Source organism: Nerophis ophidion, linkage group LG23 (genome assembly GCF_033978795.1).
Source record: "Nerophis ophidion isolate RoL-2023_Sa linkage group LG23, RoL_Noph_v1.0, whole genome shotgun sequence".
Lineage (NCBI taxonomy): Eukaryota > Metazoa > Chordata > Actinopteri > Syngnathiformes > Syngnathidae > Nerophis > Nerophis ophidion.
Window position 1 is genome coordinate 3,949,760 of NC_084633.1, and position 72,089 is coordinate 4,021,848.

Genomic DNA, 72,089 nt, shown 5'->3' on the forward strand with positions numbered 1-72,089 from the left:
ACTTACACACTTGTGAAGGCACCATTAATGATGGAAGGAACATACAGATTTTGGAGCAACATACTGTATGTTGCCATCCAAGCAACGTTATCATGGACGCTCCTGCTTATTTCAGTAAGACAACGCCAAGCCACGTCTGACAACAGCGTGGCTTTGTAGTAAAACAGTGCGAGTACAAGACTGGTCTGCCTGTAGTCCAGACCTGTCTCCCATTGAAAATGTGTGGCGCATTATGAAGCCTAAAATACCACAAAGGAGACCCCGGACTGTTGAACAACTTAAGTTGTACATCAAGCAAGAATGGGAAAGAATTCCACCTGAAAAGCTTCAAAAATTGGTCTCCTCAGTTCCCAAACATTTAAAAGGAAAGGCCATGTAACACAGTGGTAAAAATGCCCGTGCCAACTTTTTTGTAATGTGTTACTGCCATTAAATTCGAAGTTAATTATTATTTGCAAAAAAAAAAAAAAAAAACTTTTCTTATTTCGAACATTAAATATCTTGTCTTTGCAGTCTATTCAATTGAATGTAAGTTAAACATAAATTGCAAATCATTGTATTCTGTTTTTATTTACAAAGTACACAACTTCACTGGTTTTGGGTTTTGTGCTTACAGTGGTCCAAGTTCCTCTATACAACAGGGGTACGCTTGTGTTTTTAAGAATTTGCAGCAAAAATGTTTTTCTCCCACGTTTTGAATTGAACTCAGGACTGAACAAATGGCCCCCAGGTGGCCATTAGAATAAGCCTGCTTTAGAGGAAATGGGTTTTGTATTTTTAGTGCGATCCTGCCAACATGCCTTAGATAGATAACGTTGAATAGCATTAGTGGCAGACTGTTGCACAGTATTATGCTATGTTGCTACATGCAAACACGATCATGACTGCAGTGAGTGTGACGTGTGTTTCAGGCAGCAGCATGGAGGCGGTTTAAGCACAACCACTGAAAGTTTGTCACAAGCTGCTGCTTGTGCAGTCGAGTCATCCGAGTACTGTAAAGCTGAGTCATCGTCTTCAGTTACGCTAAAAGAAACCCCAGTGTGGAGTTCAGACTAATTACATGCAAGATGGTGACAAGTCATGACGGAGTTCCCCTCAGTTTGCTAGCAATGTGCAGATCGATAATGAAATATCGATACCGCTGATACCAGATCTTTATGGTCTAAGATCGATTTCCAAATCAAAAATATCGATACTTTTGATACTTTAGTTCAGGAGTGTCCAAACTTTTTCCACCAAAAGTCAAAGTATGCACGGGGCATTATTGATATTTTTCTTAAATTAAACTACAATGCTAAGGGATAAAGCTATTGTGTCAGCTTTGTATCATTGGTGACTAAGTGTATTATTCTTATAATTAATTATTAGTTAGGACATTTCAGTTTTTTTCCCATTTTATACCAATTATTTTCCTCTTTTTTTCAACACTTTTTACTAGGTTTTTTTCCTATGTAAGAAAAGAATAAAAATATCAATAATACGAGTGTGTAACTGCATAACTTAGTAACAACAATTTTGCCTGTACGAAAATATTAACGTTTAGTTACACATTAACAGTGTTAACAGTGTTTATTATGGTTGTTGTAATTTTTCAAATGAATTCATAAGTTACAATTGTTTAATTTTTCAATTAAATAACTAAACTTGGTTAATATTTTAAGTGAATTTTACTTTTACTTTGAGAGCTTCTAATATCAATCAATCTAAGTTTATTTATGTAGCCCTGAAGCTGAGATATGCTCCAGCACCCCCCGCGACCCCAAAATGGACAGCGGTAGAAATGGATGGATGGATTGATGAATCACAAGTGAAGTGAATTATATTTATATAGCGCTTTTCTCTTGGGACTCAAAGCACTTTTACATAGTGAAGCCCAATATCTAAGTTACATTGAAACCAGTGTGGGTGGCACTGGGAGCAGGCGGGTAAAGTGTCTTGCCCAAGAACACAACAGCAGTGACTAGGATGGCAGAAGCGGGGATCGAACCTGGAACCCTCAAGTTGCTGGGACGGCCACTCGACCAACCGAGCTATACCACCCCACAAGTGTCTCAAAGGGCTGCACAAGCCTTAACGACGTCCTCGGCTCAGATCCCACCAAAGCTCCTGTAGAGAGACGGAGCCGACGAGCCGACAGCAGGCTCGGACAAAGGGTGGTCCGGCCCAAGATGGCGGCGAGGAGGCGGAGCATGCAGCAAAGCAGAGAGCGACGCTGCAACCAGCCGAGTCAGGTGCGTAAACTACACACCTGCTCTCAATCCCATCATCTTCTGCTGCAGCATAAAAGGGGAGAAGGAGGAGCAGTCGTGGCAGAAGTAGGCGAGGAAACCACGGCGAACGACGACCACGAACACGACAAGAGCGACAAAGAGCGAGATGCCACCCCGCGGAAAACGCAGCCACCGGCCACCGAAAGGTGCGCCGCAACGAGCAGGAAAGCGTGCTAGAAATTGGCACGATCGACTGGCAAGAAAACTTGTTTATTGAAAGAATAAACCAGAGTCAAACCTGTTACGATGCGTCTTGTATCGATCGGGACTGCAACCCACACGATGACGGCGGGAGACCTGTCACACTCCACATACTGAAAAGTCAATTATGGGATATACAGTATTTTTAAATATAGGTGACTAAGTGTATTATTATTATTTGTTTAAAAATGTCATCTTTTTTGCACTACATTTACATTTTTGGCATTTTTACATCTTTACAGCTTTTTTTTTTCGGATAGAAAAGTTATTATGTGCAAACAAACATTTTCAATTATTTATATTTGCACAAAGTGTCGGTGCCCCCGATACCAGCCTGAATTTTACTTGGTATGGTATCGGAAAGAAAATCAGTGGTATCGCACATCACTGCAGTTAGCACCGTACTGATGGGATTACGCATTTTGAGACGTTTCCACCGATCTTATTTATATCAAGGCGATAATTATGAGGATTTAGAACGAAATCCTGCTCAACGTGATAGCAGACAAGCTGCATGACTCGTGCCCTGTTGTTGTTGGCATCGGGGTCTCGTGTGTGCTTGTTCGCACTGGAGCACGCACGCATGCACCATCTTTTGTAGCGCCTTTCCGCCCGAAGCACGGCCGGCCTAGAAAGTGTCCTCGCTGACACCTCGGCGACTGCGTGGGAGGAACTTGTAGAAGATTTTTGCCTACTGCAGGTGTCAGAACTAAATAACAAAAGTTTGTACGCGTGAGTACTTTGTGGTTTCCCGTGCTGCCTGTGATTGCACAACCTACGGTGTCCCGGAAGTGCAAAACATGTTAACATTTCATCAAGCAAGTTACAATGACAGAAAACACAAAAACAAAAGCCAAAACAACTTAAAATTTCATAAACCAAAAAGGGAATGTCCCAAGATCCCAAGTCAGAAGTGAAGACTCAATGAATGGCTGACTTGGCTGTCAATCTGTAATTATGGGACATTCCCTTTTCAGTTTTCGACATTGTAAAGTGTTTTTTATTTTGTTTTTGTGTTTTCTGAAATTGTAAAGTGTTTTTTATGTTCTTTTTGTGTTTTCTGAAATTGTAAAGTGTTTTGTTTTTTGATTTTGTGTTTTCTGAAATCGTGTTTTGTATATTGTTTTTGTGTTGTCTGAAATTGTGAAGTGTTTAGTTTATTGTTACCGGTAAATTGTTTTCTGAAATTAATAGTTTTTTATTTTGTTAATTTGTTTTGTAAATTTGTAAGTTGTTTTGTCTTTTGTTTTTGTGTTTTCTGAAATTGGAACATGTTTTTTTTTGTGTTTTCCAAAATTGTGAAGTGTTTAGGGTCCGTGTACCTTCTGTTTATTTTATCCATCCATCCATCATCTTCCGCTTATCCGAGGTCGGGTCGCGGGGGCAGCAGCCTAAGCAGGGAAGCCCAGACTTCCCTCTCTCCAGCCACTTCGTCTAGCTCTTCCCGGGAGATCCCGAGGCGTTCCCAGGCCAGCCGGGAGACATAGTCTTCCCAACGTGTCCTGGGTCTTCCCCGTGGCCTCCTACCAGCTGGACGTGCCCTAAACACCTCCCTAGGGAGGCGTTCGGGTGGCATCCTGACCAGATGCCCGAACCACCTCATCTGGCTCCTCTCGATGTGGAGGAGCAGCGGCTTTACGTTGAGCTCCTCCCGGATGGCAGAGCTTCTCACCCTATCTCTAAGGGAGAGCCCCGCCACCCGGCGGAGGAAACTCATTTCGGCCGCTTGTACCCGTGATCTTATCCTTTCGGTCATGACCCAAAGCTCATGACCATAGGTGAGGATGGGAACGAAGATCGACCGGTAAATTGAGAGCTTTGCCTTCCGGCTCAGCTCCTTCTTCACCACAACGGATCGATACAACGTCCGCATTACTGAAGACGCCGCACCGATCCGCCTGTCAATCTCACGATCCACTCTTCCCCCACTCGTGAACAAGACTCCTAGGTACTTGAACTCCTCCACTTGGGGCAGGGTCTCCTCCCCAACCCGGAGATGGCACTCCACCCTTTTCCGGGCGAGAACCATGGACTCGGACTTGGAGGTGCTGATTCTCATTCCGGTCGCTTCGCACTCGGCTGCGAACCGATCCAGTGAGAGCTGAAGATCCCGTCCAGATGAAGCCATCAGGACTACATCATCTGCAAAAAGCAGAGACCTAATCCCGTTGCCACCAAACCGGATCCCCTCAGCGCCTTGGCTGCGCCTAGAAATTCTGTCCATAAAAGTTATGAACAGGATCGGTGACAAAGGACAGCCTTGGCGGAGTCCAACCCTCACTGGAAACGTGTCCGACTTACTGCCAGCAATGCGGACCAAGCTCTGACACTGATCATACAGGGAGCGGACTGCCACAATAAGACAGTCCGGTACCCCATACTCTCTGAGCACTCCCCACAGGACTTCCTGAGGGACACGGTCGAATGCCTTCTCCAAGTCCACAAAGCACATGTAGACTGGTTGGGCAAACTCCCATGCACCCTCAAGAACCCTGCTGAGAGTATAGAGCTGGTCCACAGTTCCACGACCAGGACGAAAACCACACTGTTCCTCCTGAATCCGAGGTTCGACTATCCGGCGAAGCCTCCTCTCCAGTACACCTGAATAAACCTTACCGGGAAGGTGATCCCACGATAGTTGGAATACACCCTCCGGTCCCCCTTCTTAAAGAGAGGGACAACCACCCCGGTCTGCCAATCCAGAGGTACCGCCCCCGATGTCCACGCGATGCTGCAGAGTCTTGTCAACCAAGACAGCCCCACAGCATCCAGAGCCTTAAGGAACTCCGGGCGGGTCTCATCCACCCCCGGGGCCTTTCCGCCGAGGAGCTTTTTAACTACCTCAGTGACCTCAGCCCCAGAAATAGGAGAGTCCACCACAGATTCCCCAGGCACCGCTTCCTCAAAGGAAGACGTGTTGGTGGGATTGAGGAGGTCTTCGAAGTATTCCCTCCACCGATCCACAACATCCGCAGTCGAAGTCAGCAGAACACCATCCGCACCATACACGGTGTTGATAGTGCACTGCTTCCCCTTCCTGAGGCGGCGTACGGTGGTCCAGAATCGCTTCGAAGCCGTCCGGAAGTCGTTTTCCATGGCTTCCCCGAACTCTTCCCATGTCCGAGTTTTTGCCTCCGCGACCGCTAAAGCTGCACACCGCTTGGCCCGTCGGTATCCGTCCACTGCCTCCGGAGTCCTATGAGCCAAAAGAACCCGATAGGACTCCTTCTTCAGCTTGACGGCATCCCTCACTGCTGGTGTCCACCAATGGGTTCTGGGATTACCGCCACGACAGGCACCAACAACCTTGCGGCCACAGCTCCAATCAGCCGCCTCGACAATAGAGGTTCGGAACATGGTCCACTCGGACTCAATGTCCCGCACCTCCCTCGTGACATGTTCAAAGTTCTCCCGGAGGTGTGAATTGAAACTCTCTCTGACAGGAGACTCTGCCAGACGTTCCCAGCAGACCCTGTTTGGTGCGTAAGCACAAACAACAGTCAGGACCCGTCCCCCCACCCGAAGGCGAAGGGAAGCTACCCTCTCATCCACTGGGTTGAACTCAAACGTGCAGGCTTTGAGCCGGGGGGCAACGAGAATTGCCACCCCAGCCCGTCGCCTCTCACTGCCGGCAACGCCAGAGTGGAAGAGGGTCCAGTCCCTCTCGAGAGAACTGGTTCCAGAGCCCTTGCTGTGCGTCGAGGTGAGTCCGACTATATCCAGCCGGAACTTTTCTACCTCGCGGACTAGCTCAGGCTCCTTCCCCCCCAGTGAGGTGACGTTCCACGTCCCAAGAGCTAGCTTCTGTAGCCGAGGATCGGACCGCCAAGTGCCCTGCCTTCGGCTGCCGCCCAGCTCATAATGCACCCGACCTCTATGGCCCCTCCTATGAGTGGTGAGCCCATTGGAGGGATGACCCACGTTGCCTCTTCGGGCTGTGCCCGGCCGGGCCCCATGGGGACAGGCCCGGCCAACAGGCGCTCGCCATCGCCAGAGCGGGGCCCCGGTGACCCGCGTCCGGGCGAGGGAAATCTGAGTTCATTTTGTTGTAATTCCATAGAAGTCTTTGAGCTGCTCTTTGTCTGATCACTCACCTAGGACCTGTTTGTCTTGGGAGACCCTACCAGGGGGCATGAAAGCCCCCAGACAACATAGCTCCTAGGATCATTGGGACACGCAAACTTCTCTACCACGGTAAGGTAGCAGCTCAGAGAGGAGCTGTTTATTTTTATTTGATAAAAAATTAATTTCGGGCTATTTTTTCAATTTTCATTACGGAGACAAAATTTGGACAACTATTTAATGACACTTTTTAAAAACGACGATGGGACTCCTGCTGAACAAAGATGTTAGCTTTATGCTAAAAAAACGCTAAACGCAAAGGAAAAGCTAAAATACGGCTTCCAGTTCAATTTGTCATTATACAGATAACCACGCATTTTTGCATTTTGGACTTTCGCCCGTGTGCAGCTTGGATAGGCTCTAGCACCCCCCGCAATCCCATAAGGGACGAGTGGTAGAAAATTGATGGATGGATGAACATATATTTGATTTTGTGTTTATCTGGAAAAATAAAAATCTATAATATGAAAACAGCAGTAAATCCAATTTTATGGCAATAATTTAATGACAATCAACCCTTGTGTTTGTTTTAAAATCTGCCATATATAATACAAATCGAAAAACAGTCCTAATTTTTTTTTTTGATTTGTGTTTCAGAACTGGAAATAGAATGAACGGACGGTACACAAACCGTTAGTTTTTCGTTAATTTGTTATCTGAAAATTTTAACTGTGTTTTATTTTGTTAACTTGTTTTGTGAAATTGTAAGTTGTTTTGGCTTTGTTTTTTGTGTTTTCTGAAATTGAAAAGTGTTTTGTATTTTGTTTTTGGGTTTTCTGAAATTAAGAAGTGCTTCGCTATTTGTTAATTTTTTTCTGAAATTGTAAGTTGTTGTGGCTTGGGTTTTTGTGTTTTCTGCAATTGTAATTTGTTTCATGAAATGCTACAATGTTGTGCACCTCCAGGCCACTGAAATTTTGGGACAACCTCTACTGTAAGTTGTTTCGGCTTTTGTTTTTGTTCTTTTCGGAAATTGAAAAGTGTTTTGTTTTTTTGAAATTGTAAAATGTTTCATGAAATGTTAATGTTTTGCACTTCGTTGGAGGTGGAAACATTCTGCTTTAACTGTCCTCTTCATTTTTACTACTGAATATTTATTTTCATTGTACTTGGATTTTTCATTTTTTTAATAATAATAAAAAAATGAAGAAGAAACGCGCATTTTCATTTATATATAATAAAAATCAAATGCAGTCCCTTCAATTGGTTCACCTGCACAGCCTTGTAGTTTTCCTTAGTGTACAACTGTACTGCATTATACATAATGTATAATAAGGTGCACAGTTTTGTGTTGTTTAAATAGGGTAACCAAATTATTTCAGATACCACTTTTGCGTGAGTGCTCCTGTATTAGATGTGTATACCCGTGTGACGTTGGCCTCCCATATCATTGTAAACATTAAAATAACACTGCCATTTGTCTGTGCTGGTTTGTGGCGTAAAATGTTTTTCTGTTTTTAAGTTATTCTAAAATAAATCATCTTTCCTAATAGTGACGTCAAAACATCCCCAAACTTGTCCCATTTGTCTGTGCTACAGATTTGTTTTATTTAATTTATTAGGTCTTTTTAAAAAAAAATCTGCGATGAGGTGGCGACTTGTCCAGCATAGCTCGGTTGGTAGAGTGGCCGTGCCAGCAACTTGAGGGTTGCAGGTTCGATTCCCGCTTCCGCCATCCTAGTCACTGCCGTTGTGTCCTTGGGCAAGACACTTTACCCACCTGCTCCCAGTGCCACCCACACTGGTTTAAATGGAACTTAGATATTGGGTTTCACTATGTAAAGCGCTTTGAGTCACTTGAGAAAAGCGCTATATAAAAATATAATTCACTTCACTTCACTTCCGCCCGATTGTAGCTGAGATAGGCGCCAGCGCCCCCCGGGACCCCAAAAGGGAATAAGCGGTAGAAAATGGATGGATGGATGGAGGGAGGTCTTTTTTATGTTTTGGGCTGGTTATGAATAATAACATGTTAATAAATAACAAAATAAACAAAAAAATGTTGCAGCACAAACATAAGGGACAAGTTTGAGGATATTTTAACAAGGTGGATAAGGGTGGTTATAAATAATTAAGCATTAACATAAAAACTAATAGATACAAAGTACAAACTCATCAAGCTATTTATTCATAAAGCATCTATGTGTATGAGACACAGTATATTTGTGTATTCTCTACACCAGTGTTATTTATTCTCAGAGCCCACAGCTGGGCCTTGAGCGCCCCATAAAAGGCCGCCATAAAATCTCGGTTTCTTTGTCGTAGTCTATATGGGCCGCAGCTGTAATCTGTTGTAATACACTATTCCACCACTTGTGGCAGTAATGACAATATTAAACAATCAGAAGAAGTCTAGCGCTAAAGTCATAAAGATGTTACTTAAGCACAAAAAATATGATTAAAGTTGTAAAGCTGTATTTCCATTTGTGCTTATTTTCTGTTGACAGTTTATTTAAAGGCCTAATGAAACCCACTACTACCCACCACGCAGTCTGATAGTTTATATATCAATGAAGGAAATATTAATATTGCAACACATGCCAATACGGCCTTTTTAGTTTACTAAATTACAATTTTAAATTTCCCGGGAGTTTCTCCTTGAAAACGTTGTGTAAGGATGACGTGTACGCAAGACGTCACGGGTTTTAAGGAAATATGAGCGCTGCGCGCACACACAGCCAAAAGTCGTCTGCTTTAACGGCATAATTACACAGTATTTTGGACATGTGTGTTGCTAAATCTTTTGCAATTTGTTCAATTAATATTGGAGAAGTCAAAGTAGAAAGATGGAGTTGGGAAGCTTTAGCCTTTAGCCACACAAACACACGGTGATTCCTTGTTTAAAATTCCTGGAGGTGAAACTTTCCTATGGATCAGAGCGTGGTCAAGCCAACATGGATCCCTACCAAATGTCAACCAGCAGGTTTCGGTGAGAAAATAGTGGTTAAAAAGTAATTTCTTACCGGAGAAAACCTGAGCTTGTGCCGTCCATAGCACCCGTCGACTCCCCTGAGACACTGCGCGTCAAGACACCCGTGGAGACACCCTTCCGACTATCAGGTACTATTTAACTCACTAAAACACTAGCAATACAATAGAAAGATAAGGGATTTCCCAGAATTATCCTAGTAAATGTCTCTAAAAACATCGGAATCCGTCCCAATGCAATCGCGTTTTTTTTTTTTTTTTACTTTTTTTTTTTTAATCATTTTTTTTTCAAGTCCGTCGTTATCAATATCCTCAAACACGAATCTTTCATCTTTGCTCAAATTAGTGGACAAATTGTCGTTTTCTCGGTCCGAATAGCACTTTTTGTTGGAGGCTCCCATTAAAAATAATGTGAATATGTGAGGAGCCCCCACACGTGTGACGTCATCGTCTGCGACTTCCAGTAGAGGCAGGGCTTTTCTCTTAACACCGAAAGTTGCGAACTTTATCGTGGATGTTCTCTACTAAATCCTTTCAGCAAAAATATGGCAATATCGCAAAATGATCAAGTATAACACATAGAATGGACTTGCTATCCCCGTTTAATTAAGAAAATCCCATTTCAGTAGGCTTTTAAGAAACATAAATTATTATTTATTAATAATTAAGTTCATTCATCCATTTTTTTTACCGCATGTCCCCTTTTAGGACACAGAATAGTTTGTTTCATTTAGCACTGTGTAATTGAATGTAAATTTATTTTCCATCAGTTTTCATGAGTCCCTTCTTCTGCAGTGTTTGTCATTGTGTGAATGCTGCAAAGCAAAATTCATCTATTTATTACATTTCTTCTTCTCCAGATTTCGGCACGCTCCACCTTCCACATTTTTCACCCGATTCAAACTGTTCAGCCTATTCGGGAATTGCGGGCTTTCCCTTGACAAATTCCAAAAAATCCCAGATTTCCCAGAATTCCAGGTTTTTCCATTCAAAATTAATTGGCCATTTTTCAAACTTAAATAAATGATAAATGGGTTGTACTTGTATAGCGCTTTTCTACCTTCAAGGTACTCAAAGCGCTTTGACACTACCACATTTACCCATTCACACACACATTCACACACTGATGGAGGGAGCTGCCATGCAAGGCGCCAACCAGCACCCATCAGGAGCAAGGGTGAAGTGTCTTGCTCAGGACACAACGGACGTGACGAGGTTGGTTCTAGGTGGGATTTGAACCAGTGACACTCGGGTTGCGCACGGCCACTTTCCCACTGCGCCACGCCACATTTTTCAAAAGAGTCCAACCATTACCCCTTCAACACATTTTACCTTCCTGGGAATTTGAAATGCTTTTGTTCCAAATTCCCAAAAATTCCAGAATTTTCCAGCATTCCTGGTTTTCCAAAGCCCTATTTCCACCCTTTTTTCTAGCGACTATTCCTTCCACATTTTTCAACTGATTTCAACCATTTTACCGTCAAAAAATTCCTCTTAATCAAGACAAAAGACAACGTTGCTTTTTGAACTGGAAAAATTCCAGAAATTCCAGGAATTTCGTAATACTATTTCTCAAGTCAACATGTTACTAATTCAACATTTCTCGACCAATTTAAAACATTCCAACACCAACCATTTCAACCCATTCAAGTTTATTAACATTTTCAAAAAAAATGTTCCCGTTTTTTTACTACCGCTTATTCCCATTTGGGGTCACGGGGGGCGCTGGCGCCTATCTCAGCTACAATCGGGCGGAAGGCGGTGTACACCCTGGACAAGTCGCCCCCTCATCGCAGGGCCAACACAGATAGACAGACAACATTCACACTCACATTCACACACTAGGGCCAATTCAGTGTTGCCAATCAACCTATCCCCAGGTGCATGTCTTTGGAAGTGGGAGAAAGCCGGAGTACCCGGAGGGAACCCACACATTCACGGTAGAAAATGCAAACTCCACACAGATTGAACCCAGGACTGCAGGACCTTCGTATTGTGAGGCAGAATCACTAACCCCTCTCCCACCGTGAACGCCCCCGATTTTTTAAAATGTATTGTTAAATCAACATAAAAAACACAATATATACATTATATATCAATATAGATCAATACTGTCTGTAGGGATACAGTCCGTAAGCACACATGATTGTATTTCTTTATGAACCCCGGTCCGTGGGACAAATTTTCAAGCGTTGACCGGTCCGCAGCTACAAAAAGGTTGGGGACCACTGCTCTACTTCAACAATTCTAAAACATATTCCAAGATTTCAGTTCAACTTCATCATTGGAGCATTCACACACAATTCCTTAAGGAACAGCCTCATCCAGTTAGTATTTATTTTTGTAATCCGCCTGACCTAAGCCTTGATAATAATCTTTGTGATTAACACATGATTTCATAACAAGGTAAATAGGTTCAATATAATTATTAATGAGGCAGCACGGTGGAGGAGGGGTTAGTACGTCTGCCTCACAATATGAAGGTCCTGGGTTCAATCCCGGGCTTGGGATCTTTCTGTGTGGAGTTGGCATGTACTCCCCGTGACTGCGTGGGTTCCCTCCGGGTACTCCGGCTTCCTCCCGCTTCCAAAGACATGTACCTGGGGATAGGTTGATTGGCAACACTAAATTGGCCCTAGTGTGTGAATGTGAGTGTGAATGTTGTCTGTCTATCTGTGTTGGCCCTGTGATCAGGTGGTGACTTGTCCAGGGTGTACCCCACCTTCCGCCCGAATGTAGATGGGATAGGCACCAGCGCCCCCCGCGACCCCAAAAGGGAATAAGCGGTAGAAAATGGATGGATAATTATTAATTAGTCGCTGCTGTTGTGTCCTTGGGCAGGACACTTCACCCTTTGTGCCGCTCACACTGGTGAATGAATGATGAATGAATGATTGGTGGTGGTCGGAGGGGCCGTAGGCGCAAACTGGCAGCCACGCTTCCGTCAGTCTACCCCAGGGCAGCTGTGGCTACAGATGTAGCTTAGCACCACCAGGTGTGAATGAATGATGGGTTCTCACTTCTCTGTGAGCGCTTTGAGTATATAACAATAGAAAAGCGCGATATAAATCTAATCCATTATTATTATTATTAATGAACAAGATTAAGATCAAGAGTAAGATTACTAATTCAGTGTCAATATTTGAGTGGGGCCTTGGACCCTCTGTAGTGGGGCCCCCGTGGTCTACAAAATTAGGGTAAAAAACATCGATGCTTGTGAATAGAGCACTTTAAATGAAACAGAAAGTGTTCAAAAACGGATCTTGGTCGATGACCTTTTAGCAAAAAATAAAATAAAACGATCTTTTCCTGCTTCTAAAAATGGCGCTTCTAAAAATGGTCCGTTTGGTCTCTCTTATCATTTTGATCTCTTAACTTTCATAGACTTCAACCACTTCAGACGACAACTCGAACGTCTCTCTCGACAATGTGATTCAAACAGGATGTGGTGTTCTTCATGGCTTCTTCTTTCCAGTCTAGTTCAGGTTTTTTAAAAGCGCGTAGTAAGTCGTGATTGGGTGGGAGAAGGGTGTGTAAACATGTGGCGGTGAGCGGAGGGCGTGGGCGCTCACCTTGACCCGGCGCTGTTTCGCCGCCACTCGCTGCGTCACGTGGGCTTCCTGTCTGAGGCCGCGACAGAAGCTTGCGGTTGAAGATGGAAAATGTCAGCGGGCACCTGAAAGAACAGGCCAAAGAATGAGTAAAAGAAAGAGAGAGAGAGAGAGAGGACTGAATGAGAGCGTGTGACACAAAAGGGGGACAGCAGGAAACCAAAGAAGGGGACTTCTTCGACAGTCCAGCAGAAGGGCTGACAATGCGTCTCTTCATCGGGACTAACTGCTGTCTTCTATAAGCCAACAAAGTCAGGTACACTATCACATTTTATATTCACCTTTTATTGCTCCTACCATTTTTTTTTCTGTGTCAATGCAAGTCGCTACTATTGCTCATCAACCCGGGAAAATGATTGTAAAAACTGCCGCATCATTAACTTATACTTGTAATGACTCAGTCGAATTTTATCATTCTTTCTGACGGTTTAACAGCAGATGGACATGTGAACACTGGGGTTTCCAAACTAAAACATTTTTTATTTAAATGTATACATCCATATATGTGTGTATATATATGTTAGGTCAGGAAAAACACAGAGGCTATTTCATCCCTACAAGATTGTTTCACAGGTTTCCCTGCACCTCAGGGGATTTTATTTGATCCAATTTTATTTGATAAAATCCCCTGAAGAGCAGGGAAAACTGCAGCAACAATGGCTCATTTGAGTAACGGGAAAGAGTAACAGGAATAAGTTTCCAAGCATAGAATTGGCAAATAGCCGCAAGTACAAAGTACTGTTGAACATTCCAAATTAAAGGGTAAATGCACTTTTTTGGAATTTTGCCTTTCATTTACAATCTTTATGTAAGACAAAAACACATTAACCATCCATCCATCCATCCATCATCTTCCGCTTATCCGAGGTCGGGTCCAGACTTCCCTATCTCCAGCCACTTCGTCTAGCTCTTCCCGGGGGATCCCGAGGCGTTCCCAGGCCAGCCGGGAGACATAGTCTTCCCAACGTGTCCTGGGTCTTCCCCGTGGCCTCCTACCAGCTGGACGTGCCCTAAACACATCCCTAGGGAGGCGTTCGGGTGGCATCCTGACCAGATGCCCGAACCACTTCATCTGGCTCCTCTCGATGTGGAGGAGCAGCGGCTTTACGTTGAGCTCCTCCCGGATGGCAGAGCTTCTCACCCTATCTCTAAGGGAGAGCCCCGCCACCCGGCGGGGGAAACTCATTTCGGCCGCTTGTACCCGTGATCTTATCCTTTCGGTCATGACCCAAAGCTCATGACCATAGGTGAGGATGGGAACGTAGATCGACCGGTAAATTGAGAGCTTTGCCTTCCGGCTCAGCTCCTTCTTCACCACAACGGATCGATACAACGTCCGCATTACTGAAGACGCCGCACCGATCCGCCTGTCGATCTCACGATCCACTCTTCCCCCACTCGTGAACAAGACTCCTAGGTACTTGAACTCCTCCACTTGGGGCAGGGTCTCCTCCCCAACCCGGAGATGGCACTCCACCCTTTTCCGGGCGAGAACCATGGACTCGGACTTGGAAGTGCTGATTCTCATTCCGGTCGGTTCACACTCGGCTGCGAACCGATCCAGTGAGAGCTGAAGATCCCGGCCAAATGAAGCCATCAGGACTACATCATCTGCAAAAAGCAGAGACCTAATCCCGTGGCCACCAAACCGGAACCCCTCAACGCCTTGGCTGCGCCTAGAAATTATGTCCATAAAAGTTATGAACAGAATTGGTGACAAAGGACAGCCTTGGCGGAGTCCAACCCTCACTGGAAACGTGTCCGACTTACTGCCAGCAATGCGGACCAAGCTCTGACACTGATCATACAGGGAGCGGACTGCCACAATAAAACAGTCCGATACCCCATACTCTCTGAGCACTCCCCACAGGACTTCCCGAGGGACACGGTCGAATGCCTTCTCCAAGTCCACAAAGCACATGTAGACTGGTTGGACAAACTCCCATGCACCCTCAAGAACCCTGCCGAGAGTATAGAGCTGGTCCACAGTTCCACGACCAGGACGAAAACCACACTGTTCCTCCTGAATCCGAGGTTTGACTATCCGGCGAAGCCTCCTCTCCAGTACACCTGAATAAACCTTACCGGGAAGGCTGAGGAGTGTGATCCCACGATAGTTGGAACACACCCTCCGGTCCCCCTTCTTAAAGAGAGGGACCACCACCCCGGTCTGCCAATCCAGAGGTACCGCCCCCGATGCCCACGCGATGCCGCAGAGTCTTGTCAACCAAGACAGCCCCACAGCATCCAGAGCCTTAAGGAACTCCGGGCGGATCTCATCCACCCCCGGGGCCTTGCCGCCGAGGAGCTTTTTAACTACCTCAGCGACCTCAGCCCCAGAAATAGGAGAGTCCACTACAGATTGCCCAGGCACCGCTTCCTCAAAGAAAGACGTGTTGGTGGGATTGAGGAGGTCTTCGAAGTATTCCCTCCACCGATCCACAACATCCGCAGTCGAAGTCAGCAGAACACCATCCGCACCATACACGGTGTTGATAGTGCACTGCTTCCCCTTCCTGAGGCGGCGTATGGTGGTCCAGAATCGCTTCGAAGCCGTCCGGAAGTCGTTTTCCATGGCTTCCCCGAACTCTTCCCATGTCCGAGTTTTTGCCTCCGCGACCGCTAAAGCTGCACACCGCTTGGCCCGTCGGTACCCGTCCACTGCCTCCGGAGTCCTATGAGCCAAAAGAACCCTATAGGACTCCTTCTTGAGCTTGACGGCATCCCTCACTGCTGGTGTCCACCAACGGGTTCTGGGATTACCGCCACGACAGGCACCAACAACCTTGCGGCCACAGCTCCAATCAGCCGCCTCGACAATAGAGGTTCGGAACATGGTCCACTCGGACTCAATGTCCCTCACCTCCCTCGTGACATGTTCAAAGTTCTCCCGGAGGTGTGAATTGAAACTCTCTCTGACAGGAGACTCTGCCAGACGTTCCCAGCAGACCCTCACAATGCGCTTGGGCCTGCCAGGTCTGTCCGGCATCCTCCCCCACCATCGCAGCCAACTCACCACCAGGTGGTGATCGGTAGAAAGCTCCGCCCCTCTCTTCACCCGAGTGTCCAAAACATAAGGCCGCAAATCCGATGACACAACTACAAAGTCGATCATGGAACTGCGGCCTAGGGTGTCCTGGTGCCAAGTGCACATATGGACACCCTTATGTTTGAACATGGTGTTTGTTATGGACAATCCGTGACGAGCACAAAAGTCCAATAACAAAACACCACTCGGGTTTAGATCCGGGCGACCATTCTTCCCAATCACGCCTCTCCAGGTTTCACTGTCGTTGCCAACATGAGCGTTGAAGTCTCCCAGTAGGACAAGGGAATCACCCGGAGGAGCACTTTCCAGTACTCCCTCGAGTGTACCCAAAAAGGGTGGGTATTCTGAACTGCTGTTTGGTGCGTAAGCACAAACAACAGTCAGGACCCGTCCCCCCACCCGAAGGCGAAGGGAAGCTACCCTCTCGTCCACTGGGTTGAACTCAAACGTGCAGGCTTTGAGCCGGGGGGCAACGAGAATTGCCACCCCAGCCCGTCGCCTCTCACTGCCGGCAACGCCAGAGTGGAAGAGGGTCCAGTCCCTCTCGAGAGAACTGGTTCCAGAGCCCTTGCTGTGCGTCGAGGTGAGTCCGACTATATCCAGCCGGAACATCTTTACCTCGCGCACTAGCTCAGGCTCCTTCCCCCCCAGTGAGGTGACGTTCCACATCCCAAGAGCTAGCTTCTGTAGCCGAGGATCGGACCGCCAAGTGCCCTGCCTTCGGCTGCCGCCCAGCTCACAATGCACCCGACCTCTATGGCCCCTCCTATGAGTGGTGAGCCCATTGGAGGGATGACCCACGTTGCCTCTTCGGGCTGTGCCCGGCCGGGCCCCATGGGGACAGGCCCGACCACCAGGCACTCGCCATCGTGCCCCAACTCCGGGCCTGGCTCCAGAGCGGGGCCCCGGTGACCCACGTTCGGGCGAGGGAAATCTGGGTTCATTTTGTTGTAATTCCATAGAAGTCTTTGAGCTGCTCTTTGTCTGATCAATCACCTAGGACCTGTTTGTCTTGGGAGACCCTACCAGGGGGCATGAAATCCCCCAGACAACATAGCTCCTAGGATCATTGGGACACGCAAACTCCTCTACCACGGTAAGGTAGCAGCTCAGAGAGCTTTTTAATTCATGAAATATGGCAAGTATGAGGTGGCTAACTGCTGCAAGTGGGTGTACATAAAGCAAAACATCTAAAAACCCCCAACAACACTCCATTTACATCTCGTAACCTGCACATTAACCAAGTATTGTATTGTATGACATAATGAGCCGGTGAGTTGTTGCATTAATCTGTGTTGTTAAAAGTTCATTCTAGATTTTTAAATCGTGTCTCTTACTTGTTGTTGCCATAAGTCGAGAACTTGGTCAACTTTGACATTCAACTTATACCCGAAGATGGCAAGAAAGACACGAAAAGATGTTTGTTTGTGCCTACTTATTGAGGATTATGATGAATTTTTCATCTTATCTTATCAGTCGGCATCCCGGTGACAGATGACATTGTACAGTAAGTAATTGTTTTATTATGTTCGTATATCTTGTTTAGCACTTAGCATTACTGATACATGATGATGAATCGGTAGTGCTGTGAATCTTTGCGTGTCCCACGATTCGATTCAATATCGATTCTTGGGGTCACGATACGATAATATATCGATTTTTTTCAATTCGATTCGATTCTCGATTCAAAAACGATATTTTTCCGATTCAAAACGATTCTGTATTCATTCAATACATAGGATTTCAGCAGGATCTACCCCAGTCTGCTGACATGCAAGCAGAGTAGTAGATTTTAAAAACAAAAAAAGCTTTTATAATTGTAAAGGACAATGTTTTATCAACTGATTGCAATAATGTAAATTTGTTTTAACTATTAAACAAACCAGAAATATGACTTATTTTATCTTTGTGAAAATATTGGACACAGTGTGTTGTCAAGCTTATGAGATGTGATGCAAGTGTAAGCCACTGTGACACTATTGTTCTTTTTTTTAAATTTTTATAAATGTCTAATGATAATGTCAATGAGGGATTTTTAATCATTGCTATGCTGAAATTAGAACTAATATTGATACTGTTGTTGATAATATTCATTTTTGTTTCACTACTTTTGGTTTGTTCTGTGTCGTGTTTGTGTCTCCTCAATTGCTCTGTTTATTGCAGTTCTGAGTGTTGCTGGGTCAGGTTTGGTTTTGGAATTGGACTTCATTGTTATGGTATTGCTGTGTAGTGGTTTGTTGGATTAATAAAAAAAATAAAATATTTAAAAAAAATAAATAAATAAAAAAATCGATTTTTAAAAAATGAGAATCGTTTCTGAATCGCACAACGTATTCGAATCGATTTTTTCCCACACCCCTACCGGTTTAGCACACAACTTCTAAAATTTGTAAATACTCTTTCGTTATATTCAGGCACTAAAATATAAGGTTCTGGATCATCATTTGTCCCATGATGTCTCTCATGAAGTCTGCCATGTTTAGTAGTGCTGATGTTGTTGAAGGGAACAGCGAACGTTGTGATATGTCAGTAAAATTAATACATGCTTAAAATCAGCAACATACGAAAATGTTACACATATGTAAACAGCGTGTATAGTATTCAAACGCTGATGGAGGTTATTTTTTTATATGCGCAATAGTGCAAAAATAGCTACCTCCATTTTTAGCTTGTGGTTTTTTACAAGTTAGAGTCCATTAAAAAAAGATGAAGAAAACCATATGTGTTCCTATCTTACACAAAAATTGGGAAACTCCAAAATGAAGGGCAGTTAAACCTTTAACGTGTTAGTATAACAGGACCGAGAAAAGTGTGAATTTTAACTCAATAGCTTCTGTTTGTTGTTCAAAGAAAATTAAGTATAGTTGTGATAAGTAACACACATATGTATGAGAAATATACTATTTTAATTCTTAGAGTGAAGTGTTAATAGTTATATTTATCTGTGAATCATGATCAATGTGCAGGACACTGATTGATAAAAAAATGTATTTTGCAGGTAATTTTACTGTGACTTTACACATTTTATTTCCAGGGGACGCAATAGCTACGATTTGGTGAAATGTAGCAGTTCTGGCTTTCCATAACAGCATTAACATGCAATCACTAAAGTTACTAAAATGATTCATTTGTTAGTGTTTATGCAGATTCATTGGCTACATGGTAAACGATTTTGAAATAACGGTCCATTATGTAATAATGTGAAAAATAACAGAGTTATGTAAGAACGCCACATTTTGCAATAATGCAGTGGTTCTCAAACTTTTTTCAGTGATGTACCCCCCGTGAACATTTTTTTAATTCAAGTATCCCCTAATCAGAGCAAAGCATTTTTGGTTGAAAAAAAGAGATAAAGAAGTAAAATACAGCACTATGTCATCAGTTTCTGACTTATTAAATTGAATAACAGTGCAAAATATTGCAAATTTTTAGTGGTCTTTCTTGAACTATTTGGAAAAAAAGATATACAAATAACTAAAAACTTGCTGAAAAATAAACAAGTGATTCAATTATAAATAAAGATTTCTACACATAGAAGTAATCATCAACTTAAAGTGACCTCTTTGGGGATTGTAACAGAGATCCATCTGGATTCATGAACTTAATTCTAAACATTTCTTCACAAAAAAATAAATCTTTAACATCAATATTTATGGAACATGTCCACAAAAAATCTAGCTGTCAACACTGAATATTGCATTGTTGCATTTCTTTTGCCAGTTTATGAACTTACATTTGTATTTTGTTGAAGTATTATTCAATAAATATATTTATAAAGGATTTTTGAATTGTTACCATTTTTAGAATATTTTTAAAAAATCTCACGTACCCCTTGGCATACCTTCAAATACCCCCAGGGGTACGCCTACCCCCATTTGAGAAACAATTCAATAATGTAGAGCATTTTGTCATGATTGTTGACCCGTTTAGTAATAACTTGTTTAACATTACAAAATGTATTTAAAAATTGTATTACAAAATGCAGTAGATTATTACATTATGTGCCGTTATTACATAATGCGTTTTTCCAAACCTTTACTTATATACTGTTTGTTGTCTATATTTATTAGGGCTGTCAAAGTTAACACTTATTCTCTTTAATGAGACTTTTTTTTTAAGGGGGGTTCAAAATGTATCCACTTTCCTTCATTTAAGCAGGTAAAATCTCTTTTATAAGAGTGGCCAAGAGGGCAGCTAAACAGGTTTCATAATACATATAACAACAACAAAAACAACAGCAGTCGCAAACTATAGTTAAACAACAACAACAACAACCAGGAATGTATGCAGAGTACCAGTATTTTTAGGCACCGGTTCCTAATTAAAGTTAAAGTTAAAGTTCCAACGATTGTCCCACACACACTAAGTGTGGTGAAATGTGTCATCTGCATTTGACCCATCCCCATGTTCACCCCCTGGGATGTAAGGGGAGCAGTGAGCAGTATCGTGCGCCACGCTCAGGAATCATTTGGTGATTTATTCGGTCGGTCCATGAGGACCGTGAAGATTCGGGACTAACAAAATCGCTATTGATATTTTTTGTTCCAGCTGACACGCTATCACATTCAGTTAAGGTGCCACTGCCACACAGTAAAATCAGCTTTGAATAATGACAAACATCACACAAAAGTTTGTAACAGCAATATTTCCTCCTCAAAAGTTCCTCAAAGTCTGTGTCAGTTTGAAGTAAACGCACCTTACTCACGACGAGTCACAGCCGTGTTTTATCAACAGTCCTACCAGCTATCCGTTAATCCACAGGCCAATATTAATCCACTAAAAAAGTGAACAATTTAAGTAATTTTATAATCCATCCTGACAGGTCTAACATCACTCCATTGTGCTGCGCTTTTGTGTCAAAAATCACATTTTGCTTAAACGTGATTCAGTTCGTTTTGTCTCTTGACTACAAACTGGATGATCGAGCATTACACTTGTTCACAAAGTCTTTTTATTTATATAATACAAACTACACACTCGTGTTGTCCCGTTACCAATATTTTGGTACCGGTACCAAAATTATTTCGATGCATTTCAGTACTTTTCTAAATAAATGGGACCACAAAATATTGCATTATTGGCCTGAACAAAAAATCTTAGGGTACATTAAACATATGTTTCTCATTGCAAGTTTGTCCTTAAAAAAACAGTGAACATACAAGACAACTTGTCTTTTATTAGTAAGTAAGCAAACAAACGCTCCTAATTTAGCTGCTGACATATGCAGTAACATATTGTGTCATTTATAATTCTGTTTTGTTCTCAAAATTATTAAGGACATGTGGTAGACAATGAATTATTAATCTTCTTGTTTATTTACGGGTAATATCTGCTTACTTTCTCTTTTAACATGTTCTATCTACACTTCTGTTAAAATGTTATAATCACTTATTCTTCTGTTGTTTGGATGCTTTACATTAGTTTTGGATGATACCACAAATTTGGGTATCAATCCGATACTTAGTCGTTACAGAATCATAAATTGGTCAAATTCAAAGTCCTCATATGTCCAGGGACTAATATCCTGAGTTTATAAACATAATATAAATAAAAACAAAATAAGATGTTATGATATCGACATAATCGACTAGATAAGCTCCTGTACTTGGTATCATTACAGTGGATGTTACAGGGGTAGATCCACCAGGGGCCTTTGTTTTGAGGCCAGTGAGCTACGGTGTGTAAAGAAGCATGTTTAGCTATTCCTCGTCCTGCAGGGATGATACTTGTAAGAAATTTACTTTATTTGTCCCCATGGAGGCGAGAATTAGTTATCTAGAATTAACTAAATCACTGCAGACTGAGGATGGACTTTAGCCGCTAGCCATGTCTTTAAGCACCTCTTCCTGAGGGTGTTTCAGTGTTATAATTTCACCTTTTTCTTTATTATTTAGGCAAAAATGCGTCCGTTCTCCCTTTTCTGTCAACACACTGTCTGCTTGTAAGTACTCCGTGATTGTGCGCTACTGAACATGCTCCTCTGCTCGTAAACCAGCAATGACACGACGTGACGACGACGGGGGCGCGGAGGGGGAGGGGAACCAGTACTTTTCGGAGGCGGTATAGTAGCGAATATGATTCATTAGTATCGCGGTACTATACTAATACTGGTATACCGTACAACCCTACTACACCCACACATACATTGGTAGCACAACACTGTGGCTTCCGGTCTTTCACTCGAATACGCCCGTGTGCAACATAAACACAAACAATTCCTATTGTTACAAAATGCACACCCACACCACATGCTAATTGATTGTATTGATTTATATGATATAATATTTCATGTAAAACAGGGGTCTCACACACGAGGCCCGCGAGACGTTATTTTGCGGTCCCCCACCTTAATATCAAAGTTTAATGTTAGTGCGGCCCGCAAGTTTTATATTTAATGGAACTTGACAGCGTTGTGTTATTTGGCTCCAAAAAGGCTCTTTCAATGTTCTAGGTTGTCTACCCCTGCGTTAGTGGAAAAGCAGCAAATGAGTGAAAGCGACAAAGACGTTGCCATGGAGACGAACGTTTTCTTACGTGCCTGGCTGCAGTCACACCGCGACACCTGTCCGTCAGTAATAACAGTCCCTAATAGCTTGGACCAATTCAAACCGTTATTTGTTTTTTTTATTGTTTAATTTGCATTACCTCACACGATGACCACTACATATATTTCTATATGACGCCGGATAACACTCCGGGAGCCGTCACTTTTTTGCGCTCGCTATCCTGGTACTTTCCCGGCTATTATCCGCCGACCGCCATGTTGCTGTAGGGAGGAAAAGCGGAACGACACACATTGCGGAAACAACATTATTCTATTTGCGTGGGCTAAATACAAATATATTCCACAACCCCAAACATGTCTTTTTCAAAGCCTGCAGTGAAGAGAAAGGTTTGTGATGAGCAAAGACAATTCTAGGAAAAGTGTGAGATAATAACAATAATAATAATAATGGATTAGATTTATATCGCGCTTTTCTATTGTTAGATACTCAAAGCGCTCACAGTGAAGTGGGAACCCATCATTCATTCACACCTGGTGGTGGTAAGTTACATCTGTAGCCACAGCTGCCCTGGGGTAAACTGACGGAAGCGTGGCTGCCAGTTTGCGCCTACGGCCCCTCCGACCACCACCAATCATTCATTCATCATTCATTCATCATTCATTCACCAGTGTGAGCGGCACCGGGGGCTAGGGTGAAGTGTCCTGCCCAGGGACACAACGGCAGCGATTTGGATGTCAATAGTTGGGAAGCGAACCTGCAACCCTCAGGTTTCTGGCACGGCCGCTCTACCCACTACGCCATACCGCCCCCGAGATGCAATATTGTTTTCTTTTTTTTTAACACATCGGCACCCCGACGTTTCTTTTTTGCACAGAGAAAGTTGCGGTGCACAAAGGATACAATTTGAAACGTCATTATACAACAAGACATGCTGAGGAGTATGCTACATTTTTTTTAAAGAAATCTTTTCTTGCGGACTCTGCATCTAGTGGCCCCCAGGTGAATTGAGTTTGAGACCCCTGATGTAAAAGGTATATTCTCTACATATAAATGTTATTTCCAGCTGAGTGTAATTGCAATGAATAGAAACAGAGTGATGGATCTGTGTGGTCTTTACATGACATAACTGCATTTCACTTTACACATAGTCAACTTCTATAAGACTTAAAAAAACAGTTGTTAATAAAAAAACTTTCCTGTTTTGATGTTACAGTACACCTAGTTGGAGGTGTTATAATTCATTTTTTGCTAATATGAAAGCTATTTGAAAATTGTTCACATCTTTATTTCCACAAACTACATATAAAACCGATATGAGAACAGATAAATACCGGTATCAAATAAAATTTTTAAAAACAAATTAAAAACATATTGGTCTAAAATTCCCCCAAAGTGATGAGTCCAGGAAGCTTCAGAACATTTTGAAATTCATTCCAAAACCATGGAGTAGCATATCTGAAGGATTTTTTAATTTTTTTTTTTTTTTTACCAAGGTTTGAGTTGGCTATAGCAGTGGTTCTCAACCTTTTTTCAGTGATGTACCCCCTGTGAACGTTTTTTCAATTCAAGTACCCCCTAATCTGAGCAAAGCATTTTTGGTTGAAAAAAAGAGATAAGGAAGTAAAATAAAACACTATGTCATCAGTTTCTGATTTATTAAATTGTATAACAGTGCAAAATATTGCTAATTTGTAGTGGTCTTTCTTGAACTATTTGGAAAAAAGATTAAAAAAATAACTAAAAACTTGTTGAAAAATAAACAAGTGATTCAACTACAAAGATTTCTACACATAGAAGTAATCATCAACTTAAAGTGCCCTCTTTGGGGATTGTAATAGAGATCCATATGGATTCATCAACTTCATTGTAAACATTTCTTCACAAAAAAAGAAATCTTTAACATCAATATTTATGGAACATGTCCACAAAAAATCTAGCTGTCGACACTGAATTGTTGTTGAACATTGTTGCATTTCTTTTCACAGTTTATGAACTTACATTCATATTTTGTTGAAGTATTATTCAATACATATATTTATAAAGGATTTTTTTGAATAGTTTTTTTTTATTTTTTAGAATATCTAAAAAAAATCTTACATACCCCTTGGCATACCTTCAAGTACCCCTCAGGGGTACGCGTACCCCCATTTGAGAACCACTGGGCTATAGGAGCAAACGTTGTGTATTTAGGCATCAACTCCATTGTTAAAGTGTAAAGGGGGTGGGGATAATTGCAATTTGTCCTAACTCTTTCTTTAAGTGCCCTTGTCATGTTTGATTTCACTCTCACTGGCTGATGTTGTGACACCAACGACATGTGTTCTTCCTCAGTCTGACCCCAGTCGTGATGTGGGGGACGGTCCAGCCCTGTGTTATCCTGGCCCTGCTCTTGTCTCTTCACGCTATGGACAGTGACGCAACATCGCAAGGTGCAAACTTATTTGGAGTTACTTGTATGAACGTATGTGTGTACCATGATTGAAACTCAAGGGGGGGGGGTTTCCATTGCCCGGCATAGAAAATGATCATTCATTGGCCTTTATGTACACTGTTGCTTGTTTTGTTGTACAATTCCATTTACTGCACGTACTTTGCATACATTGTGGTTTGCATTGAATCAATCAATCGCAGTTTATTTACGGGCTTGAATTGTATTAAACCCTGCTCAAATTAGAAATACAATGGAATGTCTTAAAAGTAGTAAAATGTGGCATTGGCTAATGATACTGGTTTGATATCAGCAAAAAAAAATAATAATAATAAATCGTCTTGCATGTAAAATCTCTGATACAAGCAGTCCAGCCGAGTGTTTGCTTGTGCAAGTTAACATGTAAATGTCCTGCAATAAACACATAAGGTTGGCCTTTTCTTGCATTTTAGTGAATTAATTTAAAATTTTTAGGCTGTAGGCTAGGAGTCGGGAACCTTTTTGGCTGAGAGAGCCATGAAATCCAAATATTGTAAAATGTATTTCCGTAAGAGCCATATAATATTTGTTCTAACACTGAATACAATGCGTGCATTTTTAAGTAAGACAAACATTTTTTGAGTATAATAAGTCTCTTATTCTTTTTAACAACATTGTTATTCTGAAGCTAACCAATTATAAATAAAATACTTCTTTCCATTAATGCGACCCTCCCGTACCCCGAAGGACATTCAGAATCTTATCCTAAACTGTCCTATTATATTAAAACATTTTTTAGTTTGTCCATGCAAAGTCATACACTGGTATGACAGTTCAAGTCAAAATTAACAAGTAATGCCAAAATGCGGATTAATCCATCATCCTTATTAATCAGAATCCAATTTCTAACCCAATTGCAGCACAGAAAGACTCAAAATCCCCGAAACGTCTCTGGCCGCGCATTTATAATGAGTCTCTTTGCTTACGTAGAGTGAAACAAGATCAATGTGGATTGAAAATGAATATTTTACCGCGATTAATCCACAGCAACCTAGTGATTAATCTGATTGACAGCTTTAGTTCAAATATTCCTTTTGACGGATAATGAAATGCTTGGTTTTCAAAAGGAATTCATGATACGTGATTCCTTCTGGGAAATTCTGGAAGAATTTGGAGGCCAAGCAGCAATGTGGAATGGGTGGCAGGCAAACCTGGCTCGCCTTTTGTGGAATGACACTGATAAGTAGGCAGAAGCGTAATCTTTGCTATGTCTGTGCTACTCAGGGCTCTCCTGTGTGAACGACTTCATCAACAACGTCACTTGTACGTGGCACAGGTCTTCGGCGAATGCTAGCCGGGACTGTAAGATCACAGGCCACAAGAAAAAATGGATGAAGGCGGGCAGAGTACATTCAATTGTTATCAGGTAAGAATATGGATGTGATAAAAAATTCCCCCACAAAATATGTTTTTCTTTTTCTTTTTAAAATACAGTGATTTTTGTGTTGTTGATAGCCAAAGCTGCAAAGTGCAAGATCGCGCTAACTCGGCGCCAGGATGCAGCTTTGTCTTCGAAAATAACGTGAGTAGAGTCTGGCATAACAAGTAAAACCCATGTTTTTAGTTTTAGGGACGTTCTGCAGAGCGACTTGCATTCCTCTCACTCTGGGGTGTCAAACTCGTCTTCATTGGGGGCCACAGCACAGTTTTGGCTGCCCTTTAGAGGGCAACTTGTAACAGTGAATAATATATACATTCTATTTTGCTTCATTACACAATTATGTTTTGTTACATATTTTTACATACACTGGAAGAAAAACATGTAGATTTTAGAATAAAATTTACATTCCGAAATTTTACCATAATATGTAGGCATGTTTTTTTACAATGTAAACTGTAAATGGGAAAACAATACCACTGTTTTACTACAAAATCTACAGTTGTTGTTTTTATGGTGTGTTACTGTAAATGGAAAAACAATATTACATATTTTTTGGCTCCCTGTTTTTAGGGTAAAATTCTGGTAACTGAGCTACAAGTTTTCACTGAATAATAGATTTTACATTGTGCAATTTGATGGATAAGTTGTTTCAAAATCATGAATCAAGCAGATATTTAAGTACTTATTTTGAGGTTTGGAATGTGCAATAATACATTTTATGTTGCAATATTGAATGAAGTTTAAAATATATGAAATTGCATACAGTATATGTATTTTTTTCTGTCAAAATAGAAAGTTGACTACATTTAGAAACAAATAGACGCATGGTAATTGCAAGCCTTTGCGGGCCACATAAAATGAGGTGGCGGGCCAGATTTGGCCGCCGGGCATTGAATTTAAAACATGTGCTCTAACTTACGAGTGTCCACAGACGTTCACCTATTTTGAAAAGATGCCCATCATCAATACGACGTGCGACAGGAAGCTGATCATCAAAGACTATCTCGTCGAAAGTCACAGTGCGTAGCTTTTATTTGGTCCTTTTTTTCCCCCAATACATTTTAACCGGAACAAGCTCAAAGAAACCTCTGCATGTGTGTGTTTAGTTCAAATGCACCCTCCGGGCCTCCCGAATGTCACCTGCGATGACAATGAAACCGTGATCCGATGGGGTCCCAGCAGCCCCCTTTCCAGGTTACTGGAAAATTTGGAGTACGAAGTCTACATCCAACACAGTGACCCAAAGATGGAGGCGAGTGTGTTTTAATTGGTGCTTGAACAGCAGGGGTGTGTAAAATGTTTTCTACCGAGTCTCATATTGGAAAAAAAAAATCAAAAGGATGTCTGGTGGTAGCTTAGATATTTTCATTTGAAAAAAAGACAATGACGTTTTGTAAAAAAGCAGAGACATGTGTTATAAAATGTGATTAATCTGATGTAAAAAAAAAAAAAATCTGGATTAATCACAGGTTAATACTCGCTTGCATTATATAAATTAGCTTTAAAAAAGACCCTAAAATTTGGACACAAATGCAATTTTCTTGTCAGAATGTCACACACACAAAAAAAAGTATTTTACTGAAATGCACGTTATTTATTTGCTCAAAAATTCTAAACAGTTTTATCTAAAGTCCAGTTTTGAAGTGAAGTGAAGTGAAGTGAATTATATTTATATAGCGCTTTTCTCTAGTGACTCAAAGCACTTTACATAGTGAAACCCAATATCTAAGTTACATTTAAACCAGTGTGGGTGGCACTGGGAGCAGGTGGGTAAAGTGTCTTGCCCAAGGACACAACAGCAGTGACTAGGATGGCAGAAGCGGGAATCGAACCTGCAACCCTCAAGTTGCTGGCACGGGCACTCTACCAACCGAGCTATGCCGCCCCACAAGTGAAATATATATATATATATATATATATATATATATATATATATATATATATATACATATATATATACACATATATATATATATATATACATACATATATATACATATATATGAACGTATGTGTGTACATATATATATGTATATATATATGTATATATATATATACATATATATATACACATATATATATATATATATACATACATATACATATATATATATATACATATATACACAGACATACATATATATACATATAAATGTATATACATATATACATATAAATATATATACACACACATACACATACATATATATATATATATATATATATGCACACATATACAGTACATATATGCACACATATACTCCCAACTACTCCCAACTACATCCAAGATCCAACCCCAAACACACATCAAAAGAGGTAAAGGAATGGCTAAATCAGTCTATAATTAAGGTTTTAGAATAGCATTTCCGATGTCCTGACTTAAACGTGTGGACAATGCTGAAGAAACAAGTCCATGTCAGAAAACCAACAAATTTAGCTCAACTGCACCAATTTTGTCAAGAGGAGCGGTCAACAATTCAACCAGAAGCTTGCCAAAAGCTTGTGGATGGCTACCAAAAGCGCTTTATTGCAGTGAAACTTGCAAGGGACATCTAACCAAATATTAACATTGCTGTATGTATACTTTTGACCCAGCAGATTTGGTCACATTTTCAGTAGACCCATAATAAATTCATAAAAGAACCATGAATGTTTTTTGGGACAAAGAAGGATGTGCTCCAATCACTCTATCACAAATAAATAAGAGTTGTAGAAAGTATTGGAAACTAAAGACAGCCATGACATTATGTCCTTCACAAGTGTATGTAAATTTTTGACAATGACTTTACATACATACATACATACATACATACATACATACATATATATATATATATATATATATATATATATATATGTATATACATACAGTATATACATATACATACAGTTAATATATACATACATACTTACATATACAAATAGATGTATAGGGTCGGCGTGGCGCAGTGGGAGAGTGGCCGTGCGCAACCCGAGGGTCACTGGTTCAAATCCCACCTAGAACCAACCTCGTCACGTCCGTTGTGTCCTGAGCAAGACACTTCACCCTTGCTCCTGATGGGTGCTGGTTGGCGCCTTGCATGGCAGCTCCCTCCATCAGTGTGTGAATGTGTGTGTGAATGGGTAAATGTGGAAGTAGTGTCAAAGCGCTTTGAGTACCTTGAAGGTAGAAAAGCGCCATACAAGTACAACCCATTTATATATACATATACACATATACTACAGTATATATTGAAGTGTATGTTGTGTGCCACCAGGAAGCCCACACATTCCACTCCAGCAAACCCCAGGCAAGGATCCCTGCTTGGAAGCTAAAAGGAAAGTACCAGGTTCGGGTGCGAGTCAAGCCAGAAGACATGAAAGGGAGCATCTGGAGTGAGTGGAGTCCAACCACAGTATGGGCGACACTATCCGAGAATACAGGTAAGTGCGGAATAAACCCTGAATCAAATGATCATTAGGTACTGTTTTTTTTTTTTTTTTACCTTGTCCAATCTAACGTGAGAAGTTAAGTTGTGTTGTTTTTCAAACAAGGTGGAATAAAGGGGGCCTAATAAAAACATTGTAGATGAGTAAATGAGATGACATTTATTTATTTAAGTCTTTTTTTACTGCAGTTTTTATGATTATTAATTTTTTTACATGAGGCTTATTTTTCAGGTTGGGGTTTGGATGCAACTTTTTTAATCCTCGCTGTTTTCATCATCATGGCTGTCATTGCTATAATGCTGGTCTTTTACAAAAGTATTGTCAACAAGAGGTGAGTAAGGGGAATGTTCATTTATAAAGGGGCCCTATATTGCAAAACCAACATTTTTATTACCTATTGGTCCCTGCTGTTGTGTATTTGCTATCTGCATAATTCGAACTTAAAATATAGGGGCATTGCGAAGATACTTATGAAACAATATTGCCTTTCTTTAAACATCTGGGAAACTGTAATTTGCACAATTTGTGACAATTCCCCTACATGTGACGTCAGCGGATATCTCCATGAATGGTAGAGATTTACCCGAAGCAATTTGCACGTGTTGGCTATTGTAGTCCGACACTGTGGTCAATAAGCTCTTTTTTTTCCTCTATCCTCTTGTTATGGGGCAGACTGGCTCGTACATGCACATGCATCCGCCGCCGTTGCCATTTCTAATAAAAAGTACCGTACAGTTACTAGTTAACAAATAATGAACTAATATTTGTCAGTAGACTTGCTATGGAGGCACTAAAAACTACCACAAAGATGATGTCAAAGTGGAGGCACGTAAAAAAGACCGCCACCAAAACAGCGTATCCTGAAGAGACAGTCTGTAATACATCATCTTTGCAACATTTAGACCAGAGAACCACCATTACATGTTATAAAAAACACATGGACGTGTTTTAAATATAAAAAAAAAATCATAATATGACCTCTATGTATTTTATGGTGGACTAAATCATGCTTTACAAAAAAATAGTAATATAAATACCACTGCTAGCCAGTAGCCACAACAACAGCAGCAACACAGCACTTCCTTATTATGCACCAATGACGGTTACAGCGACCAATGTTGCATTCATGAACCCAGGGAATTATGAGTATCAATATTACATCACAACACATTGTGAAATTGAACACAATCCATTTAGGGATGCCGTTTGACTTCCAAGTTGTCCTTCTTTTAAAATTACGTGTACCATTGGAAACTAGAAAAGTAACCGGAGAGCGTGGACCTCCGCCAAGTCCTACCTCCAAATAGTAAAGAATCCTTTTTAAAAACCCTTAATGCAGACAGAGACTTGGATCACCCTCAACAAGTAATCACTTGTGCCTTATTCCATTTCTGACACTTCCTGAAAGTTTTTTTTTTTATTTTATTTTTTTTAATCTGCGCATAACTTTTTATGTTATGTAGCAATTTATTAAACAAACAAACCCCCCAAAAAACCAAACCTATAACAATGTAAAATAAATGTATGTGTTTTTAAGATCATAACACCTGTTACTTGTACTGGCAATGCTTTAAGTAACTTTTCATTTTTGCTCGGACGGTCAACATTGGAGCAACATTATTGGCCTCCAACCTGATTACGAGTCCCTATGAGATACTTTTCAGTATTGATTATCGCAGTGTTTTTCAACCACTGTGCCGCGGCACACTAGTGTACCATGATATATTGTCTGGTGTGCCGTGGGAGATTATGTAATTTCACCTAATTGGGTTAAAAAACATTTTTTGCAAACCAGTAATTATAATCCGCCAATGTGCCGTTTTTGAGTGTCTGTGCTATCTAGAGCTCGGCAGAGTAACCGTGTAATACTCTTCCATATCAGTAGGTGGCAGCAGGTAACTAATTGCTTTGTTGATGTCGGTAACATGATTTGTCGTGATCACAATATGCAGACGACAATCGGGCGGAAGGCGGGGTACACCCTGTACAAGTCACCCCGTCATCACAGGGCCAACACAGATAGACAGACAACACTCACACTCACATTCACACAATAGAGCCAATTTAGTGTTGCCAATCAACCTATACCCAGGTGCATGTCTTTGGCAGTGTGCAGTTAAAAACGCATCTAATGCTTAAACCAAAAATAAACAAAAGGCAAGGGCCGCTAAGAAAAGCCATTGAAGCTTAGGGATGGCTACGCAAAACAAAGCTAAAACTGAACTGGCTGCAAAGTAAACATAAACAGAATGCTGGACGACAGCAAAGACTTACAGCGCGGAGAGCAGCAGACGCCGTCCACAAAGTACACTCGTACATGACATGACAATCAACAACCAAATAGGATTTCAAGAGGAGAACTAAAACACTACACACAGAAAAACAGCAAACAATTCCAAATAAGTCAGGGTGTGATGTGACAGGTGGTGACAATACACCTTCTTTGAGACAAGAGCTATAGTGATGCATGATTGGTTATGCTTTAAAGTCATATCCAACTATTGCGACAACAACTTTTTATTGTCAATATCGGCTGCAGAGTTTCATTTTTTAACGTTTTCTGCTTGTGGTGTGCATCGAGATTTTTTCAATGCAAAAAATGTGCCTTGGCTCAGAAAAGGTTGAAAAACACTGGATTATCGAACTAAAATGTTCCTCTTTGGTCCGGAGGACACAATGTCCACAGTTTCCAAAAAAACATTTGTAAAGGAGATTTTAATCTCAATGAGTTTTAACCTGGTTTAATACAGGAAAATTAATGAAAAAAAATGTCTTGTATTTATTTGTTTCAGGCTCTTCAAAGCAAAGCCAGTTCCTAATCCCTCCAAATACTTTCAATCGCTTCACTCTGTCCACAGTGGAAATCTGAAAGTAAAGAATACATTATCGATGAATAGTCGTTGACATTTTTTTTAAATAATTAATTGTATTGTTTTATCCCCAGAAATGGCTGAATCCTCATTACGCTGCTGAAATCTTGGACACCACCCAGTCTGTCGACCACATCTCCCCTGTGGAGGTGTGTGAGAGCAGGGGTATTTGTCGTAACAGCACCACCTGTGCCCCACCACCTCCAAGCCCGTCAGAACCAAACAGGCTGGTAGAGAACTCCCCTGCTTCGTCTGGTTTCTCTAACTTGGACTACTTTGTGTCAGGCTCCTCCGGCAGCTCCCTTAAAACCAATCCCTACTTTGCCTACAAGGACGACGGCCACAATCCGCACAAGGCGCAACACCTCCACCTGACCTGTACATCTCTGAGCTGGGAGAGTGTAAGGAGCAGCGCACAAAGCCCGGATTCCGGATTTTGCATTGGAAAGGAAGACGTGGAGATCAAAGATGAACAGGATGCGAGTGGAGAGGATGACCAGGTCTCAGGTCATCTCAGCTCTTCCCAACTGAGCCTCCATCTCAATATTCCCGTCCAGATAAGCGGCCAGTCCTCCCCTCCTCCCCTGTCTCAGATATCAGCCGATAGCGCTCCGACGCAACCACTTATGCTAGTTGCTAATGTAAGCGCCGCAGGCTGGCCAGTACAATGTACGATGCACCGGTCTTCCTCCATGCCGGTGGAGTCGAGCAAAGCGGGCTATTTCCTCCTTCAAGAGATACCAACTACTTTTAGCAACGCCTCTATCTGACCTCTGTGCAAACACATTTTTCCATATTGCTGCTGAAACTCAAGGGGAAAAAAACAAAGAAATCATGAGTTACCATATTTGTGGCATAAGAAAGGGGCAGCAGATGGCAATGAGAGGTTTATGTTTATTTGCTACCACGATGCAAAAAGGTAGATACCAGGGATGTCAAACATATGGCCCGAGGGCCGGATCAGGCACTCGAACATGTTTTATCCAGCCCGTGAGATGAGTTTGCTAAGTATAAAAATTAACCTGAAATTTTTGAATGCAAGAAACAGCTGTTCTAAATGTGTCCACTGGATGTTGCAATAGCAATTCTTTGTATCTTTGTAGATGATGCTACATACAGTATGTACAAAATAAACTACATGATGAGTCGAGGAAAATGATCAAAATACATAAATAACATCCAATAATTGGATTTTGATATAATTTTTTATCTTGATAGGCTGAAAATTAACACCAATGAGTTGACTGATGAACATTACCACATAATTTATTCAGAAAGTATAAATAACGACAAATAAATATAGAATACTATTAACCACATGCAAGTGTAAAAAAAACTAACAAAATTATGATTTGTATAATTTCAGAATGTGCTTTTTCTATTTTTAAACAAAGAAAACAATTTGAGGTCGTTTTTATTTTTATGTTATAGCGCCGTGATTTGGGGGTAAATTTTTCTTCATGTGGCCCCCAATCTAAAATGAGTTTGACACCCCTGGTCTGTACGGAACAAAAGGTTTAGGGATGGGCCGATCGATCGATCGATCGATATTGGATATGTTACCACCCTTGCTGATTTATGAAACTGTATTTTTTTTGGTCCCCCGGCTGAAAAGCGGCTAGCTGCTTTGCGTCTCCATTCACAGTGTGGCGCGGCGCTCCGCCAAATTAATAATAACTATCACAGCAAATAAATCAAATTTTTTAGTGACCTAAGTATCTTATAACCGGTTCTTGCTCAGAACCAGTTCCTTGGAATCGTTTGCCATTTTGTCAAACGATTCTCATAATGGTTCTACCGAGTGGGTATGACGTCATTACGCAAAATGGTGGTGCCCAATTGGAACAAACATTAACGTTTTACAATAAGGTATTGCGACAGTGCTACTTGTAATAATTATAAAGCTGCTAGTTCATCAAGAGGAGGACATGTGAGCAATATGCTGAAACATTTGAACACACAGCATGCAATTATTATAAATGAAAGTCACGTTTTTGAATCCCAGCATAGCAAGTCATCTGAATACAACAAGTACTAACTATCATGTCAGCGCTATCAATTGTTAAATTGAAATTAATGCATCTTCATTTAGATGAGAATGACGATAAACAGATTGTGACAGGCTCTGAGACGGGCAGCTCCAGTTCATGTCTGCCGCTAGACGAATGTTACCAAGCAGAGACTAAGTTTGTGGTTAAAAGCTTGCATCGATTTGCTACAGTAGATGCTCCTAATTTTTGGTAGGTGGATGTTCAATTGTAGTCACAGAAAGGTTTGCATGTTTTCCTCGCACCAGATTTTCTCAGTCATTATATTACACAGGTGAAACTAAAAAAAAAACTGAATATCATGTACAAGTCCATTCATGTCAGCAATGTGACATTAACTTATTACATGTAAAGTGAGGTATGTTAAGCCTTTATTATTATTTTGATGATCATGGCTTACACGTGTTGAAACCCGACATTTTCTGAGATTTTTTTAATTCTAGGTTTTCCTAAAGTGTAAGCCACAATCATCAAAATTATAACCAATAAAGGTTTGACATACCGTACAGGCCAAAAGTTTGGACACACCTTCTCATTCAATGGGTTTTCTGTATTTTCAATACTATTTACATTGTAGATTGTCACTGAAGGCATTATAACTATGAATGAACATGCCGTATTTCCTTGAATTGCCGCAGGGCATATAGTCTGCGCCTGCCTTGAATTACCGCCGGGTCAAACTCGATTCCCAAAATAATTAGCGCATGCTTAGTATTACCGCCTGGTCAAACTCGTGACGTCACGAGTGACACTTCCCCAGTCATCATTTTCAAAATGGAGGAGGCTGATTTTAATACTGGTCATTTTAAATCGCGTAAAGGGAAGAAGATTAAGATCTATTCAGTAAGATTTAAGGTCCAAATTTTTACTGCATACCTTTGGTAAGTTCCGGAGTGAGAAGAGGTTTTAAAATAATTAGCGCATTCTTACTTTTACCGCATGCCTTTGGTAAGCGCAGGAGTGAGAAGAGGTTTTAAATTAATTAGCGCCCCGGCGGCAATTCAAGGAAATTAGGTATGTGGAGTTATGTACTTAACAAAAAAAGGTGAAATAACTGAAAACGTATAAGAATGTTTAATATTCTAGTTTCTTCAAAATAGCCACCCTTTGCTCGGATTACTGCTTTGCACACTCTTGGCATTCTCTTGATGAACTTCAAGAGGTAGTCACCTCTAATGGTTTTCACTTCACACGCACACACACACATAATTTTGGTAATTTAACCCCCCAATTCAAACCCCATGATGCTGAGTGCCAAGCAGGGAGGTAATGGGTCCCATTTTTTTTTGTAGTCTTTGGTATGACTCAGCGGGATTTGGACTCACAACCTGCCAATCTCAGGGCGGACACTCTAACTACAAGGCAACTGAGCAGGCTAAATACAAATTTAATGCTGTCATTGCTCAATTGTTTTCAGTTATTTCACATTTTTTGGTAAGTACATAACGCCATGTGTTCATTCATAGTTTTGATGCCTTCAGTGACAATCTACAATATAAAATAGGCATGAAAGTAAAGAATACACATTGAATGAGGAGAAGGTGTGTCCAAACTTTTGGCCTGTAGTGTATCTAATTTTGCATGTAATAAGTTAATATCATATTATACGAAATGTTACATTCTTGTGTAATTCTCACATGAATGTGCAATGAATTCTACTGAAGAATATTTATTTTTTACATATTTTTTTCAAAAGTATGTGACCTCCCTTTAGGCTTTGTAAGGTCATGTTACCTCTATACTCCACAAAATTGATTTTAATCAACCCTTGAAACAACAATAAGAAATAAGTGACTGCTATTATAAATCTACTTGCTAATTGACTATTAATATCTGGTTACTTTCGGTTACAAGTAACATGGTTCTATCTACACTTCTGTTAAAATGTAATAATGACTTATTCTGCGGTTGTTTCAATACTTTGCATTGTTTTTGGGCAATACTACAAATTTGGGTATCTATCCAATACAAAGTAGTCAGAGAGAAAGTATTGGTTATATCAAAACTGATACTTAAAATGTTCAAGACTGTTGAATGATTACATTTTGGATCACAATTATGATCAGACAAAAACAGGATTGCCATTGCCTCTGATTTAAATCCTTTGATTTTGGGGTCTTAAAGCTTCCTGTGTCCAGGGACTCATTTCCTGAGCTTATGAACAATAATAAAAATATATCCTTACAACCACTGTAGTATCAACCATATACTGATACTATTCTTGGTATTGTTATGGTCGATATTTGTATCAATCTGGCCACTATGGTTGACATTCAAAATTTCGAATTTAGCAGTTTGCCTATCCTCCGAGTGTGCGTAGTGTATCATGTTTAGCTATTCCTTGTCCTCCGAAGATAATACTACTTGTAAGAAACCGAGTTTGTTTGCCGCCATGGAGGCGAGGATTGCTATCTTAGAAGTGGCTTTGCACTGAAAAGTAAAACCCCTCCTAAGTTCAAAAGCAAAAAGCAAACGAGCATTCTCGCTAGCGCCTAACGTCCCTCAACTTAAAACTTTCAGGTTTCTAACTTAGGAGGGGTTTTACTTTTCAGTGCAAAACGTCCCATATTCATCATTTGTATTCTTAATTACTTAATGTGATCCTTACTTAAGCACAGTAACTACCGTGAATGCTGCAAATATAGCAGGAGGGTTTATTTACCAAAAACAGAGACAACCAGGCGATAATTGGAGAGAAGCTGCTATTTCCCGACTGTGAATAATCATTATTACATACCACTTTATATATATATATTTTTTTTTTTTAAGGTTTAATAATGATCAGTAGTGCATGAAGACATGTAAAAGATAAATCACCATTAACACAGTTGAGTTCAATGTAAACAAGAGCTGAGTGGTGAAACCCACATTTACAAGATAAAGCTGCTGGATGCTGACCACTAATGATACTTAACGATGCCACTGTACTAATAGCTATATGCATCGGAACACCACTAAACACACCTTCCATGCACCTTCTCAGCCAAAGAATAAGAAGACAGAGCAATGATGCCAAATATAGTGAGTATTTAGATGCCTTTAGATCAGTAGTGTTCAAACTTTTTTCACTAACGCCTACACACTGAAAAATTAAAGCCAACATTTTGAAAAGGTTTCATTTTCAAAACCAATACAGTATATAGATTTTTTTTAACATATCATTATTTACTTTTTTATTATTCAATGTAACATCTCAGAACTAACTTCAGGTCTTTCTGTCGATATAACGTTAAAAAACAAACTGTTTTATGTTTCATGCCCTTTTTGCAAAGAAAACACTGTTTTAACGGCAAAAACACAAAGTATGCAATATCACTCCCCTAAAAAAATTCTAAGTTAAATATTTGATGTAATTGGAGCCATAAATAAGTTAATTATTTAAAACACCATTCATTTGAATTCTTATTTTTTGAGCAGTGACAGTTAAAAAAAAATTGGGTATCCATAAGGGCCACACTCATGAGTGTTAAAAATGTGTCATACAATTAAGTCCCTAGAACAATTTCAGATTCATCCCTCGATTATAAGTTTTTATTATCTTGTATGTTTATATTGTTTGTTTATTTTATGAGGTTTTGTCACAGAAAAAATGTTGTTATATGGAAAACAAACTAAATATGCAAGACTGTATTTATTCCAAAAATGGTTTCAAAGTGGAATATTTGATCTGTAGTAATTCATAAAAACAATCATTTTGATTCATTATTATTTTTCGAACAATGACAGCATTAAAAAAACAGCCTACATGGCAGTTTTGTGTAATTAGAGTCAACTTTGCAACTTTTTCTCGCTATATTTCACCTGTTTACCCTTTTATTCCACTTTTTTATGTTTCATTTTATTGAATTTCTTTTAATAGCATTTTTTAGAATGTGCCGCGGGCTGTTAAAAAAATAGCTGCAGGCCGCGAATGGACACCCCTGTTCTAGATTCTCGTTTATTTTTTAAAAAGCAAAACATACAGTACATTTTTCTGGTGCTAATGGGAACTTTGGGAGAAGAGCACATTGTCTAACGCCAACCAAAGATAGCAAAACAATATCTAAACGGTGGGCATTTATCCCGGAAAATTTGAAAAAGCTGCTGATGGTGTGTTTGACAGAAACACAGCTTTAAGGATATACTGTAGACTTCTGCCTCCTTGTTGTGTCACCCCTCAGAGTTATCTTTACTCCCCAGAGTGATAAAAGTTTGCACATATTAAAAAGAGTTGTATAATTTCCGACTGTCTGTGAGGCCACGAATGCACACAGGTCGAGTTCTGAGCCGTAATGAAGGCAGGTGAAAGAGACTGGAAGCCTGTGTGGTCAGTTCAGCTTCTCCAGTGTGCAACCCCTTGGGTAAGCTAACCATGAACACTTGCCAAAAAAGGAACATCTTATAAGGAAAATGAGAGTTTAATTTTATCTGGACAGATTGTTTTTCCTGTAAAATAAAAAAAAATGTAAAAAGTTTATAAGCTGTGTTACATTTTGCGGCTCTGTACTATTTTTTTAAAGTGGAAGAGGCAGCAAATATCCCTTTTGAAGGTAAAGGTTGCAGACCCTGCCGTAGACTCTCCAAAGTAGCTGCTGTACAGTATTATTACATTACATCATACAACTACTGTATTTGTTAATACTACGTTCTATTGTAATGTTGTTAGTACAATATTTTTTATCTAAAAGTTTGTTTTTTTCTCTTTCAAAATGCATGTCACGTGTTAAAATTGTGCTGTTTTGGGGAGCCGAGCAGAATAATTTCAATGGGAGACGTTAATTTGAGATACAAGTGTTTTGAGTTGAGAGCTCCCCCAGAACCAATTAAGATGGCAAGGTACTACTGCATTTGTTTTGCTTTTCTTGTTTTTTTGCTGGGATTATGTGAATAGTGATGAGTGTGTTCTACAAAACCCAAAACCAGTGAAGTTAGCACGTTGTGTAAATTGTAAATAGCCGGTGGCGTTTCTGGGTGTTGTTGATAAATGGCATTCGCTTTGCATAGAAGAGTTTTAACTTGCACTTACAGATGTAGCGACAAACTGTAGTTACTAACAGTGGTTTTCTGAAGTGTTCCTGAGCCCATGTGGTGATATCCCTTTACACACTGATGTCACTTGTTGATGCAGTACCGCCTGAGGGATCGAAGGTCACGAGCATTGCCGCTTACGTGCGCTTACGTTTTTCCAGAATCTCTGAACCTTTTGATATTACAGACCCTAGATGGTGAAATCCCTATATTCCTTGCAATAGCTCGTTGAGAAATGTTGTTCTTAAACTGTTCGACAATTTGCTCACGGATTTGTTCACAAAGTGGTGACCCTCGCCCCATTCTTGTTTGTGAATGACTGAGCATTTCATGGAAGCTGCTTTTATACCTAATCATGGCACACACTTGTTCCCAGTTAGCCTGTTCACCAATGGCAGGGGTCGGCAACCTAAAATGTTGAAAGAGCCATATTGGACCAAAATTACAAAAACATGTCTGGAGCCGCGTGAAAATAAAAGCCATATCACATACAGATAGTGTGTCTTGAGGAGGACTTAAAGGAACCGAAATGAGCTCAAATATAGCTACAAATGAGGCACAATGATGCAATATGTACATATAGCTACCCTAAATAGCATGTCAGCCTTGATTAACTTGCAGTCATGCAGTGACCAAATATGTCTGATTAGCACTCCACACAAGTCAATAACATCAACAAAACTCACCTCTGTGCATTCATGCACAGCGTTAAAAGTTTGGTGGTCAAAATGAGACGGAAAAGAAGTGGCATAAAACATGTCTTAGAAAGTCGGAGAAAGTTGTACATGGAAACAAACTAAGGTGAGTTCAAGGACCGCCAAAATTAGTAGGACAAAACAGCGCCCGCCAAATACTCGAATCAGTGAAGCATCCATCCATCCATTTTCTACCGCTTATTCCCATTTGGGGTCGCGGGGGGCGCTGGCGCCTATCTCAGCTACAATCGGGCGGAAGGCGGGGTACACCCTGGACAAGTCGCCACCTCATCGCAGGGCCAACACAGATAGACAAACAACATTCACACTCACATTCACACACTAGGGCCAATTTAGTGTTGCCAATCAACCTATCCCCAGGTGCATGTCTTTGGAAGTGGGAGGAAGCCGGAGTACCCGGAGGGAACCCACGCATTCACGGGGAGAACATGCAAACTCCACACAGAAAGATCCCGAGCCTGGATTTGAACCCAGGACTACAGGAACTTCGTATTGTGAGGCAGACGCACTAACCCCTCTGCCACCGTGAAGCCTCAGTGAAGCATGTTTAATAAAAACAGTGTGCTTTATAAGACTTAGGGAGGTTTGTGTCATGTTTGTCCTCCTACAGAAACCATATTAAAACAAAAAATATATTTTTATATATATTTTTTCCCTTATCTGTTTCCATCTTTCATACATTTTTGAAAAAGCTCCAGAGAGCCACTAAGGCAGCGCTAAAGCTCTTGAGCCGCGGGTTGCCAACCCCCGACCTATGGGATGTTCCAAATAAGTGTTTGATGAGTATTCCTAAACTTTCTCAGTCTTTTTTGCCAGATGTGCCAGCTTTTTTGGAAACATGCTGCATGCATCAAATTCCAATTGAGCTAACATTTGCTAAAAAATAACAAAGTTTACCAGTTTTAACATTAAACATCTTATCTTTGCAGTCTATTCAATTAAATATGTGTTGAAAAGGATTTGGAAATCATTGTTTTCTGTTTTTATTTATGATTTATAAATTGTGCCAACTTCACTAGTTTTGGGGTTTGTATTTAGAGGGTATTAAACATGTGAGCTGTGCTTTTATTTAATGTACAACAGCGACTGTTTAAGGCTGTCACTTGCTGGCACCTTGTAATAAATGACAACATGCATTACCTGTGTTGATTCCGTCTCATTTATTGAAATTAGATTGAATTTTGAAATTGAATTTCCTATAAGCCAGGGTAAAAAAAAATACCCAACTCCATCTCTTATACCTACAACGTATCTGACAATAAGAAACTGAGCATAAATGCATAGCTATTTATTGTCTGCATGCGTACAGTAACTTTCCAGTGTTGTCAGTGTGTTGTACCCAAAACATTATCAAAAAAAATGGGTCACCCTGTGACTTCCTGTCTCGCTGTGTGTGGAAAGTGGGCCTAAGATCTGGTCTGAAGATGACGTGCGTACACGTTGAGCGACTATAGTTTTTTGTGTTTACGTGTCCTGTCAGGCGGTGAAGCATGTGTATTTGAAGGTGCGGTTTGACATTTAATACAGACAATAATGTCCCTTTCACACGGTTGACACGACGCCTATGAATGTCAGTGAAGAAACCAGCGCGATAATAAAGTCTAAATAATGTCCGGCGACATTGCATGACTCATACGTATGATCAATACAACTAACATAAATCTAATCACAAAAAATACAGTAACTGTGGAGCTTTGTGTCAAAATGAATTACCATAACCACCATGGCCTGAATAACTAATGGTAATAATAATAACAATTAAAAAAAAAGGCTTGCATGAAATGTTAGCCTATTTATGGGAGAGCAGCAGCATTTTGGTCTGAATAATACTCAGCTAGTAAAATAATCAAATCTAAAATAGGGTCCTCCATGACCACAGTGTTGTGCTCGAATTAAAAACATCTAAAAATAACAATAGATATATAATTAAAATATAAATACACATTGAAACGGTAAAAAAAATTGTATATTCATTTGTATTTGTAACTCCTATTCATTACATGACCAATATACTGCATATTTAATGATCAATTTATATATATTTTATGACTTTTTAAATTAATGTTTTTATCGTCTTATGCAATGGAATTTTTAAATCATAATAAATAATACCCAGCTACAAAAATTTAAAAATGAGGTCCTTAATGACCATTGGATATGGAGGATTTGTTGAGCCCAAATGAAAATAAATACATAATTAAAATCAAATTAGGGTCTTTAAAAACCAGAGAGTATGGAAAATTTGGTGTGCCCAAATTAAATAAATAAAAATAAGTTTAAATGGATAAATAAAATCTAAATTAATATATATTAAAAGTGTGACAAAAAATGGCCTATTTATTTTCATTATCAAATCAAAACGTAATCTTAAATACTCATACTGAAACTCTTATTTATTACATGACCAATTATCAACTTATATATTTTATGACTTTTTTTTATTGTAATATATTTAATGACTGTTGCATTTCTTGAAGGGCATTTTAATCATATTTACTTAATAATGGTAAAAAATGGTAAAAAAAAAAAAAAAAAAAAAGAAAGAAGATTTTTAGCTAATTTTGCAGGTATAAACCTCAACATGCTAACAACCATCAATCAACCAATCACAATTTATGTATTTAGCCCTCAAAGGGCGTCATAAATCACAATGAAATTCCCTTGATCTGAATGCTCATTAGGATGCTAGCTTTTTTGGGCTAATTTTGCAGAGATACACCTCACAGACATATTTTTGTTCCTTGATGCATGCTTACTGTTACATGCTAACAATAACTTGTTTTTAAGCTATTTTTGAAGGTACGCACCTCAGAGTTATATATTTTCCTACTCGACGCAGCTAACGGCCCAGTCATGTTTTTTGTTCAAGTTAAAGTACCAATGATTGTCACACACATACTAAATGTGGCGAAATTATTCTCTGCATTTGACCCATCAACCTTGATCACACCCTGGGAGGTGAGGGGGGAAGTGGGGAGCAGCGGTGCCGCGCCCGGGAATCGTTTATGGTGATTTAACCCCCAATTCCAACCCTTAATGCTGAGTGCCAAACAGGGAGGTATTGGGTCCCATTTTTATAGTCTTTGGCATGACTCGGCCGGGATTTGAACTCACAACCTACCGATCTCAGGGCAGACACTCTAACCACTAGGCCACCAATCTGGTTAGCGTGCTAACTGTTAGCATTTGCGTTTGACTTTTCCGCATTCCCACCCAATTTTTGACAAATCTGCATTTTCTCGTTCAGTGATTCTAAACAGGCTTCATTTAGCGGTACGCCAAAGAATCGATGAAATATTCCAACAGTGTTACTGTTCAAACTGTGTGGCCAAACATATTAAATATACTTGTTAAATACAATCTTTGTCGTGTTTTTAATGAATATGCTACTTTGTTTAAACTAGGGGTCTCAAACTCAATTCACCTGGGTGCCACTGGACGCAGAGTCTGGGTGAGGCTGGGCCGCAAGAAAAGATTTCTTAAAAAAATGTTGCATACTCCTCAGCATGTCTAGTTGTATCATGACGTTTCAAATTATATCCCTTGTGCACCGCAACTTTCTCTGTGCAAATAAGACACGTCGGGGTGCTCCTGTGCTCAATAATGAAATATTCCATCTCCCACTTTTCCTGGAATTGTCTTTGCTCACCACTAACCTTTCTCTTCACTGCAGGCTTTGAAAAAGACATGTTTGGGGTTGTGGAATATATTTGTAATTAGCCAACGCACAGAGAATAATGTTATTTCCACAATGTGTGTCGTTCCGCTTCTCCTCCCGACCGCAACAGGGCGGTCGGCGTATAATAGCCGGGAAAGTACCAGGATAGCGAGCGCAAAAAAGTGACGGCTCCCGGAGTGTTATCCGGCGTCATATAGAAATATATGTAGTGTTCATCGTGTGAGGCAATGCAATTAAAAAAAACAAATAACGGCTTGAATTGGTCCAGGTTATCGGGGACTGTTATTACTGACGGACAGGTGTCGCGGTGTGACTGCAGCTGGGCACGTAAGAAAACACTTGTCTCCATGGCAACATTCCTGTCGCTTTCACTCATTTTCCGCTTTTCCACCAACGCAGGGGTAGGCGACCCAGAACGTTGAAAGAGCCATTTTGGACCCAAATAACACAACGCTGTCAAGCGTCATTCATATATAACTTGCGGGCCGCACTAACATTAAAGTTTCAAATTGAGGAGGGGGCCGCAAAATAACGTCCAGCGGGCCGCAATTGGCCCGTGGGCCTCATGTCTGAGACCCCTGGTTTAAACTGTTGGTACCTGGAAAGCCAAAAGTATTTTCTGAGGCTGTTCTTGGTGGAAACAAGTTTAGGAACCATTGTGTATAGTTTCTAAATATATATTTTCACCATTATTATACACATTTTCAATTAATGTATTTAAAATCATTCATTTATTTTGGAACAAAAGAAACATCCATATAAGGGGCGACTTCAGACTTTTGAGCATCAAATCCCTGTCATTGTGTACATACACATACACACACGTAAGAGTGTGTATGTGTGTGTGTGTTCTTGTATTTCTACCCTTTTTGAGACATCGACAAGGAAAAGTACCTTCCATATGAGGACTGGTGAACAAGTTAGGACCCAAATTATGGTCCCATCACGGAAAACCATTGCATCTAATAGAGAGCCAAATACTAGAGTCAGTGAACATTGCACCAAAGTTAAGATTTTTTGTTGATTTAATGTGCATACAAAAGTAAACATTGACAGGTGCAAAGGCAGCAATTTATGATAACACCAGGCGGCAGCTAAAGAAGGACTTCCCTATTCATCCCCGGAAAAACCCACCAGCTGAACAGCTGATTTTACGACTTCAGGTGCTGATGTAAGACAACACCCGTCCCATATGTGACCACAGGATGAACAAATACACCACCGGTACTAAGACTATAGTGGTCATTAACAGTTAGCTTCTAGAGCTGTGTTGCCCAAAGTGCGGCACAAGGGCCATCTTTGGTCCGTGACTCGTTTGTTATCGGTCTTAAGCACATTACAAGAAACAAAAAAAAGGTCTCATTTGCCCCCGTGGTGGTGAAATCTCTCAAAACTAGGGTGGTCCCTGTGTAAAAATTTGAAGTGCTCCCCCTCTGGTCAACATATGCAATAACAAGTGTGTGTAAGAAATTGAAATACGCCCCCTTTGGCCAAAATGAAAAAAACAAACAAAAAAAGACATATATATATATATATATATATATATATATATATATATATATATATATATATGTGAGATACTGTAATAACTCAGTAAATGATGATTAAAAACCAATTACAAACAACAAATTATAAATAGAATAAAATAAAAGCATACCTTTTTTATCTTATCATAGTATGTATATATTATTAATGTGGTAAATACAAATCGTTATACTGTATATCTAGAAAGGGTGGTCCTAAAGAGGTAGGCATTTTTCAGAGGTCTCAAGAAGGTAACAAATACAAGAGTGTGTGTGTGTGTGTGTGTGTGTGTGTGTGTGTGTGTGTGTGTGTGTGTGTGTGTGTGTGTGTGTGTGTGTGTGTGTGTGTGTGCAGCTGGCCGAAAATTTAGTAAGGAATTCCCTCAGTTGAGAGCATGAAGCGGGGGAGAGGACCTGATGTTTTGTACATAAAAAACGTGTACAGTATTTCACATACTGCAATAGATAACTCTATCAATGTGTTTACCTTTATTCCGTGTTCAGATGCGTTGCACTTTTTCTGACAGGCAGCTTCACTTGGATGTTTTGCATATCAAGATGATGATAATGATGATGATGATGATGATGATGATGAGGAGGAGGGGGCAGGCCTTAACGTTCCTCGCTTAATAAGCAGAGGGTGGTAAAGTTGGCTGCTGGGATAAGAGAGAAGGAAACAGTAAAAAAAAAAAAAGTATTCCACACACATGCACACAGAAGAAGAAGGGAGGTGCTCGACAATTCCTCCCTTTTGCGCGGACTTAACCAGCTGCAAAGACTTGAACAAGGTGAGATCCATTCATTCCTAAAGTGGGATTTGGGACGATTTGCTCTCAAACGCTAACTTCCCACACTAAGAATGCATCAGTGACAATACAGTCTGCAAGGTTTGCATGGTGTTGCATGAGACTACAGTGACATTACAATGATGGAGTTCATATGATAGTCATTTAAAACAACATGCTTCCAAACAGTCCTGTGTCAGCGGTTAAAAAGAAACTTTATATAGTTGAACTCATGGGGTTATGTAACAGCCAGTGCATGCGTCATGCCAAATGCAATAAAGGAAGGTTCCTTATGTGCAGCACAGTGGAGTTTGTGAACAATAATACAACAACCTTGTAATATTCATGTTTGTATTCTAACTCTCTCGAGCAAGTACATTCGACTCAATTGTTTTGGGGGCCACATTCCCAGAAAGCCAAGGACCAAGGGGCCTTCAACCTTCACCCTTGTTTGATATATTTTTGTTGGTATAGGCCAGGGGTCTGCAACCTAGAACATTGAATAAGCCATATTGGACCAAAAATACAAAAAAGTAATCCGTCTGGAACTGTAAAAATGAAAAGCCGTACATAATGAAGGTAACAGATGAAATAAGTGTCTATATTAGCTATAATAGCCTACTATCAAAATGACCATATGTTGCAGGCTGAAGCAAATCTTCGTTGACAGAAATGTTGAAATGTAATATTTATTCTACACATTTTCACAACATTAGAAACCATTGGTAAATCAGAGGCTACTTAGAAGGTAAGATAACTCCTGGAAATTACCGGCTTTTAATGACCAAATGTATAGATGTGTGTGCCTAAGTTAAAGGAAATGGCAGGCTGTCTTCTCTTAATAGATTTATTACAAACTTTGGCAAGCTAGGTAATGTTTGCTGTGGTCTGGAACAACATAGCACACAAACAACTGTCTGAAATGCAGCCAATATTACATACAGATAATGTGTCATGAGACAGTGCTACTAAATTATATACAAAGGGGATAAACGTACTGGAAATTATATACCTACAAATGAGACATAATGATGCAATATGTACATACAGCTATCTTAAATAGCATGTTAGCAATAATTAGCTTGCATTCATGCACTGACCAAATATGCCTGATTAACTCTCCACACAAGTCCATAACATCAACAAAGCGCACCTTTCTGCAATCACGCACAGCATGAAACTTCTGGTGGACAAAATGAGACAAGTGGAATATTTTACATGTAAACAAACTGTTGCATCACAGTCCACACTATTGTGGGTTTAAGAACCGCCGAAATTAGTAGGACAAAACGATGTTCACCAAATACTCTCATCAGTGAAGCATACTCACAAACATATTAAACAGTGGGCTTTCTTACAATTGGGAAGGTTTGTGTCATGTTGTCCTCAAACAAAATCATACCAAAACAAAAAAAATATTCCCCCACCCCCATCTTTTTCCATTTTCAATCCTTTTTCAAAAATGCTGCAGGGAGCCACTACGGCGACACCAACGAGCTGCATACAGCCCGAGACCCGCGGGTTGCTGACCCCCAGTATAGGCATATTCCTTTTTTATTCTATTTATAGAGTTCTTTTGTTGTTTATGTGTAGTTCTTAACATTTTCTTTATTGATTTGACTAGCTGTGGTTTATATATAGGATGTGCTGTACTTATGATTTTTTTATGTCTTTTACCTTTCTGTACATTTAATCTGTGCAGCACTTTGGGACAGTAGTGACTGCTGTAAGATTTTAATGCAAGCATTTCAACAAATTTTAATCATTTAAACCTACAAATAATGGCTTTTGATACATGGCGACATCTTACAAATATGCTGTCATAACTGTTCCCGTATTACCATGCTAACATTTTATGCAAACAATTTAGAACACTGCATATGTGTAAACACAAAAATCATGGATTTGCTGACATAATTTAAGTATGCTAACTGCTTCTGTATTAGCATGGTAACATTAATATGACATTATGCCGTCATTAGCGATGCAACATTTAAAAAAAATTTTTTTTTAGTTATTTTTGTATTTGTCTGCCAAAAACACACAAAAAAATTGGTCTTTGCTCTTCAACCCCTGGCCAAAGCTTCACAGCAAAGGTAACAGGCCCATTCAAAATTTTGGTTGGTATTCGCATTTTCCCTTTTTATTCTATTGATAGTGCTTTTTTGTTGTTTATGTGTAGTTTTGACCATTTTCTTCATTGATTTGTCTAGCTGTGGTTTATATATAGAATGTGCTGTACTTATTGAGATTTTTTTGTATCTTTCTGTACATTTAATCTGTGCAGAACTTTGGGACAGTAGTGACTGTTTAAAAAGTGGGCTATATAAATAAATAACAAACCTTCACTATTATATTTTTTATTATTTGTTCTCTGCAGTAGAGATTTGATTTTGGTCAATTTATTTTGTCCCAGTTACAGGAGTGCTCTGCTGTTTTACAGAAACTTTTGCAATAAAAGTTAGTCAAAGATAATTTCTATGACAGCTTATAAGAATTTGCTGCAAAAATACGAGTATAATACGTTTTTTTAACTGTACTCGCGGGCCACCAGATGAATAGCCCAAATGATGAAAAAGAGAGGACCTAAAATGGAACCTTGAGGATCACCACTATTACAACTAAAGAAGTGACTGCATCTGAGCTACAGCAAGATCTTCGTTACGTAAATCACATACGGAAAAACAACTGCTAAAAAGGAGAGGACTTAAAGGGGAGTCTCGATGAACGTAAATTACAAGGTTTGAACCCAGTTTTCTGTTTGCTAGCAAATGTCATTGCAAGGACCTCCCAATGTGTTTACAGTGGTCCAAGTTCCTCTATACAACAGGAGCACTCTTGTGTTTTTAGGAATTTGCTGCAAAAATCCAAAATATTCCTGAACTGAACTCAGACCACCATTTGAAATACGCCCTGTCCTATAGTATGCATATTGGTATTGTAGACTAGCAATACAATCAGTGTCACAATCAGCATTTCATGCACTGCTGCTGTGACTTTAAATAGTTTTTGCCTAGCTGCTGTATTTTTTTTTTTCTAAATAATCCCCTAACATGTAAATGCTGCGGTACACAGTGTCCCACTTTGCAGCCACAAGTGTGCCTTTGATGCCTTACAGGTTGCAAACAGAATATTTTTCATGTACTGATTCTGTCCTATTAAGAACAACTTTGAAAGTATGGGATGCAGCTGAACTATGTGACCTCGTACGCCTGACTGAGTCTCCTGGCATCGCAAGACTGCAAGGACGTCCTCCTCCCTTCACGAACCAGTACAAATTCCGCAGTGAGAACACGGACATCTGCAAGGATTCCTCCATTTGACTCATTTTTTTGTCTTTTGGGGGATTTCACAGTGTTTTTATGGGCTCAGTGTCCAACGTGTATTTTCCCTCAGTGGTGGGAACCAACATCTAGACATGTGCTGATCTCATTTTATGAACAGCTGCATTCGTTGTCTGCAGAATTCATCATATGTGGTCAACGCTGTATGGATGATATGAGCATCATAATGCCAGAGGGATGTTTATGCTGCAGATTCCATGAGTAAGTTCAATCAAATGTGTTAAAGGGGTCATGTTACAATTTGTTTCTACATTTAAGACACTTTCTTTTGGTCTACATAACATGTAAAAGTGGTTCTTTAATTGTATTCGACACACCATCTTCAAGCCGCTTTCTGACTGTCTCTTAAGGACGTGCCGTTGTGTGGGCGGTCTTATTCACATGGCTGCACTTCGACAGCGTCTTCTCCCCGCCATCTTTGTTGTAGTTTTTAGCGCTTCCATAGCGAGTCTACTGACGGTTGTACGGTATACCGGTTTGATTGATTGATTGAAACTTTTATTAGTAGATTGCAGAGTGCAGTACTTATTCCGTACAACTGACCACTAAATGGTAACACCCGAATAAGTTTTTCAACTTGTTTAAGTTAATCAATTCACGGTACTAGTATAGTATCGCGGTAGGGGTGTAACGGTACACAGAAATTTCGGTTCAGTACGTACCTCGATTCAGAGGTCACGGTTCGGTTCGATTTCGGTACAGTAAGAAAACAACAAAATATAAATTTTTTGATTATTTATTTAACAAATTTGCTAAATCTTCCACCAAAAATATTTTTCTTAGTGGAATATTTGATAGATAGATAGATAGTACTTTATTGATTCCTTCAGGAGAGTTCCTTCAGGAAAATTAAAAGCAGTAATCGGAAACTTGGATATGTCAATAATTTATAATAACATTGATTTTGTTTCAATATTATGTTTCGAGCAATGACAATTTGAAAGAAAAAAAAACAGCTTTGTTTTATTAGTCAACGTTGCAACTTTTTCCAAATTACATTTAGCCTTTAAGCTTTTTTATTTCACTTTTGTTTCTGTTTTTGTTTATTTTAATAGTATTTTTAGAATGTTCCGTGGGCCTTTAAAACATTTGCTGTGGGCCGTAAATGGCCTCCTGGGCACACTTTTGAGACCCCTGCTATAGATAATAAAAAATGTAATCTGATAATCTATGGATAAAAAGCAGAGCATGGCGACGCATGCGCCTTTATCATAACTCTCCCGCTCTGTCTATGCCCCACCCTCACGAATGTTCCTGCGTGCAGCACTTTTTTTTGTTTCTTTTTAACCCCTTCTTAACCCTGAACGTACATTGAAAATACACGCAACCCTAACTTAATACGCCCGATAAGAAACTCCACCTGTACAGCTCTGCAAAGAGGACATATCCCGTGAAAAGAGGAGGTATGGTCAGTCTATCATAGCCCAGTCGTTGCTAGCATGCTGTGTGTTGTTGTTTTTTTGATTGATTGAAACTTTTATTCGTAGATTACACAGTACAGTACATATTCCGTACAATTGACCACTAAATGGTAACACCCGAATACGTTTTTCAACTTGTTTAAGTTTGGGTCCACGTAAATCAATTCATGGTGCCTCGGTGTGCACTGTTTACACAACGTGCGCTGCGCTACTTAATATGTCCGTGTCGTTCGGTACACCTCCGAACCGAACCGAAACCCTCGAACCGAAACCCTCGTACCGAAACGGTTCGATACAAATACACGTACCGTTACACCCCTATATCGCGGTACTAATGAATCAAAAACGGTACTATACTCTATGTTTGAATAGTACCAGTTTCCAATGTATGTATTTACCGTGCATGATAGCGCGCCGTGAAGTCATGACGGGTTTACGACCAGAGGAGCATGTTCCGCAGCGCACAATCACAGAGTACTTACAAGCAGACACAGTGTGTAGAGAGAAAAGGGAGAATGGACACAGTTTCTCCCATTACGTGTTGTGTACTGACTGTGACAATGCTGACAGACCTACAGTTAATGTCATCCTATCTTTTTTCTAGATTCTTACTAATCAACTTGTTAATTTTACGTTAATATCTGCTTACTTGCTGTCGTAACGTGGATCGATCTACACTTCTTAAAGGTTGCTAAGCACTTATTTGTTTGTGTTTTCTAAAGCTGACTTACCAGTTTGCTTAGCTGTTATTGCTTTCGGTGTGTTGAATGTTTAGCCTTGTCCTCCAGTGATAATGGTACATAAAAATGATAACTAAGATCCTAAGAAATGCAGTTCGTTTGCCACAAGGGAGGTGATTATCATTAGCTCAGGGAAGCGGCTCCGCACTGTATCGAGACACATCATTAGCGGCTAGTCACTTGTTTGTTTGGCTCTCAGCGAAGACAGTCGCATTTCCCTCCCTCTCAGTTTTCTCTCCTGCTTTGCTTCTTTGTCTCCTCTTGTCTTGTCTTACATTTCTGAGAGTCTCTCTCTAGCACCGATCTCCGAAAATCTAAAAATGGGATTGATAAACTGAATTCTTAACTTAACTGATGAGATATTTTCGATGAGAAGTTTAGGTTTGGGGGAACCTCCCTGTTCTGATGTGATGTTTGCTGGCGGATACATGAGGAACTCTGGGGAAATGTGGTGAGCCCTTTCCCTGTCAGTTCTTTTCGTCAAGGAGATATGTATCTATTAAGAACTGTGATAACAGGGCATGTGCTGATTGGATTTAGCATCGTTCTGGTCCAATGACAAATTTGGATGACTATGGCAGTCGTTCAAGGAGCCCAAAAGCTTCACTTTGCGATGGATAGGCTGAGCAGACCTGCGGGCACTCACACTTTGGCGATCTCGGAATTGAATCACAAATTGAATAACATCTTGGAGAAGCTTTTCGCCCTGCAAGGCGAATTTATGATACATTTGAGAGCCAGAATCGACAATTAGGTCAGATGACTCAAATGGAATGTGTTTGCTTGCTCGAAACCAATAACAATCCTTAACTACAACTCAACGCCCACTGCAGATGGCCTTGGCAAGGCCATGCTAGAAACATTTCAGTGAGACCAGTGAAGCTAAAGACACTCTAAACCCCCCACCCCCACACACACACATCCCTACAATGATGTGGAATTGTTACTATTCCTATTCCGTTGATTTTCTACAGGTGCAGCACAATGTTGGCAGTGCTCCTCATTCTGTCCTTCGCACACCTGGTGGCACTGGCGCCTCATCCCGATGGCCCCTTGGTACCCTGCAGACGTTGCTGCGATCACCTTCAACCAACAGAGGACAGCCCATCTCCGCCCCCAATGGGGATGTACAACCAGGTCCCCGAAGTCCGTACCTACATCAACATGACCATCCTTAAAGGTACCACGTGCTTTACCAAGTAGAACTTTTCTAGGTTATCTGAAGACTTTCCCTTCCCTCAAGAGTGAATAAGTTCATTTAGGAAGGCATGTAAACAAAAAAAAACTAAATTTCTCAGAGTTGTAAGGAAAATGTGTGTGTGGCTTCAAATGCACAACTGAATATGCGTGTTGCCCTAATGAGTCAATTGTGCTAAGAAGACGAAGAGGAGAAGGTTTATCTCAAAGGGCCTCAAACCTGTTTTTATTGCGGGCTCCATTGTAATCCTGGCTGCCCTCGAAAGGGCCACATTAATTGATGTGGCGGACTACATCGAATGATATGGCGGACCGCTTTAAACGAAGTGGCGCATGACATTGAATGACAAGGCGGTCCACATTAAATATTGTAGCTGACCACATTGAATGACATGGTGGGTCACTTTGAATGTAGTGACAGACCACAATAAAAGACGTGGCGGACCACAGTGAATGATATGGTGGTCAAAATGAAATTACATGTTGGGCCACAACAAATAATATGGTAGGCCAAATTAAACATGTTATGCCACTTTAAATTAAGTGGCGGACCATATTAAATGATGTGTACTTAAATAAAAACACCTCTCTGTGAGATAAAACCGGAACCAGTCAAAAACAGCACCACAGGTGTCTAAGTCTATTTAATAAAATGTCGTCGACGTCTTCGGTTTTGGCCGTGAGACGTCATGAGCTTGATAGGGAATCTGGCCTGCACAGTTTTTCCAAATAATTCCAAATGTCTCTCAGACTTTTTGCTAAAACTTTGTCGCCACCGTGTGGACAGTTGGAATAAAACAGGTCAAGGATTGTAAATTGCGATTTATAAGGTGGGTCAAGCTTTTACTTGTATGACCCAATCTAAACAACCTTCCCCTACTCATGTCACAAAAAATGAGTCATGGTCACGCATAACAAAACCTGCTCACTGAATTTTGTGGATTATATAAAAATGTCCAAGCACAATGAACAACTTGAAATTACACCCGTTTAAATCATTACAATGCATTTTGGGAAAACGCAAAACATCTCCACCCTTATCCCTTTGTCGCATTTTAGCTGCTTGATATTTCTGATTGATTACAAAACTCTAAGTAAACAAGGTAGGCGTCAAACTGTCACATACTCTTAATATTCAATTATAATAATTATTAATTATATATCCATTATGTTAATATAATATGTACACATATTATAAATATATGTATAGGCAAAATATATTCTTACTTCACATGCAGTCGGCTTTCGGCCAAGAGACGAAAATTTTTCAGCTCAATGCGGACCTCTAGTCAAAAAGTTCGGACACTCGTTTTCAGTGGATAGCGGGGATGTGCCGATCGATTGGCCACTGATCAGAATCGGACCATTTTCGTGAGCCCATTAATACAAATCCCACCTGATTGACATGTATTTATTTTTATTGTCCCAGCTAGCAGCTAATTATGTGTCTCCATACACAGTGTGGAGCTGCTTCCTTAAGGTAAGAATAATTACCTTCATTGCGAGAAATAAACTCTATTTATTAGTGTCATTAAGTACCATGGGGCTGAATACGTGACACACCAAGAGCAAGCCAGGAGCAGGCATGCTAATAACTAATCTAATTGCTAGGATAGCATTAAACTACAACAAAGAAATAAGTGCTTGGTAAACTTTGAAAAGTGTAGAAAGTCGAACGTAAGCAGATAGCAGCAGGAAATAAGAAATAGATTAATACGAGTCTAGAGACAGGATAACATAACAACTGTTGGTGTGTCAGCATTGTCACAATCAGTACATGTAAGAGGAGGGCGGATCGGTCCATAAATTGATACCAACGGTAATATGAATATTCGATCGATACTAGAGTGATTACATCAGTATTTTTATTATTTTCAAAATATTTTTTTGTTGTTTTTGTTAATGTTTACAAACTCAGGGAATAATTCTCTGGACGCATGGGGACTTTGAAGGCAAAAACCAAAGAAGTACATACTTGTTTTTACTTTATTTTAGTTATTCAATCAATCAATATCCCTTATTTAAGCAGGTAAAACCCTCATTGAGATTAAAATCTATTTTCCGAGAGTAACCTGGCCAAGAGGGCAGCAAAACAAAGTTTGTGTAACACGTTTTAAAGTAAAAACAACACAAAAACAAGTAGAAATAGTTTCTCAATCTTTTAAAAGTTTTGTGTCCATTTGATTTTGTTTTGCTCAAACAATTGTACGTTATAAGAAAATAAGGAACTAGTGTAAATATTGTTGAACTGTCAATGGCACTCACCACAAATGCACTGTTAATACATGTGATCGGTATCGATATTGGCATCGGCCGACCTCGCTTATGAATAAATGGTATCGGAACATCCCTAATAAAACTATATTGCTGCTATACACAGACTTCTCTAAAGTCCATCTGAGTTTGATTTATTGCATGTGACATAAACACTGCCACTAATGTGTGTTCCTTACAAATATGGCATCATTTAAAATGAACACCAACAGAGTATACAGCTGTATCATGGTGGAAATGTGACATTCCTTCAGGTGACAAAGGAGACCGCGGTGATCGAGGGACACCAGGTAAGACAGGGCAGGAAGGCCCTTCAGGACCCGTCGGCCCAACGGGCTCAAAAGGCTCAAAGGGCCAGGCTGGCCTTCCAGGTGACCCCTGCAAAGTTAACCACGCCGCTTTCTCCGTGGGGCGTCGCAAGTCCTTCCACAGCCTGGAGGCCTACCAGACGCTGATATTCGACACGGTTTTCGTAAACCTGGATGACCACTTCAATATGTTCAGCGGGAAGTACGTCTGCCACACGCCCGGCGTCTATTTCTTCAACGTCAACATCCACACATGGAACTTCAAGGAGACGTACCTGCACATCATGCGGAACGAAGCCGAGCAGGCCATCGTGTACGCCCAGCCCAGCGACCGCTCAATCATGCAGAGCCAGAGCCTCATGCTGGACTTGGGCCTCGGCGACGAGGTGTGGATCCGCCTGTACAAGAGGGAACGGGAGAATGCAATTTACAGCGACGATGTGGATATTTACATCACTTTCAACGGATACCTCATCAGAGCCAGCACAGAGTAATGTTGTGTTCGTTGTAAGTATCACAACATTGTAGTAAATAATAAATATTTAAGCTTAATATTGCATGCAGGTTACAACTGGTGTGTATTGGTTTCATTGTTCTGATGACATGCTTTTACTGCGTACATCCTCCAGCGCAGGGTTATTCAACTGTTGACACCCCCCTGAGGTCAGTTCAAAACTTATTTGCTCAAAATTCCTAAAAACACAAAAGTGCTTCTTTGCAGAACCTTGCATTGACATTTTTAACCTTGCTAGCAAACAGTACACTGGGGTCATAACTTGTGATGTGGACTGAGGTGTTCTTCAAGGCACACCTTTAAGTCCTCTCCTTTTTGACAGTTATTGTTTTATTTAACTAAGGTGTTGTTGTAGCTTGTTTACTTCAGAAGCAGTCAGAAGTCATTGTTCAACATCTTTGGTTGGTCTCCGTTGTGGTATTTCAGGCTTCATAATGCGCCACACATTTTCAATGGGAGATGGGTCTGGACTACAGGGAAGCCAGGCTAGTACCCGCACTCTTTTACAATGATGCCACACTGTTGTAACACGTGGCTTGGAATTGTCTTGCTGAAATAAGCAGCAGCGTCCATGAAAAAGACGTTGCTCCAAAACCTGTATGTACCTTTCAGCATTAATGGTGCCTTCACAGATGTGTAAGTTACCCATGCCTTGGGCAATAATGCACCCCCATACCATCACAGATGCTGGCTTTTCAACTTTGCGCCTAGATAGTTCTTTTCCTCTTCAACCCGGAGCACGTGACGTCCAGTCTCCAAAAAACGTTTGAATGTGGACTCGACAAACCACAGAACACTTTGTATCAGTCCATCTTAGATGAGCTTGGGCCGTTTCTGCAATGTCAACTGCAGCGGACGCTGGTTTTCCAGAATAGACAAAATAAGAATGATAGTGAGGGGAGAAGTCCATCCCCGCAGTCTTTTGCTTTCTGGAAATGCCATCCATCCATTTCCTACCGCTTATTCCCCTTTGGGTCGTGGGGAGAGCTGGTGCCTATCTCAGCTACAATTGGACGGAAGGCGGGGTACACCCTGGACAAGTCGCTACCTCATCGCAGGGCCAACACAGATAGACCGACAACAATCCCACTCACATTCACACATTAGGGCCAATTTAGTGTTTCCAATCAACTTATCCCCAGGTGCATGTCTTTGGAAGTGGGAGGAAGCCGGAGTACCCAGAGGGAACCATAGCATTCACGGGGAGAATATGCAAACTCCACATAGAAAGATCCCGAGCCCGGGATTGAACCCAGGACTACTCAGGACCTTCGTATTGTGAGGCAGACGCACTAAACCCTCTTCCACCGTGAAGCCCCTTTCTGGAAACGTGCTTCTCAAAATAATTTAGTTGAACATTCCTGGTCTAGAGGGCTTCTCGAAGATAGTTTAGCATATCAACCACCAGAGGACGCCAACTACACATTAATTGTGCACAAAAAGAGGCAACTGTAATATGCATGCCGTACAAATTGAAAAAGGGGACAGCGATTTTACAGTCACCAAGTCTTCTGGTTGATATTTTTTTTATATGTTTTTATTTTGGATTTTTTTTTTTTTAATCACATGGATACTCACATAGTGTAAAAGATAAAACAGAACATCCAATAAAAATAGCCTCCGTTGTAAAAAAAAGAAAAGGCAATGTGAGACGACATACGTGGTGTTCATGACATCATCAGTACAGTACAAACCATGAACTGTACTCTTGCATAATCCTTTTAACAGATCTCACAAGGTCCAAAACAGACGGACATCACCGGCTGACTCCGATTCATCTCAAATCGGCTTAGAATATCAAATAGAGCGTGTGAACCCCTATACAAAAATACATTTTAAGGTGTAAACGTTTGCAACCAAAGGCACTATTTTGTCCTGTACTTCATCAGGCATGGTTGAGATCCACGTTCAAAACTGCAGAACAACAAATTTTGGCATTGTTACAGACACTTTTTTTTTCTTTTCATCCACTGGAATTTTTACCAAGACGAACAAAGACAAGGTGAGACAACTCCAAAGAGCCAACATGATGCTACTTTGCTACAATGTGGCCTAAGCAAGCAGCTAAATACCACAAGTGATATAATAATTAGACATGCTGAAGGCTGACAGGATGGAAGTCCATCATCAGTTAAAACCTTCCATGCTTGCACCGTGGGAAATAAACACACTGTAGTGCAACACTGAATGTGTGTCCGATTGCTAGCGGCTAATCAGACAATCTGAGAGCAAAAAATGCCACACACTTGTTTGTGTGCTGTGTTTTTGTAAATCTTCCCCGAAAACGTCAGTCACAAATAATGGGTTTGTGTGCTTAAGCAGCTAAGCGTCCCACATAATAAATATTTTTATGTGGCTTGAGTGTGTGAGACTCACTCATTGAGGATTGAATCTGGTCTGTTAAAGCCAAAAAGCCTGAAGTCGGGTTCATACAGCTTGTAAAGTTCCCTCCGCGCCTCTAGGGGCACTGTGCTGAACCAGTCGGTTTCCCAGCTGCTGGCTGTCAGGTTCCTATGCGAGGAGGGGAAATCGACCACATTGTCCACACGCAGCTGGCGTAACAAGTGCTCAGCGTCTTCCTCGGCTGTTTCCAAGTGGCCCACAAAGTCGTACTGGATCTGGCAAGGATGGCAAAGGCGGTACACCTGCCGCCAGTGCTCATTAAAAGGCATGCCCTTCTCTGTCTGAGGGTCCAAGAGATACTGGATAAAGTGGGAGAAAGACGGGTGGACGCCCGCCGCACGGGCCTCGTCCACAGAGGTGGGCGGAGTTGGCTGGTTGGCGTAACGTCGCAGGATGACCTGAGCAAATGTGCGGTAGAAGTTCTCGTTGCCCAGCTCAAATTTATCCCGGTAGGCGGAAATGAGACGCACAAAGGGGTCTCTCACGAAAAGGAACTTTGTGTACTTCTTCAGCTTGACCTTTCAAACAAAAAGGAACATAAGCATATGGTTGTTATAAGACATTCCTAGCAACTAAGAAGACAATTTTTACGAAATTTACACATGCAAACAAAGGCTGGCAGGCAAGTAAGAGCTTTTCTTCCTTTCACTCACACATACTAATAACCAAGAGGTAGAACCCACTAAAAATGGCAGAAGTTGGGGAAGTTATCAACAACAGAATAAATTATGATGCTAAGATAATCAGTCCCTCCAGAAACTTTCAATCGCACCAATTCACGCAAATTCTACGAATCCCCGCAATATCAGATGCCTGCGACTTCCATGCACATTTTAGCCATTGGAATTTTTCTCTGACATGCATGTCAACTTGTTGATCAAGATTTATGTTTGTTTTTTGTGTAGATGAAACAGAAAGAGCATCGTGTACCACACCTTACAATACCAATTATATTTATAAAGTACTTTAAAAACAACCACAGTTGAACAAAGAGCTGTACACAACAAACAAAAAGCATAAAAATCTTGAAAAGTACAGCCAAAGGACAGACTAAAACCCATCCATCCATTTTCTATCGCTTGTCCCTCTCGGTAAAGCGAGGGTGCTGGAGCCTATCCCAGCTGCACTCAGGCAAAAGGCAGGGTACACCCTGGACAAGTCGCCACCTCCTGGTAGGGACAACACAGACAGATAGACAATATTCACACACCAGGGCCAACATATAATTTAAAACAGGTAAAATATATAAAAAAGATCAGATGAATAAACATTATTTTAAGAACAATCGGTCAGATAAAAGGCAGTTCAAAAGTTAAAAACAGTTCAAAGTCTCATGCTTGGTTAAAAGCCAGTGAGTAAAAATGGGTTTTAGGAAGGGCTTTAAAACAATATACTAACTCTTTATTGCTCAAACGGCACAATTGTTGTACTCCCGCCGTGCTCAGACCTACTTCCGGTATGGTCTACGGTACTAAGCTTTCTGGGTAATGTAGTATATATACATTTAAATGATAAATGGGTTGTACTTGTATAGCGCTTTTCTACCTTACTTCCAATAAGTTCCTAGTTTACATGTATTAATATCATATCTGTCAAAAGACTATTTTTTAAATCATATTAACCGCTCTTTTAAATGTGGACTTCTCATGATTAATCACTTCACTCATCTTTGCACTGGTGTCTGCATTGACCTGATCACTGACCATACAACAACCCTTAAAGCCTTTCAAGTAACCACCCACAGTTAAGATAAAGGATCATGTACTGTCAAAATAAAGTGTGTGATTCTTATACGTATATACATGATTAATGCCAATATTTTTGGTTATTAAAGCTGGAATAGGCTCCGGCACCCCCTATAAGGGACAAGCGGTATAAAATGGATGGATGGAAACAGATTCTCTTTTGCTATCCTGACCGAACAAAGAGACTGCATTTACATGTTAGATAAGTTGATTTGTGATGATAATCTCTTATCGTCTCGCATTTACCATTATACAATGCTCTCAACAGATCACTTTTAATGTGTAAACATAAATAGAGAATGTCTGCAACTTGTGGATGAGAGAGCAGACAGCAGACAATAGAAAACCCTAAGGTGGGGTTTCTTTCTTTCTAATTATGATTCATTGTTACTATTATTAGTTATGATTAATTTAAACGGTGACAATGAGCTCTCAGTATGTGCTTTTATGATAAACTAATGTCTACTTTTAAGTAATGTTCTAAGTAAAACATCAAAATAGTATTTACAATTGTGTCATAATCCTGTGCTTTTCAAAGTTAAGGTTACAAGAAACATTTAAAACATAGATAAAAAACGTATATATTCACAAGTTGATTAAATGGTTTTGGGGAAAAAAATAGGCCTCAAAACATTACAATTTTCTGAAACAACTGAAAGCATTTTAGCCGGAACAATGACACACAAAAAAATCTGGAAGGAATCCTGGTGATCAAAAGTAATTAATTAAACTCTAGCATTTAGTTTACAGGGCTTAAATTTTGTCTATGTCTTATATTTTTCCCCCAAAAAATGTATGTTACATACAAACCCCGTTTCCATATGAGTTGGGAAATTGTGTTAGAGGTAAATATAAACGGAATACAATGATTTGCAAATCATTTTCAACCCATATTCAGTTGAGTATGCCACAAATACCACATATTTGATGTTCAAATTAAAAAACATATTTTTGTTTTGCAAATAATCATTAACTATAACATTTGATGCCAGCAACATGTAACAAAGAAGTTGGGAGATCTGCCAATAAATACTGATAAAGTTGAGGAATTCTCATCAAACACTTATTTGGAACATCCCACAGGTGTGCAGTCTAATTGGGAACAGCTGGGTGCCATGATTGGGTATAAAAACAGTTTCCCAAAAAATGCTCAGTCATTCACAAACAAGAATTGGGAAACGGTCAACACTTTGTCAACAAATGCGTGAGCAAATTGTCAAAAAGTTTAAAAACAACATTTCTCAACGGGCGATTGAAAGGAATTTAGGAATTTCACCATCTATGGTCCATAATACCATCAAAAGGTTCAGAGAATCTGGAGAAATCACTGCACGTAAGCGATGATATAACGGACCTTCGTTCCCTCAGGCGGTACTGCATCAAAAACAGACATCAGTGTGTAAAGGATATCACTACATAACTTCAGGAACACTTCATAAAACCACTGTCAGTATCTACAGTTTGTCGCTACATCTGTAAGTGCAAGTTAAAACTCTACTATGCAAAGCCATTTATTAACGATACCCAGAAACGCCGCCGGCTTCGCTGGGCCCAAACTCAGCTAAGATGGACTGATGCAAAGTGGAAAAGTGTTCTGTAGTCTAAGAAGTCCACATTTCAAATTGTTTTTTGGAAATTGTGAACGTCATGTCCTCCGGACCAAGGAGGAAAAGAACCATCAGGACTGTTCTAGGTGCAAAGTTGAAAAGCCAGCATCTGTGATGGTATTGGGGTGTATTAGTGTCCAAGGCATGGCTAACTTACACATCTGTGAAGGCACCATAAATGCTGAAAGGTACATACAGGTTTTGGAACAACATATGTTGCCATCCAAGCAACCTATTTCAGCAAGACAATGCCAAGTCACTTGTTACAACAGCGTGGCTTCATAGTAAAAGAGTGCGGGTACTATACTGGCTTGCCTGTAGTCCAGACCTGTCTCCCGTTGAGAATGTGTGGCCCATTATGAAGCCTAAAATACCACAACAGAGACCCCGGACTGTTGAACAACTTAAGCTGTACATAAAACAAGAATGGGAAATAATTCCACATGAAAAGCTTCAAAAATGTCTCTCCTCAGTTCCCAAAGGTTTATTGAGTGTTGTTAAAAGAAAAGGTGATGAAACACAGTGGTGAACATGCCCTTTCCCAACTACTTTGGCAGGTGTTGCAGCCATGAAATTCTAAGTTAATTATTATTTGCAAAAAAAAAAAATAAGTTTATGAGTTTCAACATCAAATATCTTGTCTTTGTAGTGCATTCAATTGAATATGGGTTGAAAACGATTTGCAAAACATTGTATTCCATTTATATTTATAACACAATTTCCCAACTCATATGGAAACGGGGTTTGTAAATACAACAAATATATTTAAAAAACTCACATTTTTTCTTTCCTAGAGAAAATGGAAAATCAGAATAACACTCTGGTGGTTATCACCGTGTTAAACCACCCAAATCAAAAGCACTAAACAAATAACATTACTAAAATTTCTAACAAACCTTCATAAGGTGCCTGGAAAACTTTCCGTATCGCTTCCAGAACTTGTTAAAAGTGAAGTGCATGCTGCTGTCGTGGGCCTGGTTGTTGGAGATAGACAGAGGGTCTCGTTGGGGAAGGCCGTCGTGGAGCAGGCTCTCGCTGAGAATGATCATGATTCGTTTCCAGTTAGTGCAAGCCACCTGAGAGGGGCGGACGTTAAAACGTTAGCCTGAAGTTGTGGCGAATGATCGCTTTTACAATGTTAAACAGTCAAAACTCAGGGGTTCGTGTACCTTAGGAACGTAGCAATAGATAATACCATGCCTGTCATCAACTATCAGATGATCCAGCTCCTTGTTGGGGATGTCGTCAAATGAGCGTTTTTTGCCGGGAAACAGCAGGCTGTCGTTGGCACAAACATCCTCGAGCAACTTTTTCCGGTGCTCCTGTTCAATTAAGAAGGAATAAAAAATAAAATGCTACAATAAAAGACCTTAAAATTGTCTAATAGGTTGTGTTTATTTCGAAAATCAAATATAACACATTTTTATTTCTCAATACAACATGTCTGAAAAGGAGAAGGAAGAAGCTAAGTTTATTCAACCCAGTTAAAATCAATGCAGTCTAAGTACAACATTTCTTAATTGATTTTTTTAAATACAGTTTGACACTTTTTAGTGATATTTATAAAATTTGATTTCGATTTTTTTTAAAAAGCTTTTACAATTGTGTCCCACGATTCGATTAAATATCGATTCTTGGGGTCGCGATTCGATTATATATCGATTTTTTCGATTCAACGCGATTTTCGATTCAAAAACAATATTTTTCCGATTTAAAATGATTCAGTATTCATTCAATACATAGGATTTCAGCAGGATCTACCCGTCTGCTGACATGCTATCAGAGTAGTAGATTTTTTTTTAAAAGCTTTTACAATTGTAAAGGACAATGTTTAATCAACTGATTGCAATAATATAAATTTGTTTTAACTATTAAACGAACCAAAAATATGACTTATTTTATCTTTGTGAAAACAGTGTGTTGTCAAGCTTATGAGATGCGATGCAAGTGTAAGTAAGCCACTGTGACATTATTGTCCTTTTATTTTAATTTTTATAAATGTCTAATGATAATGTCAATGAGAGATTTTTAATCACTGCTATGCTGAAATTATAACTAATATTGATACTGTTGTTGATAATATTCATTTTTGTTTCAATACTTTTGGTTTGTTCTGTGTCGTGTTTGTGTCTCCATTCAATTGCTCTGTTTATTGCAGTTCTGAGTGTTGCTGGGTCAGGTTTGGTTTTGGAATTGGATTGCATTGTTATGGTATTGCTGTGTATTGTTTTGTTGGATTGATAAAAAAATTAAAAACATTTTTTAAAATATCGATTAAAAAAAAAAAGGTAATCGATTCTGAATCGCACAACGTGAGAATCGCGATTCGTATTCGACTCGATTTTCCCCCCACACCCCTAATATGTATGTGTATATATATACATACATACATATACACATACATACATACATACATACATACATACATATATATATATATATATATATATATATATATATATATATATATATACACATACATACACTGTATATATATATATACATATACATACATATATATATATATACATATATACACACATATATATACATATATATATTATATTTTATATACATATATATTATATTATATACATATATATATTATATATATGTATATATATATATACGTATATATATATACACACATATATATATACACTTATATACATATACATATATATATACACATATATACATATACACACATATATATATATATATATATATATATATATATATATACACATATATATATATACACACATATATATATATCTCCTCTCTGAGCTGCAACCTTATCGTGGTAGAGGAGTTTGCGTGTCCCAATGATCCTAGGAGCTATGTTGTCCGGGGGCATAAAGCCCCCTGGTAGGGTTTCCCAAGGCAAACAGGTTCTAGGTGAGGGATCAGACAAAGAGCAGCTCGAAGACCTTTATGAAGATGAAAAATCATGGACCCAGATTTCCCTCGCCCGGACGCGGGTCACCGGGGCCCCCCTCTGGAGCCAGGCCCGGAGGTGGGGCACGATGGCGAGCGCCTGGTGGCCGGGCCTGTTCCCATGGGGCCCGGCCGGGCACAGCCCGAAGAGGCAACGTGGGTCACCCCTCCAATGGGCTCACCACCCATAGCAGGGGCCATAAAGGTCGGGTGCATTGTGAGCTGGGCGACAGCCGAAGGCAGGGCACTTGGCGGTCCGATCCTCGGCTACAGAAGCTAGCTCTTGGGACGTGGAACGTCACGTCACTGGGGGGGAAAGCGCCTGAGCTAGTGCGCGAAGTCGAGAAATTCCGGCTGGATATAGTCGGACTCACTTCGACGCACAGCAAGGGCTCTGGAACCACTTCTCTCGAAAGGGATTGGACCCTCTTCCACTCTGGCGTTGCCGGCAGTGAGAGGCGACGGGCTGGGGTGGCAATTCTTGTTTCCCCCCGGCTCAAAGCCTGTACGTTGGAGTTCAACCCGGTGGACGAAAGGGTAGCCTCCCTCCGCCTTCGGGTGGGGGGACGGGTCCTGACTGTTGTTTGTGCTTATGCACCAAACAGCAGTTCAGAGTACCCACCCTTTTCGGGAACACTCGAGGGAGTACTGGAAAGTGCTCCCCCGGGTGATTCCCTTGTCCTACTGGGGGACTTCAACGCTCATGTTGGCAACGACCGTGAAACCTGGAGAGGCGTGATTGGGAAGAATGGCCGCCCGGATCTGAACCCGAGTGGTGTTTTGTTATTGGACTTTTGTGCTCGTCACAGTTTGTCCATAACAAACACCATGTTCAAACATAAGGGTGTCCATATGTGCACTTGGCATCAGGACACCCTAGGCCGCAGTTCCATGATCGACTTTGTAGTTGTGTCATCGGATTTGCGGCCTCATGTTTTGGACACTCGAGTGAAGAGAGGGGCGGAGCTTTCTACCGATCACCACCTGGTGGTGAGTTGGCTGCGATGGTGGGGGAGGATGCCGGACAGACCTGGGAGGCCCAAACGCATTGTGAGGGTCTGCTGGGAACGTCTGGCAGAGTCTCCTGTCAGACAAAGTTTCAATTCCCACCTTCGGAAGAACTTTGAACATGTCACGAGGGAGGTGCTGGACATTGAGTCCGAGTGGACCATGTTCCGCACCTCTATTGTCGAGGCGGCAGATCGGAGCTGTGGCCGCAAGGCAGTTGGTGCCTGTCGGGGCGGCAATCCTAAAACCCCTTGGTGGACACCAGCGGTGAGGGATGCCGTCAAGCTGAAGAAGGAGTACTATCGGGTCCTTTTGGCTCATAGGACTCCGGAGGCAGTGGACAGGTACCGACAAGCCAAGCGGTGTGCAGCTTCAGCGGTCGTGGAGGCAAAAACTCGGACATGGGAAGAGTTCGGGGAAGCCATGGAAAACGACTTCCGGACGGCTTCGAAGCGATTCTGGACCACCGTCCGCCGCCTCAGGAAGGGGAAACAGTGCACTATCAACACCGTGTATGGTGCGGATGGTGTTCTGCTGACCTCGACTGCGGATGTTGTGGATAGGTGGAAGGAATACTTCGAAGACCTCCTCAATCCCACCAACACGTCTTCCTATGAGGAAGCAGTGCCTGGGGAATCTGTGGTGGACTCTCCTATTTCTGGGGCTGAGGTCGCTGAGGTAGTTAAAAAGCCCGGAGTTCCTTAAGGCTCTGGATGCTGTGGGGCTGTCTTGGTTGACAAGACTTTGCAGCATCGCGTGGACATCGGGGGCGGTACCTCTGGATTGGCAGACCGGGGTGGTGGTTCCTCTCTTTAAAAAGGGGGACCGGAGGGTGTGTTCCAACTATCGTGGGATCACACTCCTCAGCCTTCCCGGTAAGGTTTATTCAGGTGTACTGGAGAGGAGGCTACGTCGGATAGTCGAACCTCGGATTCAGGAGGAACAGTGTGGTTTTCGTCCTGGTCGTGGAACTGTGGACCAGCTCTATACTCTCGGCAGGGTTCTTGAGGGTGCATGGGAGTTTGCCCAACCAGTCTACATGTGCTTTGTGGACTTGGAGAAGGCATTCGACCGTGTCCCTCGGGAAGTCCTGTGGGGAGTGCTCAGAGAATATGGGGTATCAGACTGTCTTATTGTGGCGGTCCGTTCCCTGTACGATCAGTGCCAGAGCTTGGTCCGCATTGCCGGCAGTAAGTCGAACACATTTCCAGTGAGGGTTGGACTCCGCCAAGGCTGTCCTTTGTCACCGATTCTGTTCATAACTTTTATGGACAGAATTTCTAGGCGCAGTCAAGGCGTTGAGGGGTTCCGGTTTGGTAACCGCAGGATTAGGTCTCTGCTTTTTGCAGATGATGTGGTCCTGATGGCTTCATCTGACCGGGATCTTCAGCTCTCGCTGGATCGGTTCGCAGCCGAGTGTGAAGCGACCGGAATGAGAATCAGCACCTCCAAGTCCGAGTCCATGGTTCTCGCCCGGAAAAGGGTGGAGTGCCATCTCCTGGTTGGGGAGGAGAACCTGCCCGTAAGGGGAGTAGTTCAAGTACCTAGGAGTCTTGTTCACGAGTGGGGGAAGAGTGGATCGTGAGATCGACAGGCGGATCGGTGCGGCATCTTCAGTAATGCGGACGTTGTACCGATCCGTTGTGGTGAAGAAGGAGCTGAGCCGGAAGACAAAACTCTCAATTTACCGGTCGATCTACGTTCCCATCCTCACCTATGGTCATGAGCTTTGGGTCATGACCGAAAGGATAAGATCACGGGTACAAGCGGCCGAAATGAGTCTCCTCCGCCGTGTGGCGGGGCTCTCCCTTAGAGATAGGGTGAGAAGCTCTGCCATCCGGGAGGGACTCAAAGTAAAGCCGCTGCTCCTTCACATCGAGAGGAGCCAGATGAGGTGGTTCGGGCATCTGGTCAGGATGCCACCCAAACGCCTCCCTAGGGAGGTGTTTAGGGCACGTCCAACCGGTAGGAGGCCACGGGGAAGACCCAGGACACGTTGGGAAGACTATGTCTCCCGGCTGGCCTGGGAACGCCTCGGGATCCCCCGGGAAGAGCTAGACGAAGTGGCTGGGGAGAGGGAAGTCTGGGTTTCCCTGCTTAGGCTGTTGCCCCCGCGACCCGACCTCGGATAAGCGGAAGATGATGGATGGATGCATATATATATATACACACACACATATATATATACACATATATATATATACATATATATATATAGATAGATACATATATATATATATATAGATATATACATACACACAGTACAGGCCAAAAGTTTGGACACACCTTTTCATTCAATGCTATTTCAATCTACAATTTAAATAGTCATGAAAATAAAGAACACACATTGAATGAGTGTACTGTATATATTACAAAAAGAATCATATCAATAGATAGAGCTGAACTTGTTAAAAGATTTCAAGCATGGAAAGTTAAAAAACGAAATATTTTTTGCTGACTTATGACACTCATGAGCGGGTCCCTTTTGGATCCTAAGAGTAAGCGTGTATAGTCAATCTTAAATGTTTTATTGTTCATCTGATTTTAAAAATGTATCGTTTCACAGCACAAAATAATTGTGAAGAATATTTACTTGTCTCTGGCGGAGTTCTGGTGCTACTGGCGTCTCATGGATTTTCCACTCCTGCCTTGGTACATATCGCTCGTCTGCCTTCTCTGATTGGTTGCTTGTTTCTGCCAGCGTGGGTTCTGTAGGCTCACCAGTTCCAGGCTCTAAGAACTGGTTTACAAAGGCATCGATGTCGGACAAGAAGGACAGAGTTCGGGGGGTTTGAGGCGGCTGCTTCTGCTGCTGTTTTTGTTGTTGCCGTCGCCCTGGAGCAGGATGTGCGATTTTGGGGTCCGGTGAGAAAGGGGTGTGCAAATACAGACGGGACGCTCCAACGTCGTCCCAGTAGAGGATGATAATAAGAATCATGAAGGCGGAGCCCAACACTACAAAAATGCGAAACAGCCTGGAAGTTCCCATAATGACAAACTGCCGTGCAGGATGCGACTGTTTGCTTCAAAATCAACGAAGCGGCCGCGTTTTAGTTTGAAGGACCTAGTTATGGCGTCGCCATGGCAACAGATTGAAATAAGGTACCTGTGTCTTTTTATGATGTCACCAAGGCAACAGATCTTAGTTAATGGGCTGCTGCTACAGGGTCACCATGGCAACCTCTCTCCTATTCGATGGAACCTCCGCTTACCATGCTGCCATGGACGGAATTCTCACCTCTGCTGCACCTGCAAAAAGACAACACATTAATGTAACGGGAACACAGCCATGTCTGAAATGTTTTTATCTCTTACATGTTAAACACATGAGAGGGAAACATAAGGACACAGTTAAGCTTTTTACCCAAATGTTGCAAAGTGATCATGAATATATTTTGTTGACAAATAACCTTAGCTCACCTTTTATAGACAAAGCAATGAAAGGAAGTGATGCATGCAATGCACATTCCAGGATGCTATAGTAATGATTGTTACTCCAGTCTGAGGAAAAAGTTCAAATCTAAATGACTACCGTGCTCGGTTTGAGCTTCTTTCAATTCCTTCTCCAGTTCATCCATGAAAAGTCACAAGGCATCACTTTTCCACTCCAGCATCCTTCTCAAACGGGAGCTCTCAAGCAACAGTCGTCATATTATTTCCTGTTCCCTGAAGCTAAAAGGGCTGCTTTGACTCGGAAATTCATTACGGCAACGCTGCAGTCCACACCGCCGCTCTCCTCGCTCCACTATAATTGACATCACATCCACCACATCAGGAGCTGCAAATAGTATGAATGTCTTTGTCATTGCTGCCTCAGCTGGATATTTCATCTTCATCTCCACCAAATGAGCCTGTGCTAAGCTGCTCAGGAATGATTGTCTGTGCCCAGTAACTGAATTCCATTTGAGAGCTGATGATTTCTGACTTGTTGGCAAGCTAATCCTGCACCAATATATACCACACAACCAGCTTTTGTGCCATTTTTGCATTTTGTAACACAGTGGACCCTCCAAGGTTCAAATCAAACATTATAAAGAAAAGTTAACTACCAAGCAAATAAAGCTTACAGAAAGTGAAACTACTCAATGTATTCGCTATAGAAAAATAAAAAAAATGTTTTTTTTTGTAGTTAAGTCTGCCTTTTTTTTTTCTAGAAATAAAGCTGTTCTCCTTGAGTTTGTAAACATTAAGTAAAACAAAAAAATACATTTTAAGAAAATAGAATTATCCAACTAATCACTCAAGTATTGATCATATACTGATACTACCCTCTCTATTGTTGTGTGCTGACTGCGACAATACTGACATAAAACAGTTGTTGTTATAGTATCCTATGTCTAGACCACAGGTTTCAAACTCAAGGCCTAGGAGCCAGATGTGGCCTGCCAAATAATTTATCGTGGCCCGCGAAAGACTGGAAATAAAAGAGCACTTTCTGACTTATTGTATTTGTTCTTTCAATTCAGACAAAAATATGTTTGCATTTGCATGCAATTGCACATGTTCTACACTAACATTACCTGATCATGCAACAAGATGTTCCAAACATATTTTTTCCATCCACCAATCCATTTTCTACCGCTTATTCCCTTTTGGGGTCACGTGGGGCGCTGGTGCCTATCTCAGTAACAATCGGGCGGAAGGCGGGGTACACCCTGGACAAGTCGCCAGCTCATCGCAGGGCCAACACAGACAGACAGACAACATTCACACTCACATTCACACACTAGGGCCAATTTAGTGTTGCCAATGAACCTATCCCCAGGTGCATGTCTTTGGAGGTGGGAGGAAGCCGGAGTACCCGGAGGGAACCCACGCATTCACGGGGAGAACATGCAAACTCCACACAGAAAGATCCCGAGCCTGGGATTGAACCCAGGACTGAAGGACCTTCGTATTGTGAGGCAGTTTTTTCTGGTTATCAAAAATAAATACTAATATCTGCTGGTCACCTTTACTTATTATTTCAAAGCAAGTTATCCATCAAACTGTTAGTAAAACAATCAAAACAGTTGCCTATCATGTAGTTATAATACATTTATATTAATACATTTATACACATGTATGTTTGTATATACATACACACACACACATATATATATATATATATATATATATATATATATATATATATATATATATACAGTACACACATATATCTACATGTGTGTGTGTATACACACACATATAGAGGGCCGCTTGTAACAGTCAGTGTGTGTGTGTGTATATATATATATATATCCATCCATCCATTTCCTACCGCTTATTCCCTTTTGGGGTCGCGGGGGGTGCTGCGCCTATCTTATATATATATATATATATATATATATATATATATATATATATATATATATATCTCAGGGGTGTAACAGTACGTGTATATGTATTGAACCGTTTCGTTTCGGTTCGGAGGTGTACCGAACGAGTATCCACACGGACATGCAAACCCCGCTTCCATATGAGTTGGGAAATTGTGTTAGATGTAAATATAAACGGAATACAATGATTTGCAAATCATTTTCAACCCATATTCAGTTGAATATGCTACAAAGACAACATATTTGATGTTCAAACTGATAAACATTTTTTTTTTTGCAAATAATCAGTAACTTTAGAAACTGATGCCAGCAACACGTGACAAAGAAGTTGGGAAATGTGGCAATAAATACTGAAAAAGTTGAGAAATTTTCATCGAAGACTTATTTGGAAAATCCCACAGATGTGCAGGCTAATTGGGAACAGGTGGGTGCCATGATTGGGTATAAAAGCAGCTTCCGTGAAATGCAAAGTAATTCACAAACAAGGATGAGGCGAGGGTCACCAATTTGTAAGCAAATTGTCAAACAGCTTAAAAACAACATTTCTCAACGAGCTATTGCAAGGAATTTAGGGATTTTACCATCTATGGTCCGTAAAATCATCAAAAGATTCAGAGAATCCGGAGAAATCACTGCACGTAAGCGATGATATTACGGACTGCATCTAAAACAGACATC

General features: G+C 40.7%; 3 protein-coding genes across 6 annotated transcripts in view; 2 read left to right on the forward strand and 1 right to left on the reverse strand.

The window, feature by feature from the left end:
* Window positions 1-12,965: 12,965 nt before the first annotated feature.
* Window positions 12,966-41,746, forward strand: il2rb (interleukin 2 receptor, beta). Its single transcript, XM_061885374.1, has 10 exons — window positions 12,966-13,388; window positions 25,019-25,116; window positions 26,379-26,520; window positions 26,610-26,676; window positions 27,467-27,554; window positions 27,642-27,787; window positions 29,793-29,958; window positions 30,196-30,295; window positions 32,757-32,835; window positions 32,909-41,746. Exons 2-10 carry the CDS (start codon window positions 25,035-25,037, stop codon window positions 33,602-33,604), a joined length of 1,566 nt encoding a protein of 521 aa, XP_061741358.1. The 5' UTR covers window positions 12,966-13,388; window positions 25,019-25,034; the 3' UTR covers window positions 33,605-41,746.
* Window positions 41,747-46,435: 4,689 nt separating this feature from the next.
* c1qtnf6a (C1q and TNF related 6a) lies at window positions 46,436-56,447 on the forward strand. 4 transcript variants are annotated; one of them, XM_061884854.1, is made up of 4 exons: window positions 46,436-46,595; window positions 50,056-50,137; window positions 53,072-53,277; window positions 55,823-56,447. In XM_061884854.1, the coding sequence occupies exons 2-4, from the start codon at window positions 50,082-50,084 to the stop codon at window positions 56,368-56,370; spliced, it is 810 nt and encodes a 269-aa protein (XP_061740838.1). In that variant the 5' UTR covers window positions 46,436-46,595; window positions 50,056-50,081; the 3' UTR covers window positions 56,371-56,447. The 4 variants fall into 4 exon arrangements, with proteins under 4 accessions (XP_061740838.1, XP_061740839.1, XP_061740840.1 ...); XM_061884855.1 differs by lacking the exon at window positions 50,056-50,137 and having other exon boundaries at window positions 46,441-46,595; XM_061884856.1 differs by lacking the exons at window positions 46,436-46,595; window positions 50,056-50,137 and adding an exon at window positions 51,196-51,339.
* Window positions 56,448-57,904: 1,457 nt separating this feature from the next.
* The window catches only part of chst12a (carbohydrate (chondroitin 4) sulfotransferase 12a), a 23,256-nt gene continuing 9,071 nt past the window's right edge, over window positions 57,905-72,089 (reverse strand). Inside the window, exons 2-5 of the mRNA XM_061884852.1 lie at window positions 68,687-69,342; window positions 63,315-63,467; window positions 63,042-63,221; window positions 57,905-59,311 (exon numbers count right to left, since the gene is read on the reverse strand). Of these exons, the coding sequence (XP_061740836.1) occupies window positions 58,763-59,311; window positions 63,042-63,221; window positions 63,315-63,467; window positions 68,687-69,082 (1,278 nt within the window). The 5' untranslated portion in view covers window positions 69,083-69,342 and the 3' untranslated portion in view covers window positions 57,905-58,762. The remainder of the gene's footprint in view (window positions 59,312-63,041; window positions 63,222-63,314; window positions 63,468-68,686; window positions 69,343-72,089) is intronic.

Excerpts from the sequence above, each read along its gene's own strand:
- il2rb (XM_061885374.1), top strand. The coding sequence starts at position 25,035 with ATGTGGGGGACGGTCCAGCCCTGTGTTATCCTGGCCCTGCTCTTGTCT. Across the intron at positions 26,521-26,609 it reads GTACATTCAATTGTTATCAG|CCAAAGCTGCAAAGTGCAAG; the intron begins GTAAGAATATGG and ends TGTTGTTGATAG. Across the intron at positions 27,555-27,641 it reads CTATCTCGTCGAAAGTCACA|TTCAAATGCACCCTCCGGGC; the intron begins GTGCGTAGCTTT and ends GTGTGTGTTTAG.
- c1qtnf6a (XM_061884853.1), top strand. The coding sequence starts at position 52,466 with ATGAGAAGTTTAGGTTTGGGGGAACCTCCCTGTTCTGATGTGATGTTT. Across the intron at positions 52,549-53,071 it reads AGGAACTCTGGGGAAATGTG|GTGCAGCACAATGTTGGCAG; the intron begins GTGAGCCCTTTC and ends GATTTTCTACAG. Across the intron at positions 53,278-55,822 it reads CAACATGACCATCCTTAAAG|GTGACAAAGGAGACCGCGGT; the intron begins GTACCACGTGCT and ends ACATTCCTTCAG.